Genomic DNA, 60,948 nt, shown 5'->3' with positions numbered 1-60,948 from the left:
AGTCCACCCTAGAAATGGGAGGCCACCGGCTTACTGGTGGACCGACGCGATTGCGGACCTGCGCCGCGCCTGCCTACGGGCTAGGCGGCGGATGCAGCGAGCACGATCAGAGGAAGAGTGAAACGAACGGCGGGGGGTGTTCGCCGCTGCAAAAGCCGCGCTTAAGACCGATATAAGAGCAAGCAAAAAGGCCTGCTTTGAGGGTCTCTGTCAGAGTGCCAATACGAACCCGTGGGGTGACGCCTACAGGATCGTTATGGCCAAGACGAGAGGTGTGATGGCTCCTACAGAGCAATCTCCAGAGATGTTGGAGGGGATCATTGGAGGACTTTTTCCGCGTCATGATCCTAGTCCTTGGCCTCCTTTCGTAGGACAGCCGGGGACTGGGGCTGGCGATGAGGAGAGGGTCACCGATGTGGAACTTGCGGGGATAGCTAAGTCCCTTAGCGTAGGTAAGGCTCCAGGTCCGGACGGAGTTCCGAACCTGGCCTTAAAAGTAGCTATTGCAGAGGCTCCCGAGATGTTCAGGTCTGCTATGCAGAAATGCCTGGACGAGGGAGTTTTCCCAGAAGCTTGGAAGAGGCAGAGCCTGGTACTATTGCCAAAGGCGGGGAAACCACCCGGAGACCCGTCGGCATATAGACCAATATGCTTGATTGACACGGCGGGGAAGGTGCTCGAAAAGATCATCCTCAATAGAATGTTGCGGTTCACCGAGGGCGAAAATGGTTTTCGAGTAACCAGTACGGCTTCCGGAAGGGGAGGTCCACCGTAGACGCTATCTTGTCGGTTACAAAAACCGCCGAGAAAGCACTCGAGCCTAAGAGGAGGGGAATTCGCTTTTGCGCGGTAGTGACTCTGGATGTAAGGAATGCGTTTAATAGCGCCAGCTGGTCTGCTATTGCCGATGCGCTCTTGCGTCTGGGGATACCGGAGTACCTGTACAAGATTCTCGGAAGTTACTTTCAGAATCGTGTACTAGTCTACGACACGGAGGTGGGTCGGAAGTGCTTTCACATAACCTCAGGAGTCCCGCAAGGTTCCATCCTGGGTCCGGTGTTATGGAATGTCATGTACGACGAGGTGTTGAGGTTAGAGTATCCAGTGGGAGTGGTGATTGTCGGATTTGCCGACGACATTACGCTCGAAGTCTACGGAGAAACGATCGAGGAGGTAAAGTTGACTACTAACCACTCGATCAAGGTTGTGGAGGCGTGGATGCGGTCCAGGAAACTGGAGCTGGCTCACCACAAGACAGAGGTGACGGTTGTTAACAACCTGAAGTCGGAGCAGCAGATGGAGATCAGTGTAGGAGACTGTACTATCCTGTCAAAGCGCTCCGTCAAACACTTGGGCGTGATGATCGACGATAAGCTTACTTTCGGTAGCCACGTCGATTATGCCTGTAAAAGAGCCTCCACAGCTATTGCGGCACTGTCCCGGATGATGTCCAATAGCTCAGCGGTGTACGCCAGTAAGCGTAAGCTTCTGGCTAGTGTTGCTACATCCATACTTAGGTATGGCGACCCGGCGTGGGGCACCGCGCTAAGTACTAAATGCTACCGACGGAAGCTGGAAAGTACTTACAGGCTTATGTGCCTGAGGGTTGCGAGCGCGTACCGTACCGTGTCACACGACGCTCTCTGCGTCATTACTGGTATGGTGCCTATCAGCATTCTTATCAGTGAGGACATGGAGTGCTTCGGAATGCGCGGCACAAGAGGCATACGCAGGACTGTCAGGATGGCCTCTATGGTCAAATGGCAGCGCGCGTGGGACAGTTCCACCAAAGGAAGGTGGACCTATAGGTTGATACCGAGGGTAGATAGTTGGATTAATAGGCGCCATGGGGAAGTCACATTCCACCTGACACAGGTATCTACACCGTTTCGGGCATGCGGATTCTCCCGAATGCCCAGTGTGCAATGGTTTAGAGGAAACGGCGGAACACGTTTTGTTCGTGTGCTCGCGTTTTCGCACAATGCGTGACCGCATGCTTGCCACATGCGGGGAGGACAACTTGGTCCAGAGGATGTGTAGGGATGAGTTTGGCTGGAACGCCGTTTCAACGGCTATTACCCACATCGTCTGGGAGCTACAGAAGAGGTGGCGCGTGGACTCGGAGAATGGCTAGTCCAGATGCAGTACAAGAGGTGGTCCAGGGGTTCGGAGTCGGCTTCGTAGGTCATACCGGTGCCCTGCGGTCGAGATCGACCCTTACAACGATTAAGTGGCCGCGGAGAGGAAGTCCCGGTAGCGGTGCTGTCGTGGCGTCGGTCTACTGGGTTGGATCCGAGCCCGCGGTTGGAAAGGGGTCCCCGGCAAGGGTCGGGGTAGGTGAGATCCTGCTGTCTGCAACCTACGGGTGCATCTGATAGGGCCTGAAGGGTAGTGATACCCTTCCTTACGGGCAGGTCAGATCGGGTTGCACGTGGGCATCAGTTCTTGATGTCCGCTCAGCAGTAGGGCGCGGGCAGGGTTGACCCTGCCCGCCTTCCGAGGACAAAGGGAGTGGCGAGGACCACTCGGGAAACTGGCTAAGCGCCAGCATGCTACCGTGATGGACTCTCCAAAGCGAGTCATCGATGTTCGTTGCTGCAGGCTACGCAGCTAACCTTGTGGGTGCGATGTGCACTAGCCCCTCTCTGAAGCAATACCTTCTTGGTGGTTCCGGAGAGACGTAGGGTTTGGCGACCATAGGAATGGTTTAGTGGGTACGAGGAGAGAGTAGTCCTGGATTTTACTTTTGTTGTAGAAGACGGCCTGTCAGACCTACACTACCCTAACCTTCTGTTAGGGTGTCTGTTGAGCAGATTATCCCCCTATGGTTTAGAAGGAAAAAAAAAAAGACATCATGGTCCTCATTGAAGACCTTTCTGACCACTGCCGACCTAAACATAGGCCATGAAAAACTATGTTCTTGCTCACTTGTAATATAGACTGTTTCAGAAATTATAAATACACTTTGTTTATTAAATTAAATTAACTGTTCTAATGATTTTTACCAACTTCTTTCACAGTATAGCATATTGTACTCCATATTTTTATATTTCCTTTCAATTGTTTTGATATTTTAAAGAACAGTCGAATTCTCTAACAAATAACTTAATTTTTCAAATTTGCATTTGCACAAAGGTGTTTTTTAATTATTTCAACATTATTTATCACTAAATACCAAAAATTATCTAAATTTTTATCACATCCGCTTTCTCAACAAGTTGTCTAAGGAATGCTTTGATCAAAATTTGGGAAAAATCGGTAAAGGCATTTCCACAACATTTTTTCGAAGATCAGGTTTCTTATTTTTTAAGGTTTTCTACGGAACATAAGAATTACCACACAGTTTCTTAGCTTTCCTGAACGCATTTAATCTAAACAAACTTATTTTTGCAGCTCATTCGATCCTTCGTATGGCAAAGCTCGTCATACCATAAAAACGAATGCAGTAAGTAGTTATTAAGACATTCGTTTGCTTAACGTTTGTTGCTACTGGTGTTGTTGAGAAATTTGAAATAAAAAAAAATGTATTGAGAAGGCCCGTAATGGTGGTTCTTGATCAAATATTCCAGTAAAAATTACTCTTACCAATCGAGAAATATCTTTTATTATCGATACAGCAATTTTTATTGTGTTTGGAAATTAAATATTTTATCTGTGAGATTTTTTTCTTTTCTACTATGCTACATTTTTTACCACTTTGTGCAACTTCAATTTTACATCATCTAGTTTACAGAACCCTATCTTTTAACTTTTACCAGAAACATCAACGAAGCTGGTATTATTTGCTTCATTAGCATGTTTACTATAAGAGCTAGAAGAAACGTTTTTGGATATTATGCTCAAATTGAAATGGCAGTTAATTGTTAGTGTATTTATAATTTCTGAAACAGTCTATAAGCTCAAAATAAGAAGATCAGGTGCGCTGGTTTTTGTGAGATTTGTGCGCTCGAAATCGTGAGTAGATGCCAAAGTCGGCCATTTTAAGGACATATATGAGCGAATCTTGTCAGTGACATGCAGGGCGCGGAGGCTGAAACATGCCGCATTTCGTCGTTCCCGCGTTTTCGTATTTTTCTTTGTGTTTTCGTTCGTACTGGAGTGGAACACTGATTGAAGAGTGAACGGTCGTCGGTCGTCAGTGAGTGGTGTGAACGAGTGCACATTTAATATGGTTGGACCGTTTGCATGCTGAGACCAAAGCCAAACATAGAAAACCTGCTGGTCAGGATTACCCGGTGAGTTCGTTCCTTATTACTTTTTTTATTTGAACATGACATATATGGGGATTTCGGAGGGGTAGCCTAAGGAAGTTAAATGAACTGGTTTCCGGGCAAATGTTCGTGGGGTGGCCAGACTTTGTCACGAGATAACAATTATCATGTTGTTTTCCGAAGGTCTCCAGTGAATTTAGCTTACCCTGCTACAACAAACCATCAGGTAGATCATTCCGTTCCGGTATGACTCTGCAGCCATAGGTAATCCTTGCGCTGATGGTGGGTACACAATCATCATCATCATCATATATGAGCGAATCCAAAGATGGCCGTCACAAGGGCTGCCTTGCAAATACCGGAATCACGGATCTCGTCAGCTAAACAGCGAACAGAGTTGAAAATGCAAAGATTTGCCTTGCTCACTCGTGTTAAATATTGAGTAGCATTTTCGTTTTCGGGCAAATTATGGATAACGAGAACGGTACCCTCGAAAATGCGAGGCAAAAATGCACCTGGACGCGCTCCCATTCCACCTTCATGTCCCGTAACGTGGGTGGATCACCTTGCAATGGTGCGTTGCGGTGTAAGATCTGTCTCACCAAATTTAGATCTTGCTACATATTTCCCTGTCTAAAGTAATCTGACAGTATTTTTCAAGATCTAAGTTTGGTATACTTTTTATGTATGTGTTATACTTGTATTTTTCTATCTTAATAACGTTTTATTTCAGAAGGATTCAGGAGGATCAATCATTGATCATTTCAGGAGGATACAGGTAAATTTAATTTATGAATAAATGCTAACCACATATAAACATAACCTTTCAGTTTTCAGATAACAAAAAGGTATGAATGTTCTATCATACAGTGCGAGAAATAAGTATAAAGACAGAGCCGTTTTCCTTACAAAATAATCATGTTTAGAGATCAAAATCTCTTTTTTCTAGCGATTCGATTGTTATGAAATTTTGGCTGCAGCTTTAAAATAACTAGAATTTTGGCTAGAAATATAAATCATCATCCATGAAAACGTTTATATCGACTTTTCAGATTCAAATAAGTATAAAGACACTTTTTCCATATAAAAATGTCTTGATGTCCGAATGGCTTGACACCATTTAAAACAACCCTTTAAGTAGAAACCTTTTCGATGATAATATGTTAAACAACTTCTGCGGATCACATTGGGCATTTCTAAAATTAGTATTTAGTTAAAGATACTAAAGTGGCGCCAGTTTCTTAATATTAAGATAAACGTTTACGTGAAACTTGAAGTGGAACAGCTGTCCCCGAATCTTGATTAGATATCGCAATGGAAACAGCAGCTTTGCACTACAATCGCTGAATGATAATCACAGCGTGTAATCAGACCCAGGAAGTCAATTTTGACGAGCATGGTAACATACGACACATTCACATTTCAAGCTACTCAAATGGTAATCATTTATTTTTGGTTCAGGCTTAGCCAAATTACTGTTCATCAGAGAGACACAAAGAGGTTTATCGATTCTTATCACAGGTCATGGAATGATGGTTTTCGGTTTACAGTTTTGCCTTCGGTGAATAACCTGCAATGTTGAGGGAGCTAAGGTGAGAAAGCAGCTGCTCGATGTACTCGTCCCGATGCTTGTGGAAGTGACCTACGTGAGGTGAACGATCCCAGCACTTCATCGTCGTCTGCGGAGTAGATAGATGATAGTTGGATTAGAAAGTTTGAGATAAGAACAGGCTGAACTCATACCTTAATGCCTATCGATTCCCAAGTAGCCATAAGTCGCCTGTTAGCAGCTTCCGTTCCAACGGGATCCGTTTTGGAAACCAAAAGCAGAGCAGGGCAGTGTGCCGGTTCATTAAAATACAGCTTGTTGCACTTTTCATAATACTGGGTAGCTTCCTCGTGGAACAGCTTCAAGTGGTAGCTAGAGGTGACGAAGTGTAAGCCAAAAGTAAACGCTCTGATAAGAATTAAACTCATTATCGTACGATAATGTACTCACGTTATATAGCCGCGCAAAGCACTTTGTAAAGTGGGATTTTTCGGCAGAACGGCATGAGGAACTCCGACCGGGATTTCCGTAATATCTGCTGCGCTATCCCAGATTTGACCTTTGATTTTTTCCATCACGCCCTTGTTCGCTTCATCCTCATGAATTTTGACTAGACATTCGCCCCAGAGGTAACCGCCAACGGAGAACCCATGAAGCACTATTCCACGTTCGAGGTCGTTATTTCGGAGAAATTTCACTATATCACCGGCCACGGCTTGTGTGCCATGAACAGGCCACATCAACTGCCACGGGCTGATGTGGGCGACGAGAACCTCGAAACCTTGCTCGACGTAGAATTCGGCATATTTGCGGAGATGTTTCTCCGTTGCCTGCAGCCAGGCTAAGATTAGCACCAGTGGTCGGTCCAGTTGTTCGTTTAGTCTGTTGGAATAGAAGAAATAAATTTGATTATCTGCCCTATCATTTGGAAGCTCCTACAGGGGATAGACGAAATGATCGGAACAGGCAAAATTTTCACTTTTCAAAAAATGTTTAACAAAATAGTTCAACTTTTCGAAAAGTGCACCAAATATTTTCAAATTTTCACTGAAACTTTATCAACTAGTTGTGTATCAATGGTCCAAATTTGGAAAAACTCGAGCTATTTTCCACGAAGTAATGAAGATTCTTGAAAAAAGTATAATTATCCGATAGCCAACTTTTAGCTGTTACATATATCTCCTGATTCAATGAACCGAATGCAATGAAATTTTTACCATTTATGACTTATATAAGGCTGACACAAATTTCGAGTTTCTCTTATGCCACCAAAAGCCCCCAACCCCCCCCTCCCCCACCACTAAAAATTTTTAGGTGAAATTTGAGTCGCCCAGAAAATTTCTTAACCAATCCAATGAGTTTTGTGATTTTGCACAATTGTTTGAGTATTTTTTTCATCAAATACATTTATTATTTATCATCCCCCTCTTGACGAGTCAACGAGCACTGTGACAAAAGAAGCAAATGAGATTTGTTCCGGCCTAATGAGCTATGGAAAACCTTTGACTTAACTTAGAATTCTTAACAAAGAAGAAAATTATAACGATTAGATTATTTTTCTAATAAAACACCATACATATTATCAAAAACTTTAGCATCGTTTCAAAATTCAAGATGCAAATTATAATTCATTAAATTTCCCTTTAATTGACTCATATATAAATGTGTTTTGAAAGAAAGTAACAACAAAGCCACCAATAAATTGAAAAAGTAATAATGGGATGCATATTAAAAATTGACCAATTTACTAAAAAATCATGAAATAAATTTAATCGCTATAACTTTTTCTCGTGTTGAAAATTTCAAGTTAAGTCAAACGTTTTTCGGAGTTCATTATATAAGTCATGAATGGTCAAAATTTCATTGCATTCGGTTCATTGAATCCGCTCAAATTTGGCTATCGGATAATTATACCTTTGTCAAGAATCTTTATAACTTCGTGGAAAACAGCCCGATCTTTTCCAAATTTGGACCACTGATACACAACTAGTTGATGAAGTTACATTGAAAATTTGAGAATATTTGATGCACTTTTCGAAAAGTTACAGCTAGTTGAACATTTTTTTAAAAGTGCAAATTTTGCCAGTCCCGATCATTTTGTTTATCCCCTATATATAGCGGTAAACGTGTGGATTTTCAACAAGACCATACTGAGGATGATTGGTTCAATTCCTGGTCGATCGAGCAAATTCTGTAATGCCGGTCACACATTAAACTAATGCAAAATCATTGGCAGAAAAAGCTTTTGATAAGGTTTTTGAAGACAAAAAATGTTAATATAGTGTTTTGAGACCCTCTCTCTTGAGAAGGGAGGGGTGTGTTAGTTCTCTCACAAATTGAACTGAAATTTCTGCATAACTCGAGAACCAAATCAAGCAAATAGCACCAAATTTAGCATGAGGGGTGAATGAAAATGTTGCAAAGAAGTTGGAGGAGGAGGCTCTCATACAAATGAAATACAAACTTCTGCATAAATGTTCGTTCAAATATTACGTAACATTGAAGAAAGAGACGAAGGGTGTTTAGCGCTGTATTATACACTTCATACAAAATTTCCTATACAATTAGGTACACTCCCGTTCAAAAGTTTGGGGTCACCCCCTCAAAAACATGACATTTTTTTTGGGCCCATATCTCCGCCAATTTGCGTCCGATTTCAAAACCCTAGGTTTCATTCAAAAGATAATAAGTCAAAGAAACTTTGGACATGATTTAAAAGAAACTTTTTCAAAAAAAATTGTATGTAAACTTAACCCAAAGTTTCCAAATTTTCTAAAAAATGAATATAAACTTACGGCAGTGTCGCTGGAAGTTGGGTCGACCAAATTTTAAGATGAGAGCGGTAATATGACCCATTTGCTATTAGCTTTCAACCGCTTTTTACAGAACTTAGCAAAAAAATCTAGAAAAAAAGTTATTAAGTAAATTAATCCTTGATGTCATCGACCAAAAGTTTGGGGTCACCCCTCAATATGATGTATCGGCCAAAAGTTTGGAATCACTTTCGTAAAACATGGAAAAGTGATTTGGTGATATCTTCGTCATCTATAGTTTAATTTTAATTATTTTTGGCCCATTTCAAAGATAATTAACTAAATTTACGTTTGATGTCTTCAACTTAATGTATTTAACGATTTTTGTATATAAAAATGTTTTGTGAAGTTAGCACATTTTACCACGCTTCAAAAAATGAGGCAATATTACGTTAAGTTTTAGTATGTAAATTTCAACAAATATGTGTGATTCAATGTCTATGCAGTAAGTATCATTCATTTTGTTTCAAATAAGCCAAGAAGAATTAAAATTGAATGAAAGATGACAAAGATATCAACAAATCACTTTTCCATGTTTTACGATAGTGACCCCAAACTTTTGGCCGATACAGCATTTTGAGGGGTGACCCCAAACTTTTGGTCGATGACATCAAGGATTAATTTACTTAATAACTTTTTTTCTAGATTTTTTAGATAAGTTCTGTAAAAAGCAGTTGAAAGCTAATAGAAAATGGGTCATATTACCGCTCTCATCTTAAAGTTTGGTCGACCCAACTTCCAGCGACACTGCCGTAAGTTTATATTCATTTTTTAGAAAATTTGGAAACTTTGGGTTAAGTTTACATACAATTTTTTTTTGAAAAAGTTTCTTTTAAATCATGTTCAAAGTTTCTTTGACTTATTATCTTTTGAATGAAACCTAGGGTTTTGAAATCGGACGCAAATTGGCGGAGATATGGGCCTAAAAAATGACATGTTTTTGAGGGGGTGACCCCAAACTTTTGAAAGGGAGTGTAGTTTTTTTCCTTTATTTTTTTTAACAAGCTCAAGTTGACTTCACTGCATTTTTTTGTCATATTATCATTGTAGTAGCAAAGTAAAGACCTTGTATATTAATTGAGTTATAAATTAATATAACTGTATATTCGAGATGTAAACTCGAAATTCATAATTTTGGACTGCTGAAGCAATATTAACTTTTCGAAAATTTTTCTAGTATGCCACAGCTAGCAAACCTTAGATACATCTAAGGCTTATAAAAGGACGATATTCTCAACCATATACTGTATTTGATCAAAGTTGTATGAGCTATACATTTCCTTTGAGAATCTGAATTACAGATGTTAAATCAATTCGAATATACACTCAATTATTCTGTTTTTACGCGATGGATGCGTCCGTGCCAAACAAAAATTTCGTGTTAAAATAGTTTGCGTAACTTCCAGAAATCGTGAAAAAAACATGTTGAACACACTGTAAAAATAAATCAGTAAATTTTAGACCGATTAACATAAATTTTCGTGCACGGCTTAGATAATATTAGCATCTCACCGCGTACAGAATATTAAGTAAATTGATTCAAAATTGATTGAGTTATATAAAAAAAAGTGCTAAAATAGAAACTTTCCTTGTAAATATATCCCTGACCGTCACATGAGCATTTTATCGCTCTGGCGTAAGACAGACTTATGAAATGTAGCATCAATGTGATTGTCTACTAACTGACAAACTAAAACTAAACTAAAGGTGCCGTTATACTGTTTGCTATGATGTCAAATATTTGGCCAAACAAGCCCAACAAATGACCAACACAATAGTCATAGTCTTGTTCAACGACGTAGGTTGAACTTGCTCGAACTTGCTCCATCCCGCTCTTTCCCGTTTGTTGACAAATAAGTAAGAGTAGGATGCAGCAACTTCGAGCAAGTTCAACCTACGTCGTTGAACAAAACTAATGTGAGTCATGGCAATAATTTGGATAAATGTCGGACTGCAATCACAAATAAATATATTTGTCCGTCTAATAAACTCTTAAACATTTTCCCTTACAAATAAATCATTTTCGAAACACAGAAAAATCGTCACAAATCGAATAGGGTGTTTAACTAAAGTATCAAATACTCAACAGTAATAGTTTTGAAAACGAGTGCAATTTCAGAATCAATTACTTTTTCAATGGCAAAATTAGAGACGAGATAAGTATTCGGGTTTATTTCACAATACGTAAACTAAAATGCAAATATTAGTTATACGTTATACCTACGTTTTGCACAATGAAAAGGATTAAAGTATTTTCAACTGTTTTTTTTCCAATCTTTTGCATTGGTAATGCGATTTTGTAGTACGTGGAATTTGTTTCAGAGATAGCTCTAGTCCAATTAAAGAAATATATACAAATATCGCTCTGCATTGCAACACATTTGATAGAGTGGTTGAAAAAGTAACAAAGAAATCAATTTGCATTTAATGATTGGACGTTAATAAATTGATCAAATTATTATATTTGGGCTAAAATATAAACGACTCATAGAAAATTCATCATTTGGGAAAAGAATACAGGTCGGACTCGATTATCCGGAGTAGGGTTCTGAAGTTTCCCAAACATATATCTGAAGAATGGTTTGTTGTATGAAACTGAAATTTTGACACTTTGTTAGACCAACTTTGATTATCATTCAGTCAATATTTCAGCTCTCTACAGCATTACGTTTGCCAGATATATATCTGTGAATTTCCAGAACCCGACTCATGATAATCGAGTACGACCTGCATTTCCAGTATGTATTAGTGTAGTGAACGTATTTTGGCCCGGGGCAGGTATTTTGACCCACCTTGGGATTTTTATTACGTTTATCATATAGTCTCTACAAAATCTGGGCAAATTTTTATTGGAAGTTTCAATAATCATTTGCCAAGATTTTGTAGCGATTAAGCGTAGAGAATGTAATAAAATGCCCAAGGTGGGACAAAATACCTACCCCGGGTCAAAACACGTCCACTGCCCTACCATAGAACGTATTTACTTCTTCTTCTTCCAGCACTACAAGGCACTGGATGGGTTTTTTATTTAAGAAATGTTGTCAATGTTGACAGAAAATGTTAAATTTCTTATCAAATTTGGCAAAGGGAAGTTTTGACGTGAGTAAATAAGAATGATTGTTAGGCAATTACTCGGACCTCAAGTCATACCTCTAGAACTGCATATATAAAAAAAAATAACAAAGAACCATTTACAAAGCTTATTTTCAAATAATATCCCTCAATAATCATGAGAAATCATTAAAATATCTCCTGTAAAAAAATCGGTTGTTTTGGTTTGCATTTCAGACAGTTTTGAAAAGCATTAGTTTAGAAATGATAGGGTAGTGAACCACTTAGGCAGTGGTCGGTATTTTGGGCATTCTTCGTTATAACTCAGTCAATTCCAAACCAATTGACTTGAAATTTTGTACACGGCTAGATACTATACGTATCTCATCGCGTTCCAAAAATTGGTCAATTGATTCAGAATTGGCTGAGTTATAGCAGAAAAGTGCCCAAAATAGGACCCCTGCCGAGATGATTCCACTTCCCTATTATTGTTATATAAATGTATATTTTTGTAAAAAGAACGGATAACTTCCAAGGCATCCTGCAACTTTGTTGGCGAATATTGGCAGCTACAACCTACCCAGATTGATCCTCCTACTCAAACATGATCATTTGGTGACTAAAATGGTTCATTAAGAGTGGTTACGATTATGCTTGAAAGATCATCATGGAATTTTCTTATACATTTATTCTGCAGGCAAAATTATGTGCCTATCACTCACATCCCTAATATTAGTTCGAAAACATCCTGTTCAACTTCTTGGTGCTTTAAATTTGATTACTAAACATCTATTATGAGGATCTGAGTTTAAAACCATTTGACATTCCACTTATTTAGTTTTGTTATACGAAGAGGATGTAATTGCAATGATAATTGCATTACATTGTTCACGCTCTCAAATAAAGTATGCGATAGAAACTTCCACAAAAATGGGTTTTCTGCGTTCTTGAGATCATAATTGTTATACATATAAAAATCGGGAAAAATCATGAATTTGAAAATAGTTTTTTTTTATTTTTGCCAATGGCGAAACCACTGTGCATTGCTGGTGTTGTAAGTAACAACCACAAAAGTATAAACTTTTTGATAAAATTTGGTGATATAGTACGGTACTTTTAGTGGAAGATGTGAAGGTCGCCTGATTCCGTGTTTGGTCACCATTCACAGTGTATCAGAAGCTTCGATCTATTTTACTGGAAACACTTGTAATTAGAAGGCACGAAATGTTGCTAATTGACACTCACTTGTAAGTTAGTGGGCACAAACGCGAGTGTGTTGTGGATTGGCATCTAAGCCGAAAGAGAGGTAGATTTGTGAAAAAAGGAGTGTTGTGGCTTCAGATTCATTTTGGCTTTCTATTCCGCATAATATCACATTTTTTAGTGGAACACTATAAATTTTTAATGAACTAGGACATCGCATTGGAACATATATAACATATGTACAACATAAATTTTGCACTGTTATGCACAACCATCTGGATAACATCCGAATCTAGGATGACAAGGTTTCCATCAGTCAATTCTGTAATCATATTTTCTCTGGTGAATTGCCTTTTTATTCGTAGCGTTAGTTGCTTTCATAGCTTGAGTATTGTCTAGGAATTTATAATCCTAAGGGAGAGTTTCTAGTTTTAGCATGGGACGTCTATACTTTGATGTCCCTGTTAAAGAACGGTCTTCTGAGTTAGCAATCCTCGAAATGACCTGAGAGAAGGCCTGATGAGACTACGCCAGAGCACTATAACTGTTGATTTAACTTTGGGTAACATTCACAAGTTAAAATAGAACATGTAACATAAAAATGAAACTTGTAAGGTACACCGGGATGTTTTGAAATAGATTTCAATATAATTTGAAAATGTTTATTTCGCCAACAGATTGTTTGAATCAAAAACTATGTGTTATGGCACACAAGCTGTTTACCATCATTGGATAACATCATGTTAACCCGCTGTTTCATCTTGCCCCACCCGTTTCAACTTGCCCCGGTGTATCTTATCACGTTTCGGTGGTTTTCCTTGAGATGCGTTTCAGGGTGTTTCATAACGGCTTTCAAACGTTTCTTACTTATTACGCGCGACCATTACTCAAGGTAGTTTTAGAGACCCTAAACCCCTAAGTAACAATTCCATTGCTGCTTGGTTTTGTTTGATTTTTATTAGGGTTTTATCACAGCAATAATTAAAACTCACAATTTTATAACTACTTTTATGGAAACCATTGATGAAATGTTTTATAGTATACTTGAAGATCATAAACCCAGATTTTAAAAGTAAACAAAACTCTCCGATATGTAAACCTTCTGGCATTCATTATTACCACAATAAAACTGTTCAAACTCTAAACAGATGGCCACCCGATCGATTAGTAACGACATCTGTTGGTGAAAAAGCAAAAACTTCGACAATGCTAGGTTTATTGCGGTCATCATAAAAGTAAACTTGCTTTCGTTTATTTTCTCTAATTATGGTCGCCGTCATATTGAAGAATCAGCTGACGTGAATGAAAAATAGTTAATTTTGCTCAAATAAGCAATGAATTGATAGTTTGCCGCCATTTCCCTAATATGCCAACATAAATAAACACTCTCAGCTGAGTTTTCTTGTGATTCGAGTTTGTTTTACTAAATTTATAAATTTATTAATTTCATTCCAAGATGACAATATTCACTATTTTCGAAGCGCATTGATTTTATGATTCTAAAACCCTAATATTCACGGTAAAATTGAATGCGCATAAGCCTACCAACACAATAACTACTAAAATATCACCTTGAAATGATCGCTTTCTACTTACGAATGATGTATCCTCTTGAACTTTACGTGCCATCGAAGAAATTTCTCTGCATCTTGCGCTGTCACAATTTTTGGTGAGAAAAAAACAACAACAATCATCATAACCTCTTTTCGAGAATGTAAAACTAGGTTTTAAAACAGTTTTATTGCTACTCTCAATGTGGTTTGCAAAACCTCTCCGAGAGTGGTCCACTTAGCAGGAAGATGCTCTTAAAGCGGTTATCAAGAGGTTTTGATGTATAAATCAGTTTTATTGCAAGTTTTATAAAATTGACCATGAAGATCTCTTATAGAGCGGAACAAAACTTAAAATGTTAGTTGGGCCCTTTCGTGACGAACCAGCACAATTGTGCTGTTGAGCAATAGCGGTTGTGCATATTTTTTCATCTGTTAATTTTTGTTTTATGTGATGTAAATTATTTTAGAGTCAGAAGAAGCTCCAACGCAACTGCTAGGCGAACCGAAATTCTTATAAAAATTACTGAAGTTCTTTTTAAGTTCCTAAATAAATGTTACAGCAATTTTGAGGTTCGATTTGAACAAGTCGATTTTTTTTAAATAAAAAAATCTTAAATTCTTTCATGAACTACATGAAGAATTACCTAGAGAAATAAACAAAAAAATCAGCAAAACTTTATATTACACAAAGTTGTAGACTTCGTGGTACATCAATTTATAAGTTCCTCCAAAATTCAGGCCAAGATGTCCTTCCAGATTTCTAGTACAATAGCTTATGCAATTGTACAAAACTGACTAGTTAAATTGTTTGGTCATTTTTTGTAGGTAGTTCAAACGTTACGGATCCTCACTGCCTTAAAGCTCTCTATTATGCTCTGGTACGTCTCATACTTGAAAACGCCTCTATTATGTGGACACCTTATCAGCTTTCGTGGAACATCAGGATAGAACGCATCCAGCGCAGATTCATAAGGGTTGCACCATAGACTAATTTCAAGACCTCGATGTACCAAAGAAAACCATTAAATTTTCTGTGTCCAGTCCGGTACCCAATAAATATTTATTACCGTGTATTTTTTTCCGTGTGAATTGCCTTTTGTGTAAATTATATTTAGCGTGTTACACCGATCTGACAGCTCTGACAGTAAGGGACTAAACATAAATTACGGAAAGTGGGTACCGAGGATTGTTCACAATCTGCGAACTTGAATGCGGAAAAAAATGCGACCATGACCCGCCATATATTGAAAGATGACGGCTTCTTGGACTCGATTCGTTGCAGCGACGGCGAAACATCCAGCAATCTACGTTCATTGTGAAGTTGCTTAACAGCGAAATTGATGCACCCTCTCTTCTGTCACGAATCAACTTCCGAGCTATGGAGAGGCAACTAAGGTCTTCGGCTTTGTTGTTAACTGAATTTCACAGAACAGCCTACGGCTTCTACGAACCAGGTTGAAGGATTCATCATTAACATAACCGTAATCATCGAAAATTCTGAAGCAGTTTTCTCGCTCAAAACTTGAATGTTTGTATTGAAAATGTATTCACTGTAATCCTTTCTGCGTCCGTAATACAGTGAATACATTTTCATTGCGGAAATTTAAGCTTTGAACGAGAAAACTGCTTCGAATTTTCAATGATGACGATTGTGTCAATGACGAATCCTTCAACCTTTATTGCGTGCGTTCGAACCTTTTCGTTACTCGATGAGATATTTGGTTTTGGTGAAAGTTCTAGATGTTTTAAGAGGAAAGTGTCAAATTCCAGTTTGCTATAGTTTTTAGTTTAAATATTCATGTAGACTTAAGTCAGATGAATTAAATAAATAAATAAATAAATAAATAAATAAATAAAAGTTCATAAGAAGCTGGACAGTAAGCTGCAGTTTTTCCACTATCAACCAATCATATCTACACATCTACACATGCCAGTAGGAAGTAATTTGAACACTTGCACCTTTTTATTTCTTGTTTCGAATTTGCATCAACGAAGTGAAATTTTATGGAGGTGCATGAAATGTGGCAGCCTGGAGCCATGTCCAAAACTACGATTACAGCCAAGACCTACCTCAAGCTCTTCGAATCCTTATCCCAGTTGCGCTTGGTTGCACTGTAAAAGTGCATATTCTTCGTCAAGCTGGACACCCGAATGGTTGCCAGGGTCGGCTTCGAGCTTCCATTTCTCGAACTCATCACGATTGGCTGCAAATAGGAATGTATGGAAACACAATTGAACGGTCAGCGGCCATTCTCTCTCTACTCTTGGTCTCGGTATTTATTGGATTCGCCTACCCCGCGTCGCCGTCGATGGGTCTCAACAATTACCGATACTGTTCCAGCTGCGTTGTTCTGTTGCTCGGTACTCTTATTGGGTCGGTAATTACCGGTCAATTGAACAATTCCGCTGAATTGATTCGACGACGACGTTTGCAGCTTGAGACACTGATTTCGGTATCCGAAGGTGTTTGGGCGTAGGAGACCACGGGAGATCAGCCGGTAGGACACATGCAACATTTCACGGCGGTATCGAACGCCGCGTCAAACGCACAGACGTCAAGGATCAAGCGTCTCCTCCGCGTTGCAACCTTTATCGGCGAGATAGATGACGTAAAAGCGAATCAGAACCGGCACGCGACTATACAGAACTACACTTCAAGAAGCTCGACGAGCAACAAAAATTCAACCACCCTTCGAATGAAGCTATACTCGCGGAATAACTGATTGTGGATATTTCGCGGTCAGTATACGTCTACGGCCCTGCTGTGAGGGTGACTTGCAGCTGGTGCGGTGCGAGTGAGCATCGAACATATAAATTTTGTGAAACGATTGTTATGGAGCGGTTTCTCTATGTGGTGGTTCATACTGAAGCAAATGTGGAATAGGATGTATACAGAAGGCAATCCGAACAGCTGAGTGGTCGTCAGGTACATCGTCCATTCCAGCTTTGGCATATGCAAATTATTTGATAATTTTGGTTTTTTCAAGCGAGTACTAGCTTTATGAGCTTGTTTTGCTCTGATAATGGTTTTGTATGGCTTGTGTAAAAAACTACGATATTTTTTCGATCCAAACGAGAAAATCTGCTCACTCTGATATTTATGTTGGCACCGTTCAGATTTTTTCGCTAATACTGCACATGCGGAATGGATGGCTCTTACATTATATCAATGAATCGCAGCTCAGTGTGGTAGTTTTGGTAAGACTCTAGATGTGTCTAAAAGTGTTGAAGAAGGAAGACATACAAATATTTTCGGCTTTTTATGCTGAATTCGAGGATGAACGTTAGATGAATTTGAAGAGTTTAATTTTATAAACAAACTGTTCATTTTTTCTTTAATTGATTAGCATTCTGAACGTAGAACTTAAGAATATAAGTAGTAGTAGTAGTAGTAAAGTTCAAGGCCGCTCTTAGATCAAAAAAAAATATATACCATTTTTTACAAGAATATACAAATATTGAATAGCGCGACTACAAGATAATATTGAGTTGGTACGCGATGTCCAAACATACATTGACTCACAACGAATGTTTCACATGACAGAGTAATAGTTTAGAAGCTTTCCGTTATCCTGAATCAAATTGATGAAGTTTCAACCATTTCAATAAAAACAGTCTGTATCTCCATATGAAGTTGATCATCACTATAAACTTCTTTTCACGTTCAGCGTAGATAGCTGTGTAGTGTAGGTAGCGATTGGTCCAACTGGTTAAGAATAGCACTCTAGACAGTGCTAAGAGTCCACTAGTCAGGTGACTACTAATTCATGGTGTTATGCGGTTAGGGGCTGTCCATAAACCACGTGGTCATATTTTTGGGACTTTTCAACCCCCCCCCCCCCTTCCCGCGTGGTCATTAGTCCATACAAATTTTTTTATTTGTCCATATAAAATGGTCATTGGCCGAACCCCCCCCCCCCCCCCCCCTCAATGACCACGTGGTTTATGGACAGCCCCTTATATGCTTACCGTGTCTAGAAATGAATGATTAGAGGGGTCCGCAAACGGAGCCTGTGGAGTACCAGGGCACCCTCCAAAGTATTTTGCCCTTACTGTGCTAACCGGAGCAATAGTGCAGAGGACCTGGTGTTTCTCCGAGGAGACAATCAGCTGCTTGAGACTGAATAAGGGCTTGATTATGAAGATGTCGTTGATTAATTTAAATTTTCACCTATATGGTTTAGCATTATGGGATTACCACAATGTATTCTAATCATTACCGATCTGGTCTTATTGTTGCTGACTATTTTTGTGCTGTGATTGCGAAGAGTTTAATCTTGCCTAGTTTGGATAGTAGCTACGGTTAGGATAGCTCACATCAATCTTCAGCATAAAAGAACAGCAACGATCAATCTTTGCAAACTAATACAAAATGGTACAGTGGCTTTAGTCCGTGAACCTTACCTTCGTAAGGGAAATTTCTATCTAGGAAACCTTGTGAACTCGGTGTTGCAGCCTATTTTCCTATTTTCAGCAAAAATGTAATGGCCAACTCGCATGCCATGTCTCGAGCATGTGTGCTTGTCAACAACACAATCGTTGCTACACTCATCTCTGAACTAATCATCAGAAGTATGTGCTATTCAATTAATGTGTATTTTGGTAACGTCAACAGGAAATACGTCTATTGTTCGGTTTATTAACCGCATGATGAGCCAACACCTATGGATGCTTTCAAGCGAATCATCGCATACATCACTTTGAAAGGCCTTCCGCTAATTGTTAACAGTGACACTAAGACCAAGCCCACCCGTGGGCTTCATACTACACACGCAACAGCACGTCGTTGACGATTTTTAATTTCGTTATCCACCTATTTTCGCACCGGTCGTTCGTTTCCATGTGAGTAAAATAATGATCGGTCGCATTTGCGCACCGGTAGTCTCTATTCTATCCGTACCATCGGTGTTTTGCACCTCTGTAAATCATCGCAATATTTTGTGTATTTCTATGGTGTTATTGCAAATCTTATTCAGTATAATAATCTGTGCTCATATTTTGAAAGAAGGGGTTTTGGATAAGACTGAAAACTATTAGTAAAAATTGAACTCAAATAAATAATTCCATTGGAGATTTGTACCAGTGTTGGTGCGTTTAAAGATATCATTTTCTCAATAATGTATGACTGTATTTAATCCCGGAATTCAAGCAATCTTTTTTTTAAATTATATGTTTTTTGCTTACTGTATGACTTGAAGGTTGAATTTTTATCTAAAATAATATCCATCTCTTCAATATCCATGTTACCTTTCTCGCAAGAAATTTATCAGAATTTGAGATTATGAGCATCTTTTTTAAAAATTAGGTTTATTGAATAATTACATCCCTTGCATTTCCAACACATTTATAACGTAGTTGTCTCCTTTACAACTTACAACTCTTATTCTGTACGATCGGTGTTATTCACATGGGGTCTTCGCAGATTTTTTTTCTGCTTTGCCCTATTGTTTCTGCAAGGGTGAAGTTACCCATACCGCACACTTTCTTCCTAATGTCTCGTTTATTTAATTTATATTTTTTTAAAAACAGCAATCAAACCAAAACTCCTTTGGGATCTCAGCCCGGAAAGTGAAGAAAGAAAACCTTGTGTTCACTTATTACCGTCAAATGGTATCTTTTCGGGTTAGAAAATACGCACATCTTCTCACCGGAATCTGCGACGGATGACGATAATTTTAGAATTTGTCGGAACGAACTTCGCGAGTAATTTATTTGGACATTTTTCCAAATGTGCAAAACTAAACTTTACTTGCTGCGTAGAAACCCCGTCATTTACCTGACGGAGAAGGGAAGGAAAAAGGATAGGACATGGGAAAGGACAGGTAGAGGAATAGGATCGTCATACTCGCAAAAGCGTTCCACAATGGGTTCACATAGCGTCCTGAAAAGGACACTGTAATAACGCATAAGCGTACCACAATGGGTTCAAACAGCGCCCTGAGAAGGGCACTGTGATAAAGCATAAAGCGTAAAGAGAGCCTATAGCTCTTTACCACAGCGGGTCAAGAACAACAGAACGTCCCGAAGATTCAGGTTTCTGAAGTCAGTTTCACTTAATAAGTGTTTCCCGAGTACTCGGAAACGCAATTGCGCAAAAACTGGACAGTTACATATTAAATGATACGAAGTTCCATAATCGGATTCACAGCTATCACAGGCAAATGAATCAGCTTGCTGAATATTCGCCATGTGATAACTGAGTCGGCAGTGGCCAGTTAATGCTTTGACCAGCATGCTGCAATTCTACTTTGACAGATTTGTTAGATACTTTGCTACTCCTAGAGATGGCTCAGTACAATGGGCCTTTTCATTTGACGTCTTAAATCAGCTGATTGTTCGGGCGTTTGACAGTGCTTCTATGAAGATGACACGTTCTTGTTAGCAGCTGTTGTTCAAGCTTTGTAAACAAATGCATGCACGGATCTGTCACATGAAAAGGCCTATACAATTTTGTTTGACGACATGACTCCAAACTATTCCAGTATTGTTTGTGCTGAGTGGCAGCCCAGGTGTCAATCTGAAGCTTCACCCAACACTTGGATACTGGAATAGCTGGCTCAGGGCCATAGTCATGTGATGCTCCACTGCGAGCTAACTCATCAGCCAATTCATTTCCAGCGATGGAAGAATGGCCAGGTACCCATACACGGTGAACAGCGTTTGCTGAATTCAGCTCCTCGATTTGAGTTCGACAAGCGATAACTACCTTCGACCTGGAGTTGACCAAAGCAAGTGCTTTAATAGCAGCCTGGCTATCTGAACAGAAGTATATTACTTTGCCCATTACGTGCTGCTGAAGTGCTGATTGCACTCCGCACATAAGAGCAAAGATTTCGGCCTGAAAAACGGTGCAGTGTCTACCAAGTGAATAAGACTGATACAGCCTTAGCTCACGAGAATAAACACCAGCACCTGCTCGACCATCGAGAAGAGAGCCATCAGTGTAACATACGATGCCGTCTGAAATACTTCTCTCCGGATAACCAGATGTCCACTCTTCCCGGGAAGGGAATTTCGTGGAAAATGTCCTATATGGAAAATTACAAGCAATTGTAAGATCACTTGGAGCAAGGACAACTATATCCCAATTCACCAAAAGTGGAAACAACGAGGTGTGTGTTGAACTGCGGTTCACAGGAGTTTCCTCTAGTAAACCGAGTACCCATAGGCGGTAAGTGCAAGAAAGTGCTTCTTGTTTGAGATGAATGTGTAGTGGGGCAACGTCAAGAGAACTTCGAGCGCTGCCGTAGGAGTTGAAGAGAACGCTCCAGACATCGCCATTAAGCACATCCTATGGAGATGGCCTAACTTTGATTGGACCGTTCTCACTTCGCCCTTTTGCCACCACACAAGACATCCATAGGCCAATATTGGCCGAACAACAGTTGTGTAGATCCATTTGATATACTTGGGTTTTAGACCCCAAGTTGTACCAAAGGTTCGCCGGCATTGCCCGAAGGCCATACAAGCTTTTTTGATTCTGAACTCAACATGAGGTGTCCAGGAAAGCTTGGAATCAAGAATGACTCCAACGTACTTTACCTTTTCAGTCACATTGATTTCAGAATCAAAGAGACGTAAAGTTCGAACACCATTACGGTTTCGCTTTTCCGTGAAAAGAACAATTGATGTTTTACTCGGATTTACCGAAAGGCCATATTGGCGACACCAACCCTCAACTACCTGAAGAGCGTTTTGCATCAGGTCAAAAAGGGTGCTGATGCACATACCGACTAACAATGTTAGGTAGTCGTCGGCAAAACCATAAGAAGGAAAATCGCTATTATTGAGTTGCCTCAATAGCGTATCTGCTACGAGATTCCATAAAAGTGGTGATAAGACTTCCCCTTGGGGGTATCCACAAACATTCAATTTCCTAATCGTCGCTTGACGCAATGTCGAGAAGAGATGTCGGTTTTTGAGCATTTGGTGAATCCAATTGGAAATCATTGGAGATATACCATGACCCGTGCGGCTTCCAATATGGCATCGAAAGGCACGTTGTCAAAGGCACCCTCGATATCTAAGAAAACACCCAAGCAGGCTTGCTTTTGAGCGAATGCCTTCTCGATATCGTAAACAACTTTGTGTAAAAGAGTCACAGTGGACTTTCCAGATTGGTAGGCATGTTGGTTCACATGAAGAGGCACATTGGCCAGATGAACATCACGGATGTGATGATCGACTATGCGCGCTAAGCATTTCAGAAGAAAGGAGGTCAAACTGATAGGTCTGAAGGTCTTTGCTTCTTCAAACGACGCGCGACCCACTTTCGGAATAAACTTCACAGTAATATCCCGCCAGGATTTAGGAATATACCCTGTAGCAAAACTGCAAACAAGTAGTTGTTTCAAAACATGTTTGAAATGATCAAATCCCTTCTGAAGCAAAATAGGATAAATCCCATCTGCCCCAAGAGATTTGAAAGGAGCAAAGCTATTAAGTGCCCATTCAATCGATTCTAAAGTTATGATACTCCGAGCCAAAGCTAAAGAATCATAACTACAATAAAAGACATCAGACCTGGTGTGATGGTTAGAGCACTTGACTATCACGTCGAGGACCTGGGATCGAATCCCACTCCCGACAAACTCACAAAATGTGAGTTCTTCCTTCGGAAGGGAAGTAAAGCGTGGGTCCCGAGATGAACTAGCCTAGGGCTAAAAATCTCGTTAATACAGATAAAAAAAAAAAAAGACATCAGTTTCATCCGAAGATGTAATATCCACACATCCGGGGAAGTGTGTACTGAATAAACATTCCAAAACTTTCTCATCAGAGGAAGTGAAATTACCATTTGGCAAACGAAGTTCGTTCACTTGAAAATCCTTATATTTTGCAAGGATTTTGTTCTATCGACTGGCTTCACTCAGACTGGAAACATTTGTACAAAGGTTTTCCAGCCGGATCGTTCAGCAGACCGAAGAGCTTTCTGGAAGGCCTTGTGAGCCGACCTGAAAGCCTCCGATCCAGCCGAACGTCGTCTGTTCCAACTCTTTCTACACTGTTTCCTGAGCTTCGCCAGATCGGAGTTCCACCAAGGGATTCCTCTTGTGGTCTTCACAGACTGCAGAGGGCAGGCTTCTTCAAATGTTTCCATGATGAAGGCCGTTGTAGTATCAACGGCTTCATCTAAATCACTTGGAGTGTCAATTGATGGTAAGTATCCATGAAATTTGGCTGCAACCAAATCGGTAAAGAGATCCCAGTTGGTTGACCGGGGATTCCTGAAACGCAAAGTTTGCGAAGTAACATTCACATGTTCAAACAAGATGTAGCGATGGTCAGATGAAGATTCTTCATCTGACACATGCCAATTGGTCAGCTCATGACTAATTCTGCTAGAGCAAAGCGTTATGTCTAACACTTCCTCTCTGCCAGATACCATGAAGGTTGGGCGGTTGCCTATGTTAAGTAATCCAAGATCTGTAGTACTTAAGTATTCCATCAAACTGGAGCCTCTAAAATTGATGCCTGAGCTGCCCCAGATTATATGGTGAGCATTAGCATCACTACCAACAATTAGCGGAAGGCCTTTTGAAGTGCAGTATGCAATGACTTGCTTGAAAGCATCCGTAGGAGATGGTTCATCATGCGGTAAATAAACCGAACAATAAACGTATTTCCTGTTGAGGTTTCCAACAGATACATCGATTGTGATAGCACATACATCTCTGGTAGTTAGTTCAGAGAGGAGTGTAGCAACGATTGCGTTGTTGACAAGTACACTTGCTCGAGGCATGACACGTGAGTTTGCCGTTTCATTTTTACTGAAAGTAGCAAACACCGGATTCACAAGGTTTCCTACATAGAAATTCCCCTTACGAAAGTAAGGTTCTTGGACTAAGGCCACTTGGGCTGTACCATTTTGCATAAGTCTACAAAGATTGATCGTTGCTGTTCTTTTGTACTGAAGATTGATCTGAGCTATCCTAACCGTAGCCACTACCCAAACTAGGCAAGATTAAACTCTTAACAATCACAGTACAAAAAAGAACAGCAATAATAAAGCCAGATCGGTATCGATTTGAGTGCGACAAAGGCGAGGATGTACAGAATACACTGTGTAAAACGCATAATGCGAAACCATATAGGTGAAAATTTAAACTAATTAATAACATCTTCATAATCCCGCCCTTATTCAGCCTCAAGTATGAGATTGAAGAAGGGCAGCTGATTGTCTCGGAGAAACACAAGGTCCACCGCTCTATTGCTCCGGTTAGCACAGTAAGGGCAAATACTGTGGAGGGTGCCCTGGTACTCCACAGGCTCCGTTGGCGATTAGGTTTTTATAAGACCCCCCTAACCATTCATTCCTAGGCGCGGTAAGCGTAAAGCCGCATAAAACCATGAATTAGGGGTCACCTGATTAGTGGATTCCTACCACTGGAACAGGCGGTCCGTAGTGCTATTCTTTGCCAGTTGAACTAACCGCTACCGACACTACACAGCTATCTAGGCTGATCGGGAAAAGAAGTTAATATTGGTGATCAACTTCATACGGGCCCGAAAAGCCGTTAAATTCACTGAAACTAAACTTTACTTGCTGCGTAGAAACCCCGGATCAAACATGTGCGTGTTAAAACAGCAAAACTTACTGAATCACTCTACATTTCTTCAAATATTAGTTTCGAAACGATCGGCCGAATTAAAAACTAAAGGTGCGATTATGAGCAATCGTAACTATTTTTAAGAGAAAATCAATACATTTTCGATATGCATGATCCTAAAATTGGCGAAGAAGGGAAAACCTTATTCATAACATACTTAAGCAAAGCTTGTCAATTTAAACCTATTATTTTTTGGCGTTTGTATGTCACTCTATCACAATTGTATGTCAGACAATTTGTTGTGTTATTCGTGTAACGATCTATGATATTAATTGGTTGAAAATTTCAAATATTTGATGCAAACTAAAATAAATTCCTACCTATACACAGCAAGAAAATCATTCTCTCTAGAAACTATGGTCCACTGCACGAATTTGTGCTGGCCTGCTTACTCTCCCGGGATATTTGACGTTTGAGCGGTGCCGACACCGCTCAAACGTCAAATTTCGTGTGAGAGTAAGCAGGCCAGCACAAATTCGTGCAGTGGACCATATACCTGACAACAAATCCATACTCATGTGCTTTCGTCTCCTCTTTACGCTACCCAGAGAGCTAAACGCGAGAGAGCGCACGAGCCTACGGATAGAGACCGTACTTTGCGTGTCTCTATATTCTAAGCCCTGCTACGAACCGTACGTAAACTTTTTGCTTTCGAGCCCTACTTAGCAGCGACCCCGACCGGTGCGGTTCGCTTCTTTGTTCGGGGCTCTACTTAACGTTAAAACGCTTGATGGAGCCCATGAGTGGGCTTGGTCTAATGCTTACCATGTCATCTGGGGCAGTTAAGACATCAACTTGAGAGGAATGGAATATTTAAGTAGTACAGATCAAGCATTACTTAACATAGGCAACCGCCCAACCTTCAAGGTATCTGCTGGGGAGGGAGTGTTACACCAAGTGTTACACATAACGTAGCAGAATTAGTCACGAGTTTATCAATTGGCTCGTGTCAGATGAAGAATCCATCGTTACATCTTTTTTGAACATTTGAATGTTACTTCGCAATCGTTGCGTTCCAGTAATCCCCGGTCAAACAACTGGAATATCTTTACTGATTTAATCGCCGCCAAATTTCATGGATACTCATCATCCATTGACACTCCAAGCGATTTAGATGATGCCGTTGTAGGATCGTAGTAGCCATGAATTGTATAATTGACATTTAGCTGTATCTAATAAACCATTATTGTTCCAACCACCACCAAGAGAACACTACATTTACCGACGAGGATGAAAAATAAAGGAAAATGAAGCTTGCGCAAGTTAGAAGACCAACTGGGCTCATACAAAACCAAATTCCATATTTCAAGCAACATCAAGGTTTTTATATAATGGAAGGTTAAGCAGGTCGTTTAGTTTGTGGGGAAAAGCAGAGGAAGCCAAATTTCAAAGGAATTTGCTGAGGGGGGGTGTTTGTTTTCAGAATTTCTGACATCTAAGACTACCTTAGAATTTGTAAATACCTTGAGCAACATGAAGGAAAAAAAATTCCCGTGGAGAAAATGATTTCCTGTATGGTAAAGTGTAAATTATGGTGAAAGAAGAAAACAAATTGCTCTTAGGGATGATTCCAGTACTCCTGATGATGGAGCCCAGATTCTCAGGGAAGATTTTTACGCTGAGGCAGTGCTGAAAATTTTATTTCGTCAAATCTAAATTCAATCACCTACAGCTCATTTTAGAAGCTGAGCCTGAGAATATGGTATATGAAAAACTTGTGCGGCCAGACCAGTTCTGCTAGAAAGTCACGGAAAAACCGATATTTTTCGAATATTTAAGGTAAATGTCACGGACTACCTTCGAAAAATGCCAATGATATTCACGGTGAATATATTTGGTTCAGCTTCTAAAATGAGCTGTAGGTGAATTTAGATATGACGAAATGAAATTTTAAGCACTGGTGCTATATTTTTAGGTTCAGCTTCTGAAATGAGCTGCAGGTAGATATGTCGAAATGACTGTAGATATGTCGAAATGACATTTTCAGCACTGATTATAAGACTAAGATTTAAATATTTAAAGAAGTATTCAATTAAATAATTATTGATGTTAGCGGCTTAACCAGCCGAGTGGAAGTTTTACTTAACTCCCAAAAACTAGATATTGAGTGACACGTCAGTATTTGTAAAGTCCAGCTTTTAGATTTTAAAACGTCCAAAAATAAGGTCTAGGACTTTATACGACACATTTCAGCAAATCATAAGACCTTTACAGAAATAAAAAAATCATTTGGCAACACGATCTGGTATGGTTATCTTCATCCATATAGCACTGGATCGAACTACTTGAACAGGCCATTCAGTTCACTCAAAACCCACGTATTGGGTGCGCATACACGATTTGTCGTCCGTGATCGGAGCCGTAGGTTTCTAAGCCCACTTTTCATTACGTAGTAATTTTGGAAAATAATTTTCAAACCCAAAATCGGATAATTTCGGGCGTGCTTAAGGGGCAGAACGCTTTGCTCTAGTGACAATACCGATGTTTGCGAAAATAATTACCCTTATGGTCATGGTCTTCGCACCACATCACCTCAGTGTTTCCGACACACGAGGGTGGTAGAGTAGAGTAAAGTTCAAGTGCCGTAAAATCGTCCGACACTGGAAGATTTTTTACCACCGAGCGGGACCCTGATGATTTCTAAGTTTTTATGATATTTAGCTAGAGAGATAGTTCGTGATGGTGTGATAAAAGTTATGTTTGTAAATATCACAGATGTATAGTTTTATGTTTTACAATTATTGGTGGTCCAGATGATGCAGCAGTGTTGCTAGAAATTTTAAATTTTGCCCTTCTGATTTTGATAGTTAATTTATCATTTGTGATTTTTTTTCCTAAAGAAATTTTGCTATTATATCTACATTGAGTAAATCGAGTTTTAATTTGAATCGACAATTTTGATTTTAGGGTCAGTAAAGCGAGAAATAGCGGCTGAATGAATGAACATTACCGAAACAAACTCAACCTGTGTAAAGTGCTCACATACACAGCTATCACCGTTAGTGTTGGTGACTTTGTGACTACAAGATAAGCTTTTAAGGTGGTAGTGTAAGTATCCGTCAGTCTCTTCATTCATTCCGTTGTTCATCAGGCTTTCTACGTTTTTGTTGCTCATCGCATAGACTTTACACGGAAGAAATCAGTCATTCGGTAGTGAGAGAGTGGTGAAGAGTGGTAAAACTGGCTCCAGCACGGACGTTTTTTCCTTATATTCCATTTTTTATTGCATAAATAGTTAGACATCAGGTCAGCTCATTTGCCATTACGCAGTGATACGGACAGAGAAGAATAGAACAAGTGTGTGCTTAATCCGCAATGGCATTTCTCTCGATACGACTGGTGGCCACAGCTGCAGTGAAAAGTGCCAATGCAAACCTAACGAACAATGTCAGAAAGTGTGCTATCCCCCTGACGTCGTCGGCCTTGGATCGGCAGATTGGTTCCGTCGCACGGTTCAGTTCCGTTGTCTATCGACCGCAGAAGCACTATGAACTGCAACAAAGGCAGCAGCACACCCAGGCAGCTCTACTGAACGAAGCTATGAACGTTTCTGATCAGCATGTAAGCACCCACAAGACGACCAGAATTATAAATCCTTCAATTGCCTATAATACCTACAGCTTACCTGATATGCCACCGAATACCAAAGACTAGTGCATTTTGAGTGTGTGTGATAACAAGTTTACGCTACGCTATAACAACTCGTGCAATTTAGGGTGTATGGCTGTACAGAATGGGCCGACAAAAATGCAATTGTTTATAATCCAACTTGCTTTATTTTTCTTTGAAATATTAAATTGTACAACCAAAATTCGATTTGAACGTAACATTTGAACATGATTGTATCGGATCAACCATTATTACAATAAAATTAGAAACTAGAAGGGTCTTGATGATGAACCTGTACGTGTTAGTGGAATACCGTAAAACTGAGTAACTTCGATGGTTTTTCAGCCAATTACCTTAACATTTGTCCATTTAGGTAACAGTAGTTTCCTTAGTTCCACATTCATTTTTAAAACAAGTACTGTTTATCGATTCAAATTTAAATATCGGACAATTTAATTTTTTTTGTGATTTAGTAATTTTTCATGAGCAAAAATCACATTTTCAGTTTGGTGTAACTTTCATAATGCCCTGAAAAACACATCAAATCCCAAAAAAATATTACAGGTCGCAATCAAATCTTTGATTTGAACGACACCTCATGAAAACCAACGCACAGTGTTTTATTTTTCCGATTTTGTGCGCTTTTTAAAATATTGATTACAATTCGTAAAAATGCACTTCGTTGAGAGATTCAATGCCAGACTAGATGCCAGATTTAGAATCTATTATGACCGATCTAAGTGACCATTCGAATGACGAATGACGAAAATATCCACATTTTTTTGAAATGGACTTTCATATGTACAGTGTCGATCCACGTTTGCATTTTTATCAACTAATTGAAGGAATCATATTTTTTAGATACAATATACAATGCCTGCCATACTATCAAATTACCCGCATTATCAAAGCTACCTCGTTTTACGGTACCTATATGTAAAAGAAAATCGGTCTGTTCCTTTGAATACCAATAAGAATTTGTGTAGGAGATGAACCAGCCATAGGCTGAAAATCTCGATAATAAAGATATAAAAAAAAAGAACTTGTATGCTTTGACAGATACGTTTTTCGACCTCAACTGTAAGGTCGTCAGTGTCTCGTACTTGGTTCGACGAAGTTCAGGTCGAAATACATATCTGTCAAAGCATGTTTTTTCTTAGTGGAATTAAAAAGAACAGTACTTAACCCGATGTTTTTTTACTTAGAACGTCTGCCTTACACTCGAACCATTAATTGGGGTCACATTATTATAGAAAGTCTTATGTTATTAGTATAATCACGCTTGCTCTGATCATTGCAAATCAAAATTTTTCATTTGGAAACAATGAACTGTAACTCTTAAAACAGACTAAAATAGGGTAAAAACACTAGACTTCCCACCCTCTAAAATTCTCTAAAAAAATATAATAAAATAATGAGTAATTCGTCGGATCACTAAAAATTAAATAACTTTTTCCACAAACTTGCAATCGTTTTGCAATCTTTGAAGGAATGGTCCATGAATGAATTATCCATAAGGACTGTTGGTCGATTTGAATTAAAGAGACAAGGGTCGATCTCTGCGATTTGTTTTTTCTGTAACATTTCCCATAGTAAAACCCTATGTACACCTTGAACCGGCTATGCTGAAATATAGTTTCATCGATTGCGCTGAAATTTTGCACAGTTCATAAGACTAGAATGGGGTTCTTCAGCGGTATCCAGATCATTTTATAATCGGAATTTCCGCCCTAAAATCTATCTATACACTATATCTATCTATCTATATCTATATCTATCTATCTATACATCTACACTACCCGTCATAAGTACGGACTCACAAAAAGTATTGCAACAATATTGCATCACCCTGACTCACCTCGATATCTCCAAAACCTGAGGATCTACAAGGATGCTGTCTTCAGGAAAGTTATTCAGAAGACCAAAAGCAACAACTTTCCTGAAGCCGGCATTTTTGTAGGTGTTTTGGTTTTAGAGATATCGAGGTGAGTCAGGGTGATGCAATATTGTTGCAATACTTTTTGTGAGTCCGTACTTATGACGGGTAGTGTATATCTATCTATATATACAGCCATTCCAATGAAAAACGATATAGTGCATCTCCGATTGTCGTGAAACTTGGTGGGCTTGTAGTTCTTCGGAAATAATTAGACCCGTATTTTTTTTATTTCGTCATTATGGTGACCAATTTTCATATAGGGTGGACCAAAAAATCAAGGTTTTTCAAAACTAAAGATTTTCAAAAATCGTAACTTTTGAACCATTTGACCGATTTTAAACTTTTTTTGTTTGAAAGCTATTGAATTGTAGTTTTCAGGAAAAATACGTTAAAGTGGCTAAAATGTAAAGAGTACTATAAAATATGCAAATATATTAGTTTTTTTCACGTTTTCATGGTCTCGGGACCAAAGAGGTACCCTGGTTTTATATTTTTATCAGAAAATTCAGGAAATTTGGCGTAACATATTAAAAAATTAGAAATGCATGTAGTTTTGTTTTTGAGATATGATTTTTTGAATATAGAGAGTCATATATTTTAGTACTAGCTACTCTAAAATTGCTTGAAATTGCAAATTCTCATAAAACTATGCATAGTATTGCTTTTTAGTGATTCCTGGTGGTTTTGGTATCCATAATATTATAAGGAATCAAAATATAATCAAATTTAAAAAAGTGTCTTGTATGGGAAAATTTGACATTTTATTTTCAAAAAATCATATCTCAAAAACTAAAAAAAACATACATCTCTGATTTTTTGATATGTTACGCCAAATTTCCTGAATTTTCTGATAAAAATATAAAACCAGGGTACCTCTTTGGTCCCAAGACCATGAAAACGTGAAAAACTAATATATTTGCATATTTTATGGTACTCTTTACATTTTAGCCCCTTTAACGTATTTTTCCTAAAAACTACAATTCAATAGCTTCCAAACAAAAAAAAAAGTTTAAAATCGGTCTACTGGTTCAAAAGTTACGATTTTTTGAAAATTTTTAGTTTTGAAAAACCTTAATTTTTTGGACCACCCTATATGAAAATTGGTCACCCTAATGACGAAATAAAAAAAAAATACGGGTCTAATTATTTCCGAAGAACTACACCAAGTTTCACGACAATCGGAGATGCACTATATCGTTTTTCTATGGAATGGCTGTATATATATCTATTAGTGTGGGACACCAAAATACATTTTACTCCTGTACACTTTTTGAGTTACATTTTGGCCCCATATCAACTGTGCAAAATTTCAGCTCGATCGGAGAAACTATATTTTAGCGCCAGCCGTTTTAAATTTTCATACGATTTACTATGGGGAAAATCACTTTTTTAAAGAAAAATCACCACAGGTTGCCCCTTAACCCTAAAAATATATCGATGAATGATTTCTGTTGGAAATTTTACGAGGAACAAACCTTCTGAAGACCGCAAAGCGATCGAAGGCATGTGGAAAAAGTTATTGACTGAAAACCGAATGACATGCCCACACTGTGTAACACGCAAGGAATAACAATAAATAATAAAATCTCGTCATTTTATCGATCGATTAAGGCTTAATAACTTTTTCCACGAATGTCGCAGCGCTTTGTGGTCTTCGGTGATCTGATTCCTCGTGAAGTTATCTACAGAAATCATTCAACGACTTATTTTTAGGGATCAATGGTTGACCTCATGCGATTTTTCTTTGAAGAGGTAAATTTTCCCCATAGTAAATCGTATGAAAAACTAAGAATGGCGGGCGCTAAAACATAGTTTCTTCGATCGATCTGAAATTTTGCACAGTTGATATGGGACCAAAATGGAGCTCAAAAAGTATACAGGAGTTGGAGTTTTTTCATTTTTTATATTTTCCCGTATAAACCGTGTACCAGGCTAATATCTATATAAATAAACAATAAACATGGAATAGTGTTTGTATGTCACGAATAGGCTCGGAAACGGGTCAACAGAGCGCATATCAAAAAAAAACAGTAGGCAGGCAGAACGACGTTTGCCGGGACAGCTAATTAGTTCATATTTTTGTATTTTTTGTTAGAAGTGAACACGCATGAAAACAAAAAGAACGGAATCAATCGGTGCCGTACTCGCTTGTTTTCGAATAGGATGAATATGGGAGCGTGAGATTACTGATGGCACATATACCCTATTTTTAAAAAGCATTTTAAGGACAGACTTGTTAGAATCCCAACATGGCTGCCACAATGGCCGACTTTGGCACCTACTCACGATTTCAAGGGCACAAATCTCTCCGTAAACAAAACCAGCGCACCTGATCTTCTTATTTTAAGCTTATTACACGTGAGCAAGAACATAATAATAAACTGCTTTGTTTTGTAACGTTTCCTTCTTGAGATTTGTGCGTTTGGAGTTTTGATGCAGTGTTGAAACGGGATGTCAAGACGTTTGTCCTTAAGTTTGCATGGGGGATTTTTTTGTCCGGGTCGAACTGTCATTTTATTGATTGAACTGTCATTTTATCCACGGAAATTAAAACTGTTTTATTTATTAAACCGTTATGTGGCCGACAGGGTACCCGGGTACCCAGCGCCCATTTAAAAAGCACGGTGTAGAAAAAAAAAACAAAAAGTTCGTCAGACACATAACGGTTAACCATAAAAACAAAGGTATTGGAACGCAATTAAATCACTTTGTACTCAGAAAAATGATTAGGCTATACAAAATAGCAATGTTTTATTCACTAAACAACCCAATTTGATTTGCCCATGGTAATATACAGTGTGTGAAATTATAACTTTTTCACTGTCCCATTCTGTGCTTACCCGTTGTTGGCGAGTTCAATATATCTATAAGCGAATCCAATTGCTCTGCTGCACTCTGTCCCTTTCCCGAGTCTATAGATGCAAGCGCACAAAGTGAATGTCGCTATTTAAAACAGTTGACTAGTTGACTTGTACCATACAGAGCTCTGGTAGCGCCGGAACGCTTGATTAACAGTCAATTTCTTGGACTTTGTACGGTTTCATTGCGTCCCACACAGAGCGACGTCGTCGTCGCTCGCCGCTACGCTTGTTACTACCGCTATTCATTGGTGCATTTTACCACCACGCTCTATGATGGGATGCAACTGAGTGGTGCATTGAAATAGTGGGACGATGAGAAACCGGTAAAAATGCGGTGCGTCTGTTGCGCTTTGTTTGTTTCGCGTTTATTAATGATGATACGTTCAATAGGATGCACTGTTTCAAATCTGTTGAACGTTTGAGATTTGTAATTGTTGGGTAACATTGTTTAAAATGGTAATAAAGTTTAAAATGATGCCAACGTAGATACTTTGTAATGGCAGGTAAACTAACCATAACTTATTATTTTCGGCCGTTTCGTTCTCTTCGTCATAGGGGAAGGGGGGGGGGGGTGTTTTGAAACATGTTGAACTCAAAGTTGGCCTCAAATCTTTCCCAACCGAGCTGAATTATACGACCAAGTTTCAAGCAAATTGGCCGACAAAATCCCTCATGACGAAGAGAACAAACCTGCCGATAATACCCGAAGTCACCCTATTTAGTTCAAAATAACAAAATTTAATTTGTGTTTGAAATAAAACGAAATCAAACATTCGAATATGATTTCCAGATGAAAATACATTAGAGGATGCTATGGTTTTGATTTCTGAATGAATAGATAGCTGGCACAAATCGATATCTTAAAGCCTGAGTCTATTTTTGTAGATTAAGATAAGATTTATCAACTTGGATATTTCCTTGAAAGATAAACTTGATACCGTGGTTGGGGGTGAAATTAATCGATGAGAAAGCCATTTTTTTTATCAAAAATGACGCTTTAAACTTGAGCATGAGCATGAGCATGAGCATAGATGACCGTACTATTCGTAGTTGCTACTCCGTGATTGACCAGAACAATCGAAGTTGCACAAGGAACCAACAGACGGAGCTTGGGAGTAGCTTACCGTCCTCAATGTGCATCTTCGAGAATTCCAAATTTTATTAGGTCAATAACGGCGCCGGCCACGTCCTTACGGTCATCGAGGAAGGAAAGGAATGTTATTATGACGTGCGTTGCTTACTAAAGACCGAGATCACCTCTGCGTCTCCACGTCTGTCATGGGAAGGACTTTTTGTTAGTGGGGAGGGGAAAGGGCGCATGATATGAGTTCACTTTGGTAAGTGGAGTGATTCATGCAACCCTATTAATATCAAACCACTTATTTTCATTTGGACTAAAACAAAACACATGCCGACATCGAAGATGACGAACCATTCAGATAGTTTTCGAAGTGCGAAAATTAACGAAAGAGAAAATAAAGTGATTTGAACCAACGTGGCTTTGGAACTTGGGCCGACACTTGACGTGACGAACATTTCAATGTCTGTTGACTAAAATCGCAAAAAATGTTGTTTGTTGCATTTATCGTATCATAAATCGCCCCGTACGACGACGACGACGACCGAATGAAAACGCGGCCTGTAAACTTTTCCTCCAAAAACTCACTAAATCACCCCGTACGAAGATGAGCAGTCAAATAGACGACGACGACGACCGAATGAAAACGCGGCCTGTACACTTTGCCTCCAAAAACTCACTAAATCGCCCCGTACGAAGATGAGCAGTCAAATAGACGACGACGACGACGACCGAATGAAAACGCGGCCTGTACACTTTGCCACCAAAAACTCACTAAATCACCCCGTACGAAGATGAGCAGTCAAATAGACGACGACGACGACCGAATGAAAACGCGGCCTGTACACTTTGCCTCCAAAAACTCACTCTCGCAAAAATCTAGCAAAGCGAGCGCGCGAAACTTTGCTGCTGCCGAACTACCGCACACTACTGACTGCTTCATTATCAAAAATGACGCTTTAAACTTAAAACAAAACGCGAAAAATGACCTTCATCTGGGTAGAGAGTTATTGATTCAACTCTCAAGTTTTTTTTAGCTGCAGAGGTTCCCAAACTTTTTGCTACCGCGGCGCCTTTTGAAATTTTCAAAATTTTCGCGGCGCACCAACAACTTTTTACAAAGAATATTAATAATTTGAACACCTTCAGTTCAAAATTACAAATATAAATCGCAAAAAATTGAAGGCTCATGCTTTTTTATAACAAAAAAAAAGAAAAATTGCTTAAAGATTCGCAGAACTTAACACAAATTTTAGATTTCTGAAGGATTGCATTGAAAAACTTTTAATTTTTAAATAAAGTACCTAGATTACCAAATTTAAGGGAAAATAGATATAAAAATTAATTGTTCAGAACGGCTGACAGTGACGGTGAAGGGTCATGTTTTTGTATTCGGTACTTAAAAAACTCAACTCAACAACTCAAAAAAAGCGGTTTCAGAATCATGCATGAAATCGACACATAAATTATCGCAGATTTTTCACGACAAGGGGCTAAACCAGTCTATAAAAGGAAATCTTAATCATAGAGACAAACTAACAAGTTATGATAGTGATGTAAGTGAAAATATCGTCCCGAAATGTTTGACACAGCACGAAGACCTGGAGATTGACAGTACTTATAGATGATAGTATTATGAAAAGAACTTTAAAACAGTTTCTGGAAATACCTACTTTGAATTGCAAGCTATTGATAAAATCTAAAACTAAACCGAATCATAAAAAGTCCAACAATTTGAGAGACCTACGAAAATTTTCAAAATTTCGGATATATAAAAATTTTGTAAAAATCTAAATGTTTCATGAGGACATAATAATTTTCGGAAAACATTCGTAGACTGGAGTATTTACTATTTAATTGAAAATTTTTGAAGAGGGAAAACCCCTTGAATGACTTTCTTTTGAAGTCTTCCACAAAAAAGCCAAAACATTGGTATCGAATACAAAAAAGGGTTTGATTTGACACTAGATTTACAAAACAATACAAAAACAGCTAAAAATTCTGCCTTCAATAACACTAGTTTACAGCATTTTTGAACTCGGTAAGCTGATGATCATTTTTGGTGTAGAATCGTGCCCTGAGTTCGAAAACGCGAAAGAAAAAAATTACAGTAGAGCGGAAATTTTTTCGACTTTCCATACAAGGTTGATGATTTGAAATCGATTTTTGTTCTATTTTTAAGCAAAGTCGTTCACTTCAAACATCTCATTCTCCGTAATCAATGCTCCGATTGAGCTGAAATTTTTACTGTAACTCGCATACATATAATATGTCAAATAAACGTCGAGAAAGAATTTTTAAGTTGGTTTTTTCTTATTGAAAAAAATACATTTCATCAATTTTTTTTGGAAATTTTGCTAAAATTTAAGAAAATCGTCCCTAAAACTCGCCAATATCTTGAATTTTATCAATCTGACGCAAAACCTGTATTCAGATGATTGAATGGTATTGTATTCAGCTTTTAATTTATGGAAAAAGATTTAAAATTGGTTGAACAAAACGCAATATATTTGAATTTTAGTAAATTACATATTTTGAAAAGTTGCAAAACTCGATATTGAGCTAAAACTCAAAAACTGTTCTACTTAAAATTTTTTGAAGGTCGGTTTCGAAATCAGCACTAAATTGTGCTTCAAAAATTTTGGTCGTTGACAGAAGTTCACGACTTTCGTTTTATTTTGTAAACTTGTGTAATAAGAGTTTGTTCTTTGTGTTTTGGCCCAAGAGCCTGCGGCGCACCTGAGAGATGTTCACGGCGCACCAGGGCGCCGCGGCGCACAGTTTGGGAAGCACTGTTTTAGCTAATTTGTTACATATTTGCCTTTTCAATGGTCTAATTTTCCAAACTGTGTAATCACATTTTCATTGCCGTAGCAGTTCCGCACATGTAATAAGCTGGGAGGGAGTTCCAAATAGGGTATGTGTTCCATCATTAATCTCACGCTCCCATATTCATCCTATTCGAAAACAAGCGATTACGGCACCGATTGATTCCGTTCTTTTTGTGTTCATGGGTGCTCACTTCTAACAAAAAATACAAACATAAGAAACAAAACAAACACCGCTTTAATCTTTTGTTTTTCGTAGGATTAAAATGGGAGCCACATGCTTAAGAAGGGAACCAATACCCTACTACACACGGAATCGAAGAAGCAGTAGCTGTCACGCGATAACTGTCACAAAGAAAACTTTCATTAAGAAACCATTATCAAAATCCGGGCAATGAAATCAAGCCTGGCTCGCGAGTTTGTAGTGAAAGTTGCAAGGAATATTTGTTATGATTATCATTGAAATTCAAAATGTTTGCTACGGATCTTTTACAGGCCCATTTTGAAGAAGCTTGTTATAGAAGAATTCGAATGGCGCTGAGTGACATAAGGAGAAAATCGTTAGTTTACATAAAAATTTAAGTTTTTTGTCTTCAAAATTTACTCATATTTTGCATTGGTAGTTGCTATTTTACATTAACAATGGATCCCAATATCATTATTCTCGATGCCCACACCGACAGACACCGGATTAGTCAGCTAACAAAAAATCCGGAAGATTGCCCACCAGAGGCATAGCAAGAGCTCCTCAAACTAATCACATAAATTGTTCGTAAGTAATTACCGGATCTAGGCGCATCTGAAAGAGAATTAAGTTATCTTTCCAAAAAGTGAGGGTACCCTGCCGGCATTCCAAGTAATAAAAAAACAGAATCCTCTCTCCCTTCCCCTCCACACTTTGAGATTCGATAATCAGTTATTAGTACCATAGACATTTTCTTTGCATTTTTTTTATTTATATGAAGTTCATATGTAAAGAATATCAAAAAAATACAAAACGATGAAAAATGATTTATGTTTTATTCGAATTGCAGAATTTATCAATTACACATACATTCATTCAATACATGGTGAAAAAATCATCCAAAAATCGAAAAATTGAAAAAAAAAGAATCGATATTCGATACCAAATTGCCTAACCATATGAGCAACTATTTTGGGATTGGCTTTTTCAGTTATTAAGTCATGACAAGTATTTTATACTGTTCCGACGTTTCGGCCTTTTCGTTATGGCCTTCTTCAGCGATAGCTAAAAGCATATATTAACATTTAACATAGAACATAAACATTAAATTTGGACTCACTTTTGTCTACCGTCTGCTGTCATGAATAATTTCTCCTGATTCGACGAGATGAGATATGGAGTTTTCATGCTTGCCTAAAGATTTTGGGTGGTATTATTTTACAATATTGGTAGTATTCCCTGACTTAATGTTCACTAAATGAATAATTTTGAGGAATCTTCTTTTGCTACACTATCACTCAACACTGCAACGACCATTTCAAATGGATGTAACATCATAAGGGGTGACCATCATCGATATTTGAGGATCACAATCGACATCGTGAGACAACTGATCGTGATGTACCGTAGGCGATAATTTGGATGGGTGTGTATTTATCGTTGGTTGTTTTTCATCTCTCCTCTTATGGTCAAATCAGATGAACTTATTCATGATGGTACACGGTAGACAATAGCGTTTTATGTCTTATGTTTGATGAAATGTTAATATATGATTTTAGCAATCCCTGAAGAAGGCCATAACAAAAAGGCCGAAACGTCGGAACAGTGTAAAATACTTGTCATGACTTAATGACTGAGAAAACCAATCCCAAAATAGTTGATCAGTAACCAGTCGAAATCGCCATTGCAAATCTTTATGAGCAATGCATATTTACTTTTTGGGCAATAAAACACAACTAAACATCATGAATGGAGCAAAATTCTCATGCTCCTTTTGTCACAGTGTATTCACAGACAAGTGTGCTGAAGTATTTCCAAACCTCGAAATTTAACTATAACTACGAAGTATAGCCTGAACCATGGTGGTGAACCTGCTCATTTTATATTTTTTAATTTCAACAAACGGAGCGAAATTTTAATAAGATACTTTGGATATTTGGACACTCCACACCACCAATGTGCGATTTTCAGCCCGGTTCGCGGTGACAGTTTGTGACAGGTCCTCCTTGACATTAAGTAGCACGCAATCGAAGCCAGCTGTCTCCTCTCTCTCAGCTGGCAAGTATTTGCCAATCCAGATTTGATCATCAAAATCTATAAACGTTCAAATTTATGCATTAAAGTGTATTTTTGTGAAGTAACTACCGTAACTACGCTAACACTAAAAGTGTATTTTTCTGAAGTAATAGCACATTAGGCTGATACCAATTAAATTTTGACTTTTTGTCTAACTCTCTCTCTTGAAAATTTGGGGTGTGGCTTCATCATCTCTTCACTTTAAATACAGTCTACGCTCTGGTGCGCCGTAAATCACTCTTAGGTGCGCCGCAGACTATAGCCGAACTTCTAACTCGAAATGCCTTTTCTGTTATTTTTCATCAGCAAAACTAGTGTCATTTAACGGCTTTTTCCAAAATCTTTTTCGAAGTGTTCGATTGTTTTTTGGATTTTTTGGTAACTTCTTCAAGCTTTTGAATTTTTACCAAATTTTAAAATAGTCAGAGTTTTGAGGATTTTTGTTAAGGTTCTTAAGTTGTTTATGGGCTTTTTATACATCAGCTTGGTTTTTAATCTTCATTCAAAGTTAATATTGTAATTCAAAGTAAACATTTCAAGAAGCTTATTGAAATTATTTCCAGAATGATTACTGTTAGTCTCCCTATCTTCATGCTATCTTAAAGTTTTCGACATGACAGTTTTTGTTTTGCTAACATCACTTTAGCAAAATACAAAAAGTCGTTTTTGTGCAAGATGAGTTAACTCAAAATTTGTCATTTTTGAGAATATGATTTGCAAATTATTGCGACATATGCACCCATTTAGACTCGGCCGAACCTTATTATCATCACAATCGAATTTCGCACACGACTTCGCAGCGGCTGGCATACACAAGTTCGATTGAGTTCATGACAGGGGCGTCGGATGCACAACAAGTAAACAAAATAAGTTTGATTAGTGTGAAATTTCGCTGGATTCAGTGGATTCTCAAATTAACACAGTAGTCTAAACATAAACAAGAAACCCAATATGGAAAACTATGCAACTTTTACCTCACAAAAACCGGTTCAAAATCCGTTAAGGAGCGTGAGATACAGACATTGTGCAATGAGAGCGCGACTCAAAATTATTCATCCTTTTCAATGGTTAATTGAGTTTTCCATTAAAGTGAATCTTTCAGTACCTCGAGATTCGAAATACGAATTAAAAAAAGGTTTAAGGTGATACGGGACGCCGTGTTTATTTTCCTGTCTTCCCTCTCCATGTCCCTCTCTTTCTAATAATTTGCCTCGCGCTTCTGAAGATGGTAATCTCGATTTCTATCGCACAGAAGAGATTGAAAAACAATCAGCATATACACTGCAAGTGAGCATACACAATGATAAGTTTTTGTTCCATAGTATGAAGTAGAATCTGAGATTACCATTTTAGTAGCGACACAGCAATGGCGGATGTTTTCTCGACCTTAAGACATCGTGATCGCCGGAACGGCACTTCTTAAAAACACAGTTTCGAGATAATCACGTTTGAGGTTTCGTGCTTCGCCATGTACTTATGGAGGGTGCGTACTATAATGGGCTGTAACTTGGGTTCTAGTGCTCCAATCTTTATGAAATTGGGGATGCGTATTGTCTAGCTAGTAGGGTAGTGGAGGTAATTTGGCCCGGGGCATGTATTTTGGCCCACCCTGGGTTTTCATTTTTATCTCTACCAAATCTTGGCAAATTATTATTGAAAGTTCCAATAATCATTTGCCAAGATTTGGTAGAAATTATATGATAAATGTAATAAAAAACCCAGGGTGGGCCAAAATACATGCCCCGGGCCAAAATACCTCCACTACCCTATACTTTCAGATTATGTAATAAAAACGAATTTTTGATCACCCTCAAGGTATATAACCCCTTAAAGAACCAATTTATTGACTTTATTGGCATACCAAAAGCAAAATTATTGATTATTTTTCATTTTTAAAACTATTTATATTATAATAAAATGTACAGTGGTTAAAGTTTGAACCTCTTCGACTGATAAAACCCATCGTCGTACTTATTTTAAAGCATTAAGTTTGATCATATTGGAAACTTTTCGAAAATTGAAGACCCAAAGCTGTGAAAAATGACCAATTTCAGCCGAAATCACGGTACTGATATTGGCACACCTACCATTGAAGTTTTGAACGACAAACAGCTGCCGCATGCAACAACCAAGAATAAACGAGGGTTCAGATCCTTTTCCTCCTTTCGTTGGCAGAAATGGCAATTAAATTAAGTTTTACCGTGATATCATCTTCTACAAACTTTTGCCAGAGTACAAACTGCCATCTATTCTGAATCAAATAAAGCGTGACAAACTGGCGTACTGAACGAAGAACTGAAGGTCTCCCAATGTCCCATGCATTTGGCCTGAAAACCCCATACAAACTTGAAATCGTTTACGTCAGCTCAGTTTTTAACCGATTGAGCTGAATCTTTCACAGGTTTTTCTTCTCTCCCAACGGCACAGTCCTAGTGGGTACTCGGTGGAACTTTTCGACCTTTTTGTATTTAGGTCAGTCTGATAAGCATCAGGACCATGATCACATTCCGCATGGGCTCCACATCTCCATGGTACTAACGCACTAACTAGAGATAAATCCAGCTTCTGTTTCCTTCATCCAATCATTCATAGCCGTACATTTATTTTCAACCGTAAGGGCATCCGACTAAACTCTCATCTATATCCTTGTAGATAAACATGGCCACTCCGAGCCGTGATCTCACGATACAGGAAATCTCCCGCAGTCTCCAGCTGTACTCCAAAGATCGGAACCCCATTGAAAAAGATCCAAAGACACTACGGTAACTATTGTTTTTCAATTGTTCAGAATATCACATTTCTATATATATCCTATTCGTGTTATCCTTCCAGAGTTGGGAACCTCTCGAAGCCAACAGTTCTAATCTTCGCATGGCTAAATGCCAAGCAGAAGCATCTGGCCAAGTATGCCAAGTTGTACACCGAACAGGGTTACGACGTTGTTGTAACTCAGCTCACACCTTGGCAACTGCTCTGGCCCGTAAAGGGTAGTCAGGTAACGTGAAATTCCAGAAACACCTCTTAGTAAAAAAAAAGTGTTTGATTGAAATAGTTTTCCCCTCATTGCAGCTCGTTGCAGCCGACATCGTCAAGTTCTTGAAGAACAACGAGTTCAAGAATGGCCTTATCTTCCACGGTTTCTCCGTCGGAGGTTACCTGTGGGGTGAGTGTTTGGTGCACATTGCGCGGGATCTGCAAAACTACCAGGTCGTGCTGGATCGCGTCAAGGGTCAAATCTGGGACAGTGCAGCGGATATCACGGAGATCCCGGAAGGGGTGCCTCGGGCTTTGTTTCCCCGAAATCCGACCTTGCAGAATGCGCTGCGGCAATACATGATGTAGGTTCCGCGGCAAGGTTTGTTCACAGGTGAAGAAGTCTTCAACGTCTTCTTTATTCCCCAACAGATACCACATGAAAGCATTTCACGAACCAGCCACATCGCACTACATCCGGTCCAGCCAGATGTTCCACACCAACTTGCTGAGATGTCCCGCTCTGTTCTTGTGTTCGAAAACGGACCCCGTCGGAACGGAGTTGGCCAACGGACGCGTACGAGACAACTGGGAGATCAATGGCGTCAAGGTACACCTCCATTAAGACATTATATTAACCAGGGGAATCACATATTTATTATATTTTTTGCAGTGTACCTTCAAGTGTTGGGACCGTTCGCCACACGTGGGACATTTCCAGAAACATCCGGAAGAGTATGTAGAGCTAGTTTTCAACCACGTCCGGCAGCTGGAACTGACCGGCCAGAAGCAGCAGCAGCAACAGCCACTACGAGCGAAACTATAATTGGAAGCGTTATTTTTTCTGTGATACTTAAGACAATTTTATGTGGAATTCTTGATTCACTTCAAATTTTTGTTTGCATTGAATTTTATCGAGTGTGAAATTAGTTTGTAGCAGTATATTACATATAGTAGATTGATCCCGAAAGCAGAATACGTTCTTCAGTAGCCCAGCTAATGTTGAGAAGAACATGCCGGTTATGTGCAAATCATGCTGGGCACTGGTGAATTGAACGTTCATCGTGGTAGATCATGTAGATGTGTATAGATTGCATCCTATTCGAATTCTACAATATGTCCAGTTTTCTAATGGAAACGCTACTGGTTCATAACCTGTCGAACGAATTTTCTACATACCTTACAATCACACACTCACCATATTATGTGTAACCAATGGATATTAGGGAAATAAAAGCTAAAAAACAGGAATCGTTGAACATTCTTAAAATTATTGAGAAAATTTCTAGCTGAGATAGGGGAAATTACCTATTCTCGGCCGTTTTGTTCTCTTCGTCTTTGGACGTTTTTTGAAACCTATTGAACTCAGAGTTGGTCTCAAATCCTTCCCAACTAAGCTGAATTATATGGTCAAATTTCAGGCAATTTGGCTGACAAAAACCCCCCATGACGAAGAGAACAAACCTGCCGATAATACCCATTGTCACCCTAGATCCTGTTAGTTAAATGATGTAGCTGGAGGATTGCTAAAAACCCAGAATTTAGATGTCTGGTATTAAGGCTACATTAACCCTTTATAAGGCCGAACAAACTAGAAGAGTTGTCAACGCATACTATTATGGAAATAATTATATACATGATTACATGTACAACACATTTTTTGTTTGAAAGAAACTTTTAAAAATCTAGGTGGCAATATAGTTGCCACTGCCCGGTTACCCCAAAAACGAGCTTTTGAGGTGGCAATATAGTTGACACTGCCTTATAAAGGGTTAAATCCATCTTGCCAGCACCACCCCCTGGGTCTCTTCAAAAGAAATACCACCTGCTTTTGATATGTTCTATAGAACATTTTCATTGTTATAGCAGAAAGTTTTCTTTGTCAAATGATATCGGATATGTCTAGCAGTAAATTGTCATGCTAAAACGTGTTTACTATCATTTATTATGTTGATTTTCATTAAACGCGAATAAATATTACACCTGCCAACACGCTCTATGATAGGTGAGCGAATTTAGAAATGAATGTCCTCAGATAAATTGTCTTTTTTACTCAAAATCATTATAATCGCACGTGCATTGTCTCTTATCCAGCTGACCTAACTAATCAAAATTTATCGCGCCATCCTGGATATCAGATAACAATAATCCACCCGCCTTAACCCACAAAAACTTATCACTGCCCGGGAATGTCTTGATTTGAACCGGCGCTTTCTTCGGCCGACGACGTCAACGTTTCGCCTATCTTATCGCCACTGCCCGACGGCCCTTCATCAGCTGATGGAGCAACCGGAATCGCCTGCATTGGAGTAGACGAAGCCGGTTGCTGCGACCCGCCAACGTTGATTTCACCTACCTGTTTGATAACGGATTCCATCTTGTCCGGCAGCAGGTACTCGATCGGTTCCAGGATTTTCCGCTGCCGGAAGTAGGTGATACCATGCTTCTGCAGCGTGAGCACGTTGATTCCCAGATGGTTGGCGATGGTCGCCGGCGGGAAGATCAGATGTATGCACCGCTGCAGATAGGGGATCAGATCGTACGCGAAGCACGAGCAAAAACGAATGAAGCATTCCCGCTCGGAGGCGGTGAAAGCTTGCTGCTCCTGGCGATAGAAGGACAGGATGTTTTTGCAAACGATCTCCAAGGACGCCTCGAGGATTTCGGTGACTGTGGGCGCAAGGGCAATCGGAGCACACAAGCGAAGCTCGTTGAACACTGTTAGGATCTCGTTACAATACAAGGCTAGGGGGGTAAAATCCAGCAGAGTCTCGGGAGGATGATTTCCTGTGTCGGATTTGTCGACCGATTTGGATCTCTTGATCGCCGTGGGGACCTTGTTGATCAAGGTGTACCTTTCGATTTCCTGCTCAAATTGACGGGTAACTTTCACCACCGTGGTTTGGAAGTTTTCCGAGATAACCTTGATGAACACGGGAGCAATAAGCGATCGGAAATCAACACCGACTCTACTGAAAGACAGTCCAAAGTACATGCACTGGCCAAGAATGGTATCGTATGAATTAATATCATTCGATGCGAGATCCTTCTCCAGTGTGTTGATGAAGTCCACAATTTGGTCGTGTAGCCAGCTGTGGAATATCTTGCTTCCATCGGCTGCATTGTGATCCGCCGATATGGTGGACAATCCGGAAACGGTGTCCTCATCTTCCGGAAAGATTGCACGATATTGGGTGATAATGTTGAACAGGTGCACTCTTGTCGCCTCAATAGTTTTCGTTAGATGAATATGAGCTAAAAGAGATATACATATAGTGAACCCAATGTAAATAACTAAACTAACAATTAGAATATTTCTAAAATATCGTCATTTTTTGTTAAGTTTTGTTTGCGTTAAAAATGTGACATAATTTCTTTAGCTGAGATTTGGACTTCCTTGTAATCATTAGCGTAGGTAGAGGTGGGGGGGGCCAGCTCCCCTCCAGAATCCGCCAGGCCCCCCCAGAAATTTTTCATGACTTTATATATGGAAAGAAGGAAAAATTTGAAAACCACTGTCGTGGTGACAAATATAGATCTATGATAGACATTTATTTGGTCTAATATGTGTTTAAATTGACAATTATTGGAGACTATTCTCAACATGTGACTCTTTACAAGATCATTGTTCTAAATGGTCTATGTAATTACATAGTTTTGTTTAGAAATATTATATAATCAGAATTACATAAAAAGCAATGCTTTGTACATCTTCTTTATTAAATCGCTGAGAAATTAAATTTAAATGATAATTTTCAGGAAATCTTTGATGGATATCTTTAAAAATCCTTGAATTTTCTAGCAGCATTACGTCAAAATATGGATAAGTGCTTCTTCTGGTTGAATTTGCAATGGAATTCCAACAAAAGTTTTTGTATTCCTAGTGAGAATAGATGTCACATAATAAGAAATGATTCATGTATCTGAAGCGTAAACGCGGGTGTATTCATTAAAACCATGCTGGAGGTGATTTCTAGTCGATCACTATTAATTTCTTTTATTTCGTGGGCCAGGGGTATTTGTGTTTCTATAAAACAATGCACAAATTCTAATGATCATTGAAGTTTTAATATATTTTAAAGCTGGTGCTGCAAGGGGTAATCTTGAAGGTATTCATGATTGGACTCCTTGAAGATTTCTCGGAGATAATTGTGAAAGTATTCCTGGATGACTTCTTTGGAGATTTTTTTGGCTTCTGTGTCCCTTTAAAATTATCTTAAAAAATTCTAATACAAATCGCTGGATGAATTCCTCTAGAAATTCTTCAAATTATTCAAAAAATCTACAAGTAATCTTAAAAAAAAACCCTGGGATGAATCTCTGAAAAAGATTATGAACGGATTACTGAAATTTTTGAACTAATCGCTGAATATTTTTTTGAAAAAATCCCGAGAGAAATTTCGGAAGAAATCATTATAGGAATTCTCGGAGCAATACCAGCAGGAATTCCTGGAGAAAGTTCTAAAAGTATACCTGGAGGAATCCCTGGATGAATTCAAAGAGCAATTATGCGAGAAATTTCAGGAAAAAAAATATCTAAAGAATCCGCATCAGAAAATTTTAGATGAATCCTTGGAGGAATTCCTGGATGCATTCTTGGAGGAATCCCTGGAGGAATTCTTCGAGAAATCACAGGAGGAATTCCAAGATGTATTTCTGGAGGAAATCCTAGAGAACCTTCTGGAAAAATTCCATGCGGAATCCCTGGAGAAGTTCCTGGACTAATGCCTGGAGCATTAGGTGATTTTTTTTATTATCGTACAAATTGTTACAAAGTTTCTGAAGGTTGCAATTTTTTTCTTTTTCCCCAGACATCACTACTTTGAAAAATCATAACTCAAGAACGAAGCATCGAAGACACAAATTTTGTGAAATCATAAGCAAATTTTCTCAGAAATTCCTAGATGGAAATCCTGGAGAAATTTCTGGACAAATTCCTGGTGGAATCCCTGGAGAAGTTCCTGGAGTAATGCCTGGAGCATTAGAGAAATTTCTGATGAAATTCCAAGATAAACTTTTAGAAGAATACTCAGAGTAATTTCTGGAGGAATTCTATGAGGAGTTTCTGGAGGAATTACTGGAGGATTCTTGCGAAAGAGTCCTTAGAGGAATCCCTGAAGGAATTTCTGGTATATTCCTAGAGGAATCCGTGAAATAACTCCTGGACGGATTTCTAGAGGAATCCCTGGAGTTGAAATTTATGGATTAATTCCTGGAGGAAGCCTGCAAGAATTTCCGAAAGAATCCCTTGGAAAAATACTATAGAATTTCCTGAAGAATCTCCTGAAAGAATATCTGATGCAATCTCTGAAGGATTTCCTGCAGAAATTCCTGGAGGAATGCTGTAGGAATTTCGGAAGAAATTCCTGGATCAATTTCTGAAGAAATTCCTGTAATAATTTCTGAAGAAGTACTTGGGGTAAATCTTGGTGGAATTCCTGGAGGAGTACCTGGAGAAATGCCTGGATAAAATCCTGAAGGAATAACTGGAATAATTCCTGGATAAATTCCCAGAGAAACTTCTGGGGGAATTTCTGAAGGAATCATTGGAGGATTTCCTGGAGGATTCCTGAAGAAATCCTTGGAAGAATTCCTAGAGAAATATCAGGAGGAATTCATGCAGTAACCCCTGGAGGAATTCTTGGAATAATTCCTGGAAAAACTGGAATAACTGGAATAATTCCTGGATAAATTCCCAGAGAAACTTCTGGGGGAATTTCTGAAGGAATCATTGGAGGATTTCCTGGAGGATTCCTGAAGAAATCCTTGGAAGAATTCCTAGAGAAATATCAGGAGGAATTCATGCAGTAACCCCTGGAGGAATTCTTGGAATAATTCCTGGAAAAACTACGGGATGAATTTCTGGAGGATTTTTTTTAAGGAGCCCCTCGATTTATTTTCTAGAGAAATAGCGGTAGTAATTTTTGAAGGAATTCCTATAGGGATTCCTGAAGGAATTCCTATATGAATTCCTGGATGACTCTCTGAAGGAATTCCTGTGGTTTTATGAAGAAATCTCTTAAGGAATTCCTAAAAAATTCTGAGAGAAATTCCTACAGAAATTCGTGGAAAAATCCCTGGGGGAATTCTTGGAAAGAACCCTGGAGGAATCCCTGAAACAAATTTCTGGAGGAACCTCAGGAGGAATTCCTGGAGGAACTTCCAGACAAGTTCCAGGTGGAATCCCGGGAAGAATTACTGGGCAAATCTCTATAGGAAATCTTGGGGAAATTCCGTGGAACTATTCATGGAAGAATTCCAGGAGGAATACCTAAATCAATTCCTTGAGGAATCCTTTAATGAATTCCTGGAAGAATCTCTAGAGGAATTCTGGAAGGAATCAATGGAGAAATTTCTGAAGAAATTCTGAGAGGAATTTCTGGTGGAGTTCCAGGAGAAATTTCCAGGGGAATTTCTGGAGTAATTCCAGGAGCTATTTCAGCAGGAATTTCTGGAAGAATTACTTGAAGAATCATCAGTGGAATTTCTGGAGAAATCCATGAAATAATTCCTGGAGGAATGTGTAGAGGAAACCGTGGAGAAGAAATCCCTTGATTAATTCTTGGAGGAAACACTGGAAGGATTTCTGGAGGAATTCCTCGGAGGATTCCTGAAAGAATTGCTGTACGAATTTCCGAAGAAATTCCTGGAGGAATTCCTGGATATATTCCTGAATGAATTCCCGGAAGTATTCCTGAAGAAATACCTGGGGTTATTCCTGGTGAAATTCGTGGTAGAACTCCTGGAGGAGTCCCTTGAGAAATGCCTGGATGAAATCCTGGAAGAATGCCAGGAGGAATACCTAGAATAATTCTTGAATAAATTCCGAAAAGAATTTCTGGGGAAATTTAAAAAAAATTTCTTGAGGATTTCCTGGAGGATTCCTGAAAAAATATTTGAAGGAATTCCTAGAGAAATCTCAGGAGGAATTCATGCAGGAATCCCAGGAAGAATTATTGGAATAATTCGTGGATAAACTCCGGGATGAATTCTTGAGGAAATTTCTTAATGAATCTCTGGAGGATTTTCTAGATAAATTCTTGGAGAAATTGCGGTAGTAATTTCTGAAGGAATGCCCGGAGGAACCCCTGGATAAATTCCTAGAGACATGCCTGTATTAATTCCTGGAGGAATCTCTCGAGAAATTTCTTAAGAAATCTCTGGAGGAAACCCTGGAGAATTTCCTTAAAGAATCCCTGGACTATTGCTTGGAGCAATCTCTGGATAAATTCTCAGATGAATTCCTGGTGGAGTTTTTAGAAGAATTCTGGGAGGGACCTCTAGAAGAACTCCCGGAGCAATCTCTAGATGAATTCCTAGAGAAATCCTGGGATGAGTCCATGGAGAAACTCCTTAGAGAAATTTCTAGAGAAATTCTCAGAAGAATCCCTGGGAAAGTTCTTGGAAAAATCCCTGGAGGAATCCCTGAAGCAATTTCTGGAGGAACCTCAGGAGGAATGCCTGGAAAGTTCTGGACAAATTCCTGCAGGAAGTTCTGGGAAGAATTTCTGGATTAATTAAGAAAGGAATCTTTGGGGAAATTCCGGGGAACTATCCCTGGAAGAACTCCTGTAGGAATTCTTGAATGAATTTCTGGAGGAATCTCGAGAGCAATCTGGAAGCAATAACTGGAGGAATTTCTGAAGAAATTCTAAGAGAAATATCTGAGGAAATTTCTGACGAAATTCGAAGAGAAATTTCTAGAGGAACTTTGGAGGAATTCCAGGAGAAATTGCGATAGTAATTTCTAAGGAAATTCCTATGGGAGTTCCTGGATCAATTCCTGGAGGACTTTCTGAAGAGATTCTTGGGGTAATTCTCAAGAAACCTCTTGAGGAATTCCTGGAGGCATCCTTAAAGAAATTTCTAGAGAATTACTTGGAAGAATCCCTGGGGGAACTCTTGGAAATAAACCTGGAGGAATCCCTGAAACAATTTCTGGAGGAACCTCAGGAGGAATTCCTGAACAAATCTCTATCAGGTATCAGGTATCAGTAGGTCGGCTCTAGAGGCACGTTCTCCTCCATTCGGGAAATTTGTGCCATCGCCATGAACACGAGCCTATTCATCATTTACCTGACGGAGAAGGGAAGGAAAAAGGATAGGACATGGGAAAGGACAGGTAAGGGAATAGGATCGTCATACTCGCAAAAGCGTACCACAATGGGTTCACATAGCGTCCTGAAAAGGACACTGTAATAACGCATAAGCGTACCACAATGGGTTCAAACAGCGCCCTGAGAAGGGCACTGTAATAACGCATAAAGCTTAAAGAAAGCCTGTAGCTCTTTACCACAGCGGGTCAAGAACAACAGAACGTCCTGAAGATTCAGGTTTCTGAAGTCAGTTTCACTTAATAAGTGTTTCCCGAGTATTCGGAAACGCAATTGCGCAAAAACTGGACAGTTACATATTAAATGATACGAAGTTCCATAATCGGATTCACAGCTATCACAGGCAAATGAATCAGCTTGCTGAATATTCGCCATGTGATAACTGAGTCGGCAGTGGCCAGTCAATGCTTTGACCAGCATGCTGCAATTCTGCTTTGACAGATTTGTTAGATACTTTGCCACCCCTAGAGATGGCTCAGTACAATACAATTTTGTTTGACGACATGACTCCGAACTATTCCAGTATTGTTTGTGCTGAGTGGAAGCCCAGGTGTCAATCTGAAGCTTTACCCAACACTTGGATACCGGAATAGCTGGCTCAGGGCCAATGAAGTCATGTGATGCTCCAGTGCGAGCTAACTCATCAGCCAATTCATTTCCAGCGATGGAAGAATGGCCAGGTACCCATACAAGGTGAACAGCGTTTGCTGAATTCAGCTCCTCGATTTGAGTTCGACAAGCGATAACTATCTTCGACCTGGAGTTGGCCGAAGCAAGTGCTTTAATAGCAGCCTGGCTATCTGAACAGAAGTATATTACTTTGCCCATTACGTGCTGCTGAAGTGCTGATTGCACTCCGCACATAAGAGCAAAGATTTCGGCCTGAAAAACGGTGCAGTGTCTACCAAGTGAATAAGACCGATACAGCCTTAGCTCACGAGAGTAAACACCAGCACCTGCTCGACCTTCGAGAAGGGAGCCATCAGTGTAACATACGATGCCGTCTGAAATACTTCTCTCCAGATAACCAGATGTCCACTCTTCCCGGGAAGGGAATTTCGTGGAAAATGTCCTATATGGAAAATTACAAGCAATTGTAAGATCACTTGGAGCAAGGACAACTTTGTCCCAATTCACCAAAAGTGGAAACAACGAGGTGTGTGTTGAACTGCGGTTCACAGGAGTTTCCTCTAGTAAACCGAGTACCCATAGACGGTAAGTGCAAGAAAGTGCTTCTTGTTTAAGATGAATGTGTAGTGGGGCAACGTCAAAGAGGACTTCGAGCGCTGCCGTGGGAGTTGAAGAGAACGCTCCAGACATCGCCATTAGGCACATCCTTTGGAGATGGCCTAATTTTGATTGGACCGTTCTCACTTCGCCCTTTTGCCACCACACAAGACATCCATAAGCCAATATTGGACGAACAACAGTTGTGTAAATCCATTTTTTTTTTGTCTTTATTATCGAGACTTTCAGCCCGAGGCTGGTTCGTCTCCGGAATTTGAGTCAAAACAAATAACATTTTGTGGTGTTTATTTGTGCTTACTTATTAACCGCTCAATTTTTTTTGCCTGTCTTCGGGACATCCGTTCTCGTTTATCGTTCCACGCTTTGATCTCTTCTGTAGTTGCAAGCTGGAAATCAAGCACCTCCAGATCGCTCTCGCTTTCGCTTTCCTGTTCTGCCTCCGGTTCCCCAATGTAGCTGCGGTTGCTCTGCATGTCATCATCAACGGTGATTATACTATCGCCGTCGTCGTCGCCTTCATTTACCGTCTCCGTTTTCTTTTTCTCCTGTGGCTGGTTATTGGAATCAGAGGAATGGGTAGACAATTGTCGTTTATCCGTCCTCTTTGCAATTTTTTCACCTTTGTTTAGCCGTTTGCGGGTACCAACATTCGCTGCGCCGGTGGTTACTGCCCCGTCCATTCCTGCGTCTCCATCATTGATTGATTTGATTTTTGTTGCTGGTGCTGGTTGTTGTTCCCCCTGCCGCTTGAGTACTACTTCACTTTGTTGTGCCCGTTTATTCGGGCAGGCCTTCTTAAGGTGGGTTTCAGATTTACACAAGTAACATTTCGGTTTCATACCATCGAAATATATCCGCCCTTTTCGACCGCAGAAGATGAGCGCTTCTGGGATCTCTTTTTTGATGTCCACGTACAAGCCCCGGACGCCGGAAAACATGTTTAGGCCACTGTCCGCTGGAAAGCGCTCACGCACAACACGTTTCACCGTGCCATACACTCCCAACACAGCAGACAACTCGGCATCAGTTACCTCCGGTGGAAGATCGAAAACTCGAATGTAGCGAGTATTACCTGCCGCCACCGACATTTGCACCATCACTCTTTCACCATTCGTGTAGTAGAACGGCAGCTCGCAGCTATTGTTCTCCAGAACAAACCTCATTGCGTCTTCGCAATTAAAGCGAATGAAGACTGCTTTTTCATCGGATATTTTATAGGCAGTATCCATCTTTGACCGATCACTTTCGAGAGTCTTCACAAAACGTGCCATGTCCACGATAGTTGGCTGGGCAGCATTTCCAGGAAATTGAAAGGCTAGTGTGTTTTTTATCACAATTTCTTTTTCCATTTCGACGTTGATTTCTCAACCGCGCGCCCGTTAACAAACGAAATCTAGTGACCGTTGAAGAGCGTAAAAAAGCACAACCGATCCCAACAAAAGTTAGCTGTCGACTCGTAAATCCATTTGATATACTTGGGTTTAAGACCCCAAGTTGTACCAAAGGTTCGCCGGCATTGCCCGAAGGCCATACAAGCTTTCTTGATTCTGAACTCAATGTGAGGTGTCCAGGAAAGCTTGGAATCAAGAATGACTCCAACGTACTTTACCTGTTCAGTCACATTGATTTCAGAATCAAAACAATAGATGTTTTACTCGGATTTACCGAAAGGCCATATTGGCGACACCAACCCTCAATTACCTGAAGAGCGTTTTGTATCAGGTCGAAAAGGGTGCTGATGCACATACCGACTAACAATGTTAGCACAGACAAACAGACACATTACTTCGAAGAAAATTGCTTCAAAAACATCGTTTGGCATCTCACTAGCACCCTCTATAATGCTCAATCCGAAGCATTCATTTGCAGGTGTTGTTTCCCTCGGCTCGATGTAACAATTTTGCAGGTGACGACTCCCCCGTGGCGTCATCGATTCATAAAACATGAATGAAGGTTCATGATTGAGTCATTTTATGTAAACATTGATCGGCGTCGCGTTCATTTCTCTCCAAAATTGAGAGGTGATGTAGGCACAGCAGCGCCACCATGACACATGCGAGCACAGTCCGAACCACACGTTATTTTCAAAATGACCGTTAAATCGTGCGATGATTTCGATTTGAGTAGTATGTCTGTTTGTCTGTGATGTTAGGTAGTCGTCGGCAAAACCATAAGTAGGAAAACCGCTATTATTGAGTTGCCTCAATAGCGTATCTGCTACGAGATTCCACAAAAGAGGTGATAAGACTCCCCCTTGGGGGCATCCACAAACACTCAATTTCCTAATCGCCGCTTGACGCAATGTCGAGAAGAGATGTCGGTTTTTGAGCATTTGGTGAATCCAATTGGAAATCATTGGAGATATACCGTGACCCCGTGCGGCTTCCAATATGGCATCGAAAGGCACGTTGTCAAAGGCACCCTCGATATCTAAGAAAACACCCAAGCAGGATTGCTTTTGAGCGAATGCCTTCTCGATATCGTAAACAACTTTGTGTAAAAGAGTCACAGTGGACTTACCAGATTGGTAGGCATGTTGGTTCACATGAAGAGGCACGTTGGCCAGATGAGCATCACGGATGTGATGATCCACAATGCGTTCTAAGCATTTCAGAAGAAAAGAGGTCAAACTGATAGGTCTGAAGCTCTTTGCTTCTTCATACGACGCGCGACCCACTTTCGGAATAAACTTCACAGTAATATCCCGCCAGGATTTGGGAATATACCCTGTAGCAAAACTGCAAACAAGTAGTTGTTTCAAAGTATGTTTGAAATGATCAAATCCCTTCTGAAGCAAAATAGGATAAATCCCATCTGCCCCAGGAGATTTGAAAGGAGCAAAGCTATTAAGTGCCCATTCAATCGATTCTAAAGTTATGATACTCCGAGCCGAAGCTAAAGAATCATAACTACAAGAAAAGACATCAGGTTCATCCGAAGATGTAATATCCACACATCCGGGGAAGTGTGTGCTGAATAAACATTCCAAAACTTCCTCATCAGAGGAAGTGAAATCACCATTTGGCAAACGAAGTTCGTTCACTTGAAAATCCTTAGATTTTGCAAGGATTTTGTTCAATCGACTGGCTTCACTCAGACTGGAAACATTTGTACAAAGGTTTTTCCAGCCGGATCGTTCAGCAGACCGACGAGCTTTCTGGTAGGCCTTGCGAGCCGACCTGAAAGCCTCCGATCCAGCCGAACGTCGTCTGTTCCAACTCTTTCTACATTGTTTCCTGAGCTTCGCCAGATCGGAGTTCCACCAAGGGGTTCCTCTTGTGGTCTTCACAGACCGCAGAAGGCAGGCTTCTTCAAAAGCTTCCATGATGAAGGCCGTTGTAGTATCAACGGCATCATCTAAATCACTTGGAGTGTCAATTGATGGTGCGTATCCATGAAATTTGGCTGCAACCAAATCGGTAAAGAGATCCCAGTTGGTTGACCGGGGATTCCTGAAACGCAAAGTTTGCGAAGTAACATTCACATGTTCAAACAAGAACTAGCGATGGTCAGATAAAGATTCTTCATCTGACACATGCCAATTGGTCAGCTCATGACTAATTCTGCTAGAGCAAAGCGTTATGTCTAACACTTCCTCTCTACCAGATACCATGAAGGTTGGGCGGTTGCCTATGTTAAGTAATCCAAGATCTGTACTACTTAAGTATTCCATCAAACTGGAGCCTCTCAAATTGATGTCTGAGCTGCCCCAGATTATATGGTGAGCATTAGCATCACTACCAACAATTAGCGGAAGGCCTTTTGAAGTGCAGTATGCAATGACTTGCTTGAAAGCATCCGTAGGGGATGGTTCATCATGCGGTAAATAAACCGAACAATAAACGTATTTCCTGTTGAGGTTTTCAACAGATACATCGACTGTGACAGCACATACATCTCTGGTAGTTAGTTCAGAGATGAGTGTAGCAACGATTGCGTTGTTGACAAGCACACATGCTCGAGGCATGACACGTGAGTTTGCCATTTCATTTTTACTGAAAGTAGCAAACACCGGATTCACAAGGTTTCCTAGATAGAAATTCCCCTTACGAAAGTAAGGTTCTTGGACTAACGCCACTTGGGCTGTACCATTTTGCATAAGTCTACAAAGATTGATCGTTGCTGTTCTTTTGTGCTGAAGATTGATCTGAGCTATCCTAACCGTAGCCACTACCCAAACTAGGCAAGATTAAACTCTTAACAATCACAGCACAAAAAAGAACAGCAACAATAAAGCCAGATCGGTATCGATTTGAGTGCGCCAAAGGCGAGGATGCACAGATTACACTGTGTAAAACGCATAATGCGAAACCATATAGGTGAAAATTTAAACTAATTAATAACATCTTCATAATCCCGCCCTTATTCAGCCTCAAGTATGAGATTTCTGAGAGAATTACAGGAGGAGTTTCTGATGAATTCTTAGAGGAAATACTGAAGAAACCGCTAAAATTCCTGAGGAAATTCTGAAATCCTGGATTAATTCCTGGAAGAGTTTCTGAAGAAATCCCAACAAGAGTTCTTGCAGGCATTTTTGAAATAATCCCGGAATTCGTTTTTGAAAGAATAACAGAAGAAATTTCCGATGAATCCCTGGGGGAACTCGAAGTAATTTCTGAAGAAACCCGATGAGCAATCCCGGAAGCAACCCCATGAGGAACTCTATGGAATCTCAGGAGAGCTTTCTTAGCGAATACCTGGAAGAATTTTTGTAGGAATATTCCTGGATAAAAAAATTAAGAAATCAATGTCTGCAGTAATTGTTGAAGGAACACTAGGATCCCTAAAAGGTTTTTTGTACAATTTTTTCAAACAATCACTGGAGTATTTTTTTAATAATCTCTAAGTAAAATTTTCTAAAATATTTTCTGGAATACATTCCTGCAGAAATACTTCGAATCATTCCAGATGTAATTATTGGAGCAATCTCTAGTGGAATTCTGGAAGGCATACATGGAGAAATCCCTGTAGAAATCTCTGAATACCTGCAGAAATACCTTAAAGGATCTCTGGAGAAATTCCTAAAGGAAACCTCGAAAAAAGCACTTGCTGGAAAAAGGAACAATTGCTGGAGGAACCTCTAAAGATATCCTAGGACAAATCCCGGAAAAAATGTCTAGTGGAATCCCTAGATGAATTCTTGATTGAATTTCTGGAAGAAGCCATGAAGGAATCACTAAAGCAAGCTATGGAAAAATAAATCTTGGAGGAATTGTTCGTACTCATATAGTTTACGAAACTATGAACAAATCTAAAACAGTCATTTTGATTACTCAAAACTACAATACCAATTTGCATATTCACATATCGGGCGCCCATCCCGCTTAAAATTCATCTCAAGTCAGCCTCGGCACGGGCTGCAGACAGGGGAGGGTTTTGGCCTAACGCCTCCCTAGGGCGACTCTAATGAGTTTAAAACATGCCCCGTGTCGAAACTTAATGGATCACTCCATTGCAAGGCACGCTAATACGTTACCAAACTGAGAACTCAAGTCAGCCGTTTTCATAAGTTACACGATTTTTTTTCGTTGCGTAATTTTTCTATGACGCCTAAAGACATCAACTGCATTAATATTGATTATAAAATTGAAATGCTGAATGAAAAGCACATTTATTTTTCTACTTCAAAAAAGGCTGACAAAAACGGGTCAAAAAGCTGACAAAATCGGGGGTAGACAAAATCGGGGGCTGAAAAAATCGGGTCCCCACTGTATAACAATCTGGAACTTACCATCATCTTGCGGGATCTTCGCCAACAACTCCTTGAACCAGGCAGTTCTAATTTGAAGAAATTTCAGCTTTAATTCGGCTGTCGTAAAAGCTTGCATCCTCCGCAGATAGCCAACGACCTGCAAACACTTCGGCAGCTGAAGATCGGTCCGCAACTGGGACAGCAGCTGCACCAACATAGTATGCCACGCGGCCTCCACGGCGGATCGAATGTTCTGTTGGAAGTAACAATGATAACAAATCAAACGATGGCCTTCTAATCAGTAATCACAGGTTCTGAGCTTACCGCGATGATCGGAATGTTTCCATGCTTACTACCAACTCGCTGAACATAGGCGGCCAATTCCAAGGCCTCCTCGTATTTACCCTCTCGAATACAAGTCTCCATCAACTGCGGAAGCTCCAAAATTTCCAACAGCTCGGCATTGCGCGTCAAGGTCAACGAGTTCAACCGCCGGGCACTATTGATATTGCTGGACGAATCCAAAAATCGCTGACAAGTTTCCGCGAAGTTTGGCAACTTTTTGCTCAAACTGTCTACCCGTTCCTCCGTCTGGACAAACTTCCGGTAGATTTCCCGGGAACATTCCGCTGTCTGAATGAACGTTTTGTAGTTGTTGACTGCCAACTCTTGGGTTTGCTCGACGTTCTGCTTGTTTTCGTCCTGCAATCGGATCTTTTCCTTCTTCAGCTGGTCCACCTTGTAGGAGCCGAGCTTGAACATGTAGTCCATCACTTCGGGCGCATTGTCGTTGTTCAGGATATCTGAAGACCAGGGAACATGCTTATTGGAATCGGTTAAATACAATAGATCAAGTATGTGAATTACCTTCATATTTATCAGGAAACACAAGTTTCAACACTTTTTCGTTTTCGTAATCCATAGTTTCCTCTTAAACGGTAATATCGCACCTACAGAAATGCCTGCAAAAGTCCCACTGTTTACGTTTTACCACTTTATGATGTGTAAAAGAACTGTCATTCAAAACCTGGTCTGAGTAAATAAAAATGCGTATATAAAATGCTATGTATTTACTACGTTGTTCCACACAAACAACCGTTAGTTCATTCATTTGCATCGGCCACGTTCATTCATCGGTACTTGCGTACCGCTACTTGCATCAAACAAAGTTGAAAGATTTGCCAAGGGGCGAGCCAAAGCAATAATTCGGCTCAAGTTGCATTCTCCTATTGGGGACTTTGAAAGTGATGATTTTGTTTGTGGTTTTCTATGAAAAAATGAAGGAGGGAAGAGTTTTTGCTTTTTTACACTCATACGCCCGTAAGAAACCCCGTAGGAAGTAAGAGTGTTTCCCGGCTTATCAACTTTCGTAGTCGCGAATTGATTGATGCACCTTCGGGAGTTTTATGTGTTTATGTTTATGTTTATGAGTTTATTCTGTTAGCAATCATCTGTAAAAATTTCGCATTGGTGCCATTATTTCAACATTTTTGGTTGCGTGTTTTTTTTTAGAGTAACCCTCTAATACCCAACCCCGCCTTTAGGCGGGGGTATAGTTTGAGCAATTTTTTGTAATTTTTGTTTCGTCAACAATCCCTTTTTTTTCATATGTTTGACTGATATTTAGGACTATATATTGGTTTTTGGTGTCTTTGAAAGGAGCGCAGTAGGCGTAGCCGCGATCAGACGTGTTTTGTTTTGCTCGTCGCGTTTTTTTCGCGTTCGCCAATTTTTTGTGATTCTGCTGACGATTTGGCCGGTGCTACGCCATCCGGATAGCTTCCGCGTGTGAAAGAGTGCTTGTCATTTGTGAATTTTAATAGTGAGGAATGGATTGATTGACTTTGAAAAAATATAATAATTTTCAAATGAATCGTGCGACAGCGGGTGGGGCTTAAAAATTGTGTGTGTTTAAATGCCGCTGCTAAAGAATTTCGGATTCAGAAAAGGTGCTGAAATTCGTTTCGAGAGTGTGGGAATGTGCCGTCTATTTAGCGTTTTCACGTAGAACAGTCAATGGCGCTACGCCTTCCAGTAGTTTTTCATGGTAAATTTCTGTCGTGTTTTTTTTTACATATGTGGCTATGAAAGTACCGCCATGCCATCAGTGATTCGCGAGGGATAACAGAATCATCCCGTGTGGCTTAACATTCTTGTTTTGTGGGAGCTAAAGTGACGTGTGTTCAAATGATGACTGACTGCAAGCACAACGGTGGCGAGACGAGGAGAAAGCCTGACTGCACAACAAAGACGTTCCCATGGTGATGGCAGCGCTACCTTGGATTGGATGGATTCCGGTGAGAATGTTCTGATTACTTTTACTATAACAAAATGAACTAAATACGCGCCAGTTTCAAAGATTTCCTTTGAATCAGGAAGTGTGTTTGCATTATCATTGTCCAAATGACAACGGTAATGTACACATGCGGGGCTTATTGTAAGTGAAAGTGACTTCTGAATGGACGTGCCTCTCCAGCCATTCTGAAATGGGTCTCTGAATCTGCAATAGAGCTATCACCTTCTAACTCCCGGACTAAAGCTTTTTGCAATAGTATCAAAATGATATTGCAGAAAACTTTCTTCCATAATACCACTGCCGGACAGTGGGGGTTAGTTGGATCACACACACACACACATATATTGGTTTTTGGTGTCTTTTGTAGCTCATTTATATTTGTTAAAAATAATTGAAGAATTGATGTTTTAGTCACCTTTCAGAAGTCATTGTATATTTTGGTATTGAATCGCTTCAATTTACATATTTTATTTTTTTTCCGAATCATACTGTCTATGGCCCATATAGCCGAGGCGGTAAACGCACGGGTATTCAGCATGACCATGCTGAGGGTGACGGGTTCGATTCCCAGTCGGTCCAGGATCTTTTCGTAAAGGAAATTTCCTTGACTTCCTTGGGCATAGAGTATCTTCGTGCCTGCCACACGATATACGCATGCAAATTGGTCATTGGCAGAGGAAGCTCTCAGTTAATAACTGTGGAAGTGCTCATAGAACACTAAGCTGAGAAGCAGGCTTTGTCCCAATGAGGACGTTACGCCAAGAAGAGAGAGAGAGAGACTGTCATAGTAAAATAGTTTAAGGGAATCGAATATACTCTAAAATTCTTTATATTACACGGAAAATAAAATTTTCTATGGAAAAAAAAATAAAAATATTTCAACAATAATCATACAATCTCAAAATGTTTTCGTCTCAAAAATCCGTCTCCCAAAAGTGTGTGAATGTTCAAAAATAAAAATAAGAAAAATCAAAAACCAAAATTCACAAAATCGAGAATTAAAAAGAATCATCTTCTATAACATTTTTCGAATGAGTGGAATCAGTTTCGTACATTTTAA

General features: G+C 39.5%; 3 protein-coding genes across 7 annotated transcripts; 1 reads left to right on the top strand and 2 right to left on the bottom strand.

The window, feature by feature from the left end:
• Positions 1 to 5,642: 5,642 nt before the first annotated feature.
• On the bottom strand, positions 5,643 to 17,619 carry LOC115257525 (uncharacterized). Its single transcript, XM_062842357.1, has 6 exons — positions 17,471 to 17,619; positions 16,675 to 16,967; positions 16,451 to 16,584; positions 6,211 to 6,642; positions 5,955 to 6,132; positions 5,643 to 5,890 (listed from the first exon to the last, which is right to left on the bottom strand). The coding sequence occupies exons 2-6, from the start codon at positions 16,894 to 16,896 to the stop codon at positions 5,756 to 5,758; spliced, it is 1,101 nt and encodes a 366-aa protein (XP_062698341.1). The 5' UTR covers positions 16,897 to 16,967; positions 17,471 to 17,619; the 3' UTR covers positions 5,643 to 5,755.
• Positions 17,620 to 27,240: 9,621 nt separating this feature from the next.
• On the top strand, positions 27,241 to 43,789 carry LOC109418511 (transmembrane protein 53). 5 transcript variants are annotated; one of them, XM_029857573.2, is made up of 8 exons: positions 27,287 to 27,351; positions 27,898 to 28,038; positions 28,226 to 28,551; positions 42,218 to 42,327; positions 42,398 to 42,560; positions 42,635 to 42,903; positions 42,971 to 43,148; positions 43,212 to 43,789. In XM_029857573.2, exons 3-8 carry the CDS (start codon positions 28,306 to 28,308, stop codon positions 43,362 to 43,364), a joined length of 1,119 nt encoding a protein of 372 aa, XP_029713433.2. In that variant the 5' UTR covers positions 27,287 to 27,351; positions 27,898 to 28,038; positions 28,226 to 28,305; the 3' UTR covers positions 43,365 to 43,789. The 5 variants fall into 5 exon arrangements, with proteins under 5 accessions (XP_029713434.2, XP_029713435.2, XP_029713433.2 ...); XM_029857574.2 differs by lacking the exon at positions 27,898 to 28,038 and having other exon boundaries at positions 27,241 to 27,355; XM_029857575.2 differs by lacking the exon at positions 27,898 to 28,038 and having other exon boundaries at positions 27,264 to 27,351.
• A 676-nt stretch (positions 43,790 to 44,465) lies between these two features.
• On the bottom strand, positions 44,466 to 58,612 carry LOC109418512 (conserved oligomeric Golgi complex subunit 8). Its single transcript, XM_019692719.3, has 4 exons — positions 58,460 to 58,612; positions 57,917 to 58,395; positions 57,632 to 57,845; positions 44,466 to 45,793 (listed from the first exon to the last, which is right to left on the bottom strand). The coding sequence occupies exons 1-4, from the start codon at positions 58,512 to 58,514 to the stop codon at positions 44,715 to 44,717; spliced, it is 1,827 nt and encodes a 608-aa protein (XP_019548264.3). The 5' UTR covers positions 58,515 to 58,612; the 3' UTR covers positions 44,466 to 44,714.
• Between the last annotated feature and the right edge of the window lie 2,336 nt (positions 58,613 to 60,948).

This window comes from Aedes albopictus, chromosome 3 (assembly GCF_035046485.1).
Source record: "Aedes albopictus strain Foshan chromosome 3, AalbF5, whole genome shotgun sequence".
NCBI lineage: Eukaryota > Metazoa > Arthropoda > Insecta > Diptera > Culicidae > Aedes > Aedes albopictus.
Note: the sequence above shows the minus strand (reverse complement) of the source record. Positions and strands in the feature narration are given on the sequence as shown.

Excerpts from the sequence above, each read along its gene's own strand:
- LOC109418512 (XM_019692719.3), bottom strand. The coding sequence starts at position 58,514 with ATGGATTACGAAAACGAAAAAGTGTTGAAACTTGTGTTTCCTGATAAA. Across the intron at positions 58,396-58,459 it reads GTTTCCTGATAAATATGAAG|ATATCCTGAACAACGACAAT; the intron begins GTAATTCACATA and ends CCTGGTCTTCAG. Across the intron at positions 45,794-57,631 it reads GAAGATCCCGCAAGATGATG|CTCATATTCATCTAACGAAA; the intron begins GTAAGTTCCAGA and ends TATCTCTTTTAG.
- LOC115257525 (XM_062842357.1), bottom strand. The coding sequence starts at position 16,896 with ATGTTGCATGTGTCCTACCGGCTGATCTCCCGTGGTCTCCTACGCCCA. Across the intron at positions 6,133-6,210 it reads GCTTTGCGCGGCTATATAAC|CTACCACTTGAAGCTGTTCC; the intron begins GTGAGTACATTA and ends CGTCACCTCTAG. Across the intron at positions 5,891-5,954 it reads GGGAATCGATAGGCATTAAG|ACGACGATGAAGTGCTGGGA; the intron begins GTATGAGTTCAG and ends TCTACTCCGCAG.
- LOC109418511 (XM_029857574.2), top strand. The coding sequence starts at position 28,306 with ATGGCATTTCTCTCGATACGACTGGTGGCCACAGCTGCAGTGAAAAGT. Across the intron at positions 42,561-42,634 it reads GGCCCGTAAAGGGTAGTCAG|CTCGTTGCAGCCGACATCGT; the intron begins GTAACGTGAAAT and ends CCCTCATTGCAG. Across the intron at positions 42,904-42,970 it reads GCGCTGCGGCAATACATGAT|ATACCACATGAAAGCATTTC; the intron begins GTAGGTTCCGCG and ends ATTCCCCAACAG.